Raw genomic sequence first — 69,027 nt, forward strand, 5'->3', positions numbered from 1 at the left:
ATGACTTTCATTGAAATAAAAATAAAAACGTTATACAGTAATGGGCCAAAAGAGTCTCAAAATTGGCCTTTTCGTCCCAGCAAAACAGGCTCCACGTGGCTCTTCGCCGTTAGATCAAAACGGATGGTCGAGATGCACTAGGCTCAAAATAAAAATCGAGGAACCCTAACTCTTGCGTCTCATTTCTCCCGTCTCTCCTCTCTCTCTCTGTCGCCTGCAGCCGCCGCCCTCCCATGGCATCTTCTCCCCCCCTCACTCTCTCGTAGCAGCCGAGCGCGGCCCTGCCTCCCTTCCGGCAGGCGCACGCGGACCCGCCACCTTCAGCCCGGCGCGGAGCAGCTCCGGCCCCTCCTCAGGGTGGCGTGTGTGGCCTGTCCGCACCCATCTCACCCCGAGAGGCAAGATCCCAGCCGCCGTCCTGTACGGCCGCGGGAGCAGCGGCGCCCTACCGCTCGACCTCGCGGAGCAGCGAGGGCGCGAGATCCGGTGGCAGTGGCCAGTTCTGTGAAAAGTTGACTACCCAATGCATTTAAAAATATTGGATCTTGCTAATTGTAGTCGTATGGTACATTTGTGTGATCGGCTTGCATGTCAAATATTGAATGCCTATTTGACTTAGCTACCTTTTCTAGTTCATAATTGAATGGGGTTTGCTTTTATTTTCTCCGAATTCCTCTCTGAACTGCAACCGAATGAATTCTTGTGTTAAAATATAGTGAAGGATTTTTTCTCTCCAATTTTATTGTAGAGATGACATGTTTAATACAAGCTAATGTATTTTTTCTGAGAATATATCAATTAAGTGTCAGGAGGTACATGTGTTAATTTCTCTGAATAAGCTAATTAGGCTCTTTAGCCTTTCTGAGAATATATGATTGCTGACAATTGCCCAATTAATTTCTGTGACAAGATCATATGCAGAATTCATTGTTGTACCTTTTTCTTTGATTCACTGATAGATTTACATGTACCTGTGATGTGTGGCGTTCAAATCTGAATATTAAATTATTTCCAATCAACATATGGTCATGGTTGCTGCGTAAACTAGCTGGAACTAAGTGCGTTATGTGCTGTAGGAAGTTTTTTTCCTTTCTTTTTACACAGAGGCTATAAAGTTTTGATTTGCTTTGAACTTTAGCAGCACTAAATACAGAGATACAGTACACTGCAATTACTGATTTGTTTTCATGCCACAAACTTGTTAGCAATATCATATTTAATAGTCAAATGGTTACTGTACCCTGAACACTACAAGTATGTTGTATTTTACACAGGGTTTTGAAAGACAAAATGCTAAGTCATTAGTCGAAGCTTCAGTGTTGGTGCTTGCAAATAAGCAGGACACTCAGGGTGCTCGACAACCTACAGCAATCACCAAGGTACCCATTCATCAATAATCATTCTCCTAGTGGTGTTTTCAGTTCATGTTTTGCATGTACCAGAGTACAGGGCTTGCTTATGTCTTTCTCGATAGATATTAAATATAGTAAGGCTGAAACAGCAACATATTTGTACCCAGTATTCAATAGGGTATAAATCATAGTGTTGAGGGAATGATTAGCTACTGTTTTTTTTACAACATTTCAGCGTCGTCTTCATTCTTGTCCTCTCTTTTTATGCTGCAGAGATGAAATGTCTAACTAGCAGTAGCACTTGTTTATTAGTAGCAGCACGTGTGCTAGTGTATCAACATGAAATGTCTAACTAGCAGCAGGACAATGTATGAGTGTCCAGTTAACTGAACGTACTTTCAGGTCAGGTTCAGTTAACTGAATCTATCTTCAGTTCAGGTTTAGAAGCAGCTCATCTCGCTCTGTTCTGTTTTCTTTGTTGCACATGGCTTGGGAAGTAGCAGCATATCATCTTGCTGTGTTCGGTTTCATGGTGTTGGCTTGATTCAGTTCAGTAGCAGCTCAATGAAGTTATATGCATAGCTACTAAATTCATATGCCTAGCTGCTAAATAATTTATGGTTGAAAATTCATATGCCTAGCTGTTAAATAATTTATATGGTGGGATTCCACGTGATGTGATATGCCTGTATAGTGGGGAACAATGAAGTTTAGAAACACAGTGTCAATTGCACATATATATCATATCAGAGTGCGTCGTCTAGATGAGCTGTGCATTGCATAAGCATGCATGTTGTCGCACCTACTAGTCTTCCTTAAATTAAATTATTAAGCATGAGTATATATGTTGATTCTAAAAATAATTTCCGATATGAAAATTCAGTTCTGAAAGTAATTTATGGCTGACCAGTGCACATTCCATTGCTGATTTACTAAGTCCAGTTTTCTTTACCTAGTCTAGCAGCACAAGTTAATTGTTTTTGTACTACTATGTAACTATCTCTTAGTGGGGAGAAGAAATATTGCTTTTGTATGTGATATTAAGAATCACTAAGTGAATAGCTATTAGCAACTATGCGATGCTATCTCATTTTCCTTGAACAAGTCTTTTTTATATATTGATGTCAGAAGATGTATCTAATCATACTAGACAAGATGAGCTTGCGATGGCAGCATGCCGAGCCTCCACTAAACTTGTTTATATGTTTCATGGCAGGGAATGAAGAGTTAGTTTTTGAAACATGGTCCATCACTTAATTGAGAGGCGCCTGCAACACGCACAGGTGGACATAAACATAAAAAAATTGATGCTGGTACTGTCATGTGCTTTTGGACACGTTTTAAATACGTTGAATGAGATGTGAAGGTTGTAATATGTTCCCAGAATATTTATGTGCTGATCTAGACCTATTTTTGTTGCTGATGATGCGAACATGTGTTAACTAATGATGATTGGTAATTAATTTGGCTGAAATTATGGATGAAAATATTTTTATTTTGCTATCAGTCATTTCTAGTTGGGCTGAAATCTAGTAGCAGCCCAATTTGAGCAGGGTTGCATGACCATTAAAAGGCCAAAAAAGGCCCCTAAAAAATCATATTTGTCCAAAACAAAAAAAAAATCAGTTGGTCGTAAAAGGGGCCGAAAGTTCCTGGGAACCCAAATTGGGCCACAAAATACCTAGGCTAAATCCTATGTGGCAACGATGACACGTCAGCGTACATCTTGCGGACACATGGCGTTTATGACGGAAAAAAATCCTACGTGGCAGCCTATCTGTGACAGAAAATTTCGTCATAGACTACCGGGCTCGGCCCGGCCTAGAGTGGGCTGAGTGGACTTCTACGGCATCCATGACTGTCGAAATCCGTCATAGATGGCGCTCAGCCAATATGTAACGCTTGATACATGACAGAAAAAAAAATCTGTCACGGATGGCGATCTATGACGGATTTCAGGGCTTTTGTGACGGATTGAATCTGTCATGTATCAACATCATTTTTGTAGTGTGTTGTCTCCTTCCCTTCCTCCTGGGGCTGCCTCATGCGCCATTTGGCTTCCCTGACTACGAGATAAAAAGAAAGGCTCGCTTCAACATTCGTCTCTCTAGGTCCAACACACAAACAAATCAAGCCTTCTCATCCCGGTTCTTGTGAGCACGGGAATAGGGAGAGTAGGCCTCTGAAACCGAGTCATCTACGAGTTCATCTGCTCGGGTGAAGGGCGGCCATCAGGTGTTTAGGGAACGACTACGCGACTGCTTGATCGTTCCACAACATCATCTTCTTCCCGGCGTTTTTGGCTGCGGCGGGAGATCAACATTGCAACCTCTCTGCACTACATCCAGCGGGACGACTACTCCAACATGTGTTATGTCGACTAGTGCAGTTGGCTCTGGTGCCGCTGAATATGTTGTATTCTATCCCCTATTTTCAGCGATTAAAATCATGATAGTTAGTATCATCTATATGTTCATGTCACTTAGATCACACGTGCACATATACGAGATCACAAACTTGACATTATTATTTTTCTGGATGAAATTGTTACTGAAATTGCCTAAACATCTAACAAAAATTACCTTTTTGGGGAACTATCTCAGTGTTATATTAAAAAATTTGCTGACAGATATGTTCTAAGTATGATTATTTAACTGTATAATTCTCTCTTAATGGTTTTAGTTTTGCAGCTCTATACTTCCTACAAGCAGAAACTCAAAAGCACTCATAAATCACGATTTCTACACAAAATGTGAGGTCTATATGCTTTTCAGTTGTCAGTTCAGTGAACCTATACAGGCCTCACATATTACCCTCTGCTCACCCATGAAAAAATGTATCATTGTTATTGTACACAAAGACATAGTTCTATGTAGAGTTTCATTATTCATCTTCCTTTGCTGAGATTGTTTTGAAACTTGGATCCTTTAAATTTGCAATGGTATTTTGGTCAACATGTTTGGTTGCCAGATTGGCAGGTTAAAGATGATCATCAATTCTTGCATGTGATCTTACTGATTTGAGTTGTATTGCATAATTCGTTCCATCGCTTTAGTTCTTGATTTTTCTTGTGTTATATTGAACTTGCTCTATTTGTATTCTTTCAGATTAATATTAGCTTTAATCAGGATTCCTATGATATATAGTTTATCTTTCGAAAGATGTTTATACGATTATATTTTTCGAAAAAAACATTACATGGTACATGTGTAATTATTATCTTACAAATTCATCTATCCCTGATATTAAAGAAGCAAAAATTTCTGACCACTTTAGATTTTCGTCCAACCTAATAATTTCTAAAGCAACTCGGTCTCAGCCATCAACTCTGCAGAAGTTCCGGCTTCGTTTTTCGCTAGACGAAACGTCTGTTTTCCCGGTAGAAAACGTTTCTGTTTGCATGTTCTTGTCCTTGTCCGTTTTCTTTTTACTCTTTTCAGCTTTCTCAAATAGAACCCCACGTTTAATTTTGTACGTGATTTTTTCTCTTTTTTATCTCCCATTTTTTATAAACAAAAATAATAAATAACAAAAATAGTAAGGAGAACAAACAATACTCCGTACGTGAGATGAATCTTCAATACGTGACCTTTTTTTGTTTTTTGTCTCCCTTTTTTTATAACAGAAAAATAAATAATAAATATAGAATATGGAATCGCCGAACTTTCATTCTTCTCTAATGAACAAATCATGACCGAGACCTTAAGCAGTTTGTCATCCAAACTAATAATCTATATATGTCTATACCTTAAAGATGTAGAATTTTTTCCGTCGCATCTAAAAACTCACCTCGGTGCTTGAGTTCATCCTCCACAAGTCAATAAAACCCAAATTCAATATCATAACCCTATCATGTCCTTACGCCCTATGTGTTCTATATGGACCCCAACTTATAATCCGTGCTCATAAGAGTTAGAATAACTTGCATATGAAGTATGATTCAAAGACGTATTAGGTTCCGTTGCAACGTTTTTTTCTCTTTTTTGTCTCCCCTTTTTATTATAGAAAAATAAATAACAAATATAGAATATGGAATTGTCGAACCTTTATTCTTCGCCAATGAACAAATCATGACTGAGACCTTAAGCAGTTTGTGATCCAAACTAATAATCTATATATATCTATACCTTAAAGATGTAGATTTTTTTTTCGTCTCTTCTAGAAACTCACCTCGGTGCTTGAGTTCGTCCTCCGCTTGTCAATAAAACCCAAATTCGATATCATAACCCTATCATGTCCTTACGCCCTACGTGTTCTATATGGACCCCGACGAGCATCTCCAAGAGTATCCTATTTTTTTCTCCAAAAAACATATAGTTTTACAACTCCTAGAAAGATATTGGAAGAAAAAAAGAAGGCCATCTCCGAGAGTTTCTAATAATCCACTCATAAAATATAGAAAATAATTTTACATCAGGAATCCTATACTATTTCTAAATTATCGTAAACACTTTTATATATTCTTTCCCTCTCGTACATTTGCATCAGGAACCATTTCTTACTTCTTATTCTTTCCCACGCCCTTCTACCTTTAGATTGAACGACCGATACGCACGGGAAAGCAGTATCCGCGCAACCGCGACTACGCGCAAAGTTACGAGCGACGGGGGGGGGGGGGGATTTCCCAAGTGTGTAAATTTTAGGAGTATGGATTAGGAGTTGTTGGAGAGGAGTTTTTTCGCATCTTGCAAAACACTAAGGATCACTACTACAAAATGTTTATCCGCGGCGGCCGTTTTTGGTTTCCCGCGGCGGGCAAACCGGTCCGCCGCTGCCGGGAAGTCACGGTAAATCGTGGCCTTCCTGCGGCGGGCTGCTTTGCCGGGAAGTCCTAAGGAAGCCCGCCACGGTAAATCATTTGGAAAAAACAAAAAAAAAAGAAGAAAAGCCCACACAGGCTTGGATCTGGGCCGCACTGGACCTAGATCTCGCCGTCAACGTCGATCCGCCGTAGCTCCAGCCCGGTCGCGCCACCGTCAGATCCGCCGTCGGCGCCTCCGCCCGGACCGCCCCCGCCTGGATCCGCCCGATATAGAAGAGGAAGGAGGCGCTCGCGGCAGATCAGGCCTCCCAGGCCACGCCACCGCCGGATCCGCCGCCGGGGCCTCCACCAGGGCCACCTCCGCCTGGATCTGCCCGCCGGCACCTGGATCTGCCCGGTGGAGAAGGGGAAGGAGGAGCTTGCGGCGGATCCGGCCTCCCCGGCCGCGCCACCGCCGGATCCGCTGCCGAGACCTCCGGCAGGGCCGCCGTCGCCTGGATCTGCCCAACGGAGAAGGGGAAGGAGGGGCTCGCGGCGGATCCGGCCTCCCCGGCCGCGCCACCGCCGGATCCACCGCCGGGGCCTCCGCCAGGGCCGCCGTCGCCTGGATTTGCCTGGTGGAGAAGGGGAAGGAGGGGCTCGCGGCAGATCCGGCCTCCCCGGCCGCGCCACCGCCGGACCCACGGCCGTCCATGCCTGGATCCGCGGCCGGCGCCCTCGATCCACGCCTGGATCCACGTCCGTCCACACCGGCGCCCTCGCCTGGATCCGCGGCCGCGACGCCGCGCCACCGCGTGCCTCGAGCCGCCGTCCACCGCCTGTTGAGGGAGGAGGAGAGGGAGGAGGAGGGTCGCCGGTTGAGGGAGGACGAGGAGGAGAGGAAGGGAGGAAGAGGGACGCCGTGCCTCGTGCGAGAGGACCGAGAGGAGTGGTGGCTACCGCAGTTGAGGGAGGAGAGGGAGAGAGTGGCTGCCGGTTGAGGGAGGAGTGGTGGAGAGAGAGAGAGGTGGAGTGAAAACCCTAAAACCCCCGTATATATAAGCCCGATAAATCAGAATTGGATACGGGCCTCGCTGGTGTGCCTATTGGGCCGTGGCCTTTTCCGTGGCGGGCCTTATAATGTGTCCGCCACGGAAAATCGATTTACCGTGGCGGGCAACTTAAGACGGCCGCCACGGTTAATAGGGTATTTTCTGTGGCGGGCATCTTAATATGCCCGCCACGGTAAATCGTTTTACCGTGGCGGGCAAAAATAGGAGCCCGCCACGGAGACCTTCGGGACGACGCTGCGCAAATTGGATTTTGTAGTAGTGGATTGAGAAAGAAAATAGGGTACTCTTGGAGATGCTCTTGTTCCGTGTCCATAAGAGTTAGAATAGCTCGCATATGATGTTCGATTCCAAGATGCATGAGGTTCCGTTGCAACGGACGGGCATTTATCCGAGCAGTGCGTACAGGGCCAACACTGATTCCATGCACCGTCCAGCGCATGTACCAGAAGAGTGAAAAAGACCTCCGACACAAAATAGACCTCATCTAATGCCACTCATCAAGTCCCAGTGAAAGCCACGTCCTTGCTTTGGGTATAGGGTTGCTGCGCTGCACGATTCAGATGCTCTTTAAGACTTTAAGGGATACATACATTTGTTATTATCTCCTGTCCTGAGGCATCCCATCATACGGCAACTACTCCGTACCCCGAAAGAAGCACGGCGAAAGCAATAAGCAAGCGCGTGCGCGTGAGTAAACAAACAAAAGAGAAGTCATCACAGTTTAATTATTGGGAGAATTATGTATTTGGCACTGAAATAAATCAGCTTTCTATATTTGGTATTAAAAAATCAAACTTTCTTATTTGGCACCAAGTTGAAAATTTCTTTCCTAGATAGCACTGCCGTTCATTTGGGCCAGTAATGACGTAGGTTGCTGGTAAAATGACATAAATATCCTTCTTTGTAGCAGAAATACGTGATACCAAATAGTAAAATAATAGAAGGACGGTCATCGGAGAAATTGCCCAGGCATTGCCTGCGAGACCCGGTGACCCTGCGTATCCATCGGCGACGGCCAGAGGCCAATCCGCCGGCAGTCCGGCACCGGGCTCCACCGACTCTTCCTTCCATGCAGCTTCCTCCCCCTCACTCTTTTCAACCTTTCCATACTTTTTAATATGATATTGCTGATAATATACTTACAAATGAAAAGGGTATCTCGAATTATTCTCGCCCCCACCAACCTCAAACAAATAATGAAAACGCGGGTTTGTTGTTCGTTAGCCATGCCATAAAAAGCTCGAGCAGCAGGCCTCATCAGCTCGACAGGCCTCAGCTCAGCTCAGCTCAGCTCGCTCGCATCAAGCTTACGCTTGGCAGTGTTTCTTGTTTTAGGATCGACGGTCGAATCGGCGCCATGGAGGACGACAATCTGGATAGGTATATACATATGTGTTGCCGCATCTGCTTATTTCTGTTTGCTGAAGGAGCTTGCTAGCTTTTTAGCTCGTGTATGTATCTCATCGATTGATCGTCTCATCTCAATCTTGCATTGGTTTGCCTCTTCGAATTCCTGCGGCTTTGCCATTTTAGGGATACAAACTATCCTGGCGATTGGAAGGACCTCCTTGCATCCATCCTTGGTGAGATGAAAAAGAATACTGCCCTCCTTGAATCCATCCTTGGTGAGATGAAACAGAAAAATCGCAACAAGCACAGGTACACTCGAGTGTTGTTCTTCCTAATTAATTTGGCAATATTTGCCCCGTATCTTGTACATATGCATCTATCTAACAAGAACAATTAATATTCAGGATCAAAATCCTCCCATGGGAAAGGGAGAAGAAATAGTTACTTTCCACGAAGAGCGCCAGGAATCTCGTCCTCTTTTTCCCGGTAGCTGGAGTGGACAATCGCTACCTCAACCTGTGAGGTAGGAACTCTCTCTAACAATTAATAATATACCACAGGATACATAATTTTTCAACTGCCCTTTTTTCCTGGCAAAAGAAGTGATTGAATTTTGAACCCGTCCTAATTAGATTACCACCCGAACTATTAGACTACTTTTTCAGAAAAAAGAAAGAGCATAAACCAATTTGAGTATGTAATTAATTACTAACTACTCCCTCTATTCTAAATTATAAGTCACTTTAACTTTCTTGGAGAGTCAAAGCATTTCAAGTTTGACCAAAATTATAGAGGAAATTATAAAGATTTATGACATTAAATAAGTATTACTAAAAAAATATAATTATTGCAAAATCTAATGATGTTTATTTGGTATCATAAATATTATTATTTTATTATATAAATATGATCAAACTTCAGATGCTAGGACTCTCTAAGAAAATTAAAATGACTTATAATACCCAAATATAAGCTTGAGTTCAGTTCAATTCATGCATATATGCGTGAATGAATTTCAGGGAGACTAACAGTTATTTGCATGACCTAAAATGATGCAAGAAGATTCATTAATTCCTAGCATGAAGGCCTAATTTGATAACAGCTACATCAAGCTGAAAAAAAACTTCCATATGCTGTTCAAGAGATGCGGCATGAGACAAAATTAAAGAGGAGAACCTGCACATCAGGAAGAACTGAACTGACCAACAGTTCTAAAACCCAACCTACACGCAATGAAATTACTCGTAGGTGACAACAGAGACCAGAGGCCACTGGCCTGGCCAGTCAATTGCTATTATTGCCCAACACCTGGAAGCGATACATATCTCAGGAAGAAAGAAACACCGGTGCAGCAAGGTTTTTTTTTATTTTTTTTTTCTCCCGGTTGGGAAACCCCTTTAGTCCCGGTTTCCCAACCGGGAGCACCAATTCGAAACTAAAGGTACCCTCCTTTAGTCCTGGCTTGACGCCCGGAACTAAAGGTCCTTTAGTCCCGGTTGGAAACACCAACCGAAAGTAAAGGAGGCCTCCAGGCCTGGCCAGGGACCGTCACGGGGCAGGACATTGAGTCCCGGTTGGTGTTACCAACCGGGACTAAATGTCCCTCTTTTTTTTTTCTTTTTCTGGTTTCTATTTTTGGTTTCTTTTTTCATTTAATGATTAGTTTTGATATTAAAATACATTTTCGAATACGCTGCTAATAGTAATATATGTGTACTTCGCACGCGTAAATTTTCGTTCGAACTTTGTACATAAATAACAAACGAATATACGCATACATGCATATATATATGATGATCATATATATACACACGTTATTTTATGTATATATATATATATATATATATATATATTACAAATGTTTGATATATAAATTGTTTATGTCCTTAGCAATTTACTCCTCTAGATTTGGCATCCACGTTTCGTTCGGGTCATTATTGTAGAACTCGCCGTTGGGGTTGATGACCTGGTCATTTAGAAATCCTGCTATAGTCTCTCGAATTGCTTTAAGTTGGTCAAGTCGTATGACTCTTTCCCTCAACCATTCAGTCTTCAATAAAAGTTAAAGAAAAAAGTATTAATATATATATATATATGTGTGTATTGCTCATGTAATTACTTATACAAATGAGAGCAATAAAGAAATTGTAAATATACGATCGAAATAATATAAAGGAAAAAGTATTTATATACGTACTTTGAGTTGCTCTTTAGGAGTTCTCTTTGAGTACGCCATGATGAACTCGCAAACATAGTATTCGCAGTAGTTGTTACCCCACTCCTGCCTTAGAACCCACTTTTACGACAAAAAAATCAATTAGGGTGAATTGAAATCATCATATGGTGTTAATTGAATATAAATGTGTAGTTATAGTACTTACTTTGTGTGCGATTACACCCAGTGGCGCTTTGCAATGTTTTATTTTTTGTTCCTCAATGAACCTTTTCCAAACCCTGCTCCCAATAAAATAAAAAAATAATTTAACCTTTAATAATTGTTGAGAGATCGGCGCCATTATATATATATGTTGTTATAGAGAAACTAAATTAATTACCCTTGTATAATATCTATCATGTCTTGATACTCCGTTTGCGGTTTTCTCAACGAGTCTAAGATTTTCAATCTACTATTGGCCATATCGATGACCATCAATATCCAGTGATTGCTGCATAAACATATATATATATATGTGTGTGAGAGAGGTAACTAGCTAGTAAGGAAATATTGATGTCCCATATAAATGATCGACATTAATTACTTATAATAACACTCACTTGAAGTTGTAGGGGAAGAGTATCTCCTTCTTGTCGCGTTGGTTCACTAAGAAATTCATGAGATTTCTCTCAGGTTGAGGCTTATAATCCTTCGGGGGGTTAGGGTGTTTGTATACGACATACGGATCAACGAACCCAACATCATTATCCTTTCTCTTTCTAAGTTCTGTCATCTCATATCTGCATACATGAAAATTGTGAATATATATATTGTGAATATATAATAAAGAAATTGTGAATATAGTAGAAAATAATCACACTTACAGACAATAGTAGCTAATGAGACTTTTCTTAGTGAACAAGTCATATATGTAAACAAGTCATATATGTACAATAAGTCATATACAAAATAAATCTAAGTCACATATATAAACAAGTCATATATGTAAACAATTCATATATGTAAACAAGTCATATATGTCAACAAGTCATATATGTAAACAAGTCATATATGTAAACAAGTCATATATATAAACAAGTCATATATGTAAACAAGTCATATAAACGACGAATTCGCCCTAGCGAGAACGACGAATTCGCCCTAGCGAGAACGAGAACGACGAATTCGCCCTAGCGAGAACGACAATTCGCTCTAGCGAGAACGATAGCGCGAATTCGTCGTTCTCGCTAGGGCGAATTTGTCGTTCTCGCTAGGGCGAATCGTCGTTCTTGCTAGGGCGAATCATTGTTCTCGCTATGGCGAATCGTCGTTCTCGCTAGGGTATACAACAACGGGGCGGCATTGCTCCGCATATACAACAACGGGGCGACGTTGCTCCGCATACAACACAACGAGGCGGCGTTGCTCCGCATACAACACAACGAGACGGCATTGCTCTGCATACAACACAATGAGGCGGCGTTGCTTCGCATACAACACAACGAGGCGGCATTGCTCCGCATACAACACAATGAGGCGGCGTTGCTTCGCATACAACACAACGAGGCGGCATTGCTCCGCATACAACACAACGAAGCGGCGTTGCTCCGCATACAACATAACGACGGCGTTGCTCCGCATACAACACAACGAGGCGTTCCTCTGCATATATCACATACAAACACATATCGACGTACGTAGGGGTCGGCGGTGACGATCAACGTACGTAGGGGTCGGTGGTGATGGGCGTCCGGAGGCGGTGATGACGAGGGCGGTGTCGGTGGCTGGGCCGGGTGGCGTCGGTGGCGGCGCGAGTGTCGTGGCCGGCCGGGTCAAGGTGGAGTCATCAGGGCCGCGCGCGCAGCGTCAGTGGCGGCATGGCGTCGGGCGCCAGGGGCGGCGTGGCGTCAGGGGGCGGTGTGGCATCGGGCGTCAGGGGCGGCGTGGCGTCGGGCCGGGCCGTAGTGTGGTGTCGGGGCCGAGCGTCGAGGCGGTGGGGCGTCGGGGCGCCGGGCCGGGGTGGTCGGGGGGCGACGCGTCGGCGAGCGCGCTTAGTCGGGGCGTGCGACGTCGGGGCGGTGGGGCGCCGGTGTGCGTGCGGGCGCTCGCGAGGTGCGGCGTCGGCGGCGGATCGAACGAGCGGCGGCGAGTCTGTTAGGGCTTGGCTCGGCAGTGGGGAGGAGGAAGAAGAGAGGCCGGGGCGGGCGCAGAGGCTATCTAAGGGAGAGGACCTTTAGTCCCGGGTGCCACCACCAGCCGGGACTAAAGGCCCTTTAGTCTCGGGCCCTGTTAACGCCCGGGACTAAAGGTCGCACCTTTAGTCCCGGCTGGTGGTGGCGCCCGGGACTAAAGGTAACCTTTAGTCCCGACTGGTGGTGGCGCCTGGGACTAAAGGTTTTTGGCGGGCAGCCAAACTGCAGTTTCGCTGCCCGCCAATTCATTAGGATTTTAATATATTTCTTTTTACACAAATGATAAAAGGATAGTTAATTACACAGAAAAATAAATAAAAAACATAAAAATATTTTAAAAAAATATAGATTCTATTTTGATTTATTGCACACAGGAAAATTATGTGACCTAAAGTTTTAATTTGTTTTAACAAGTTTTAAAACACAATATAGTGTTTAAATTACTATTTCGATAATGCAAAAATATAGTGTTTAATTAAATTTAGAAAAACTCTTGTGTTTCGACTGGAAATTTGTTTTCACGTCATTTGAACGTGACATAATCCCACCATCAAACATAAATTTGTTTTCACATCATTTCAACGTGACATAATCCCAACATCAAACATAAATTTTTTTTCACATCATTTCAACGTGACATAATTCAACATCAAACATAAATTCACAATTATTACATAATATCTCTAATACACACTATTGAACATCAATATATATATCAAGCGAGCACAGTAGTGAACTTCTTCTTGACATATGGCCCTTGGTTATGATTGCGCCGTAACCATGGAGTGTCCTCATCGTTTAGCTGGATGCTAGGGTCTTTGTTCACTGTGAAGGGTGAAATTCGGTCATCCTTTTCATAATCTTCTGACATGTCTGACTTGTCTTCGATTCCGACGATGTTTCTTTTTTCTGAAAGAACTATGTGGCGCTTTGGCTCATCATTGATTGGGTGGTTGTCGTTTTTCCCTCTCTTTGGTTTTGTAGACATGTCCTTGACATAGAACACCTGAGTCACATCCTTCGCAAGGATAAACGGTTTGCCTTTGTACCCAATATTATTGAGGTCCACTGTTGTCATTCCATACTGGTTGTCGACTGCTACGCCGCCTCTAGTCGTCTTTACCCACTGGCACTTGAACAAAGGTGCCTTAAAATGAGATGCATAGTCTAGTTCCCATATCTCCTCTATGCGGCCATAGTATGTTTGCTTGTTCCCACTAGGGTCGGTGGCATCAATGCGGACACCACTGTTTTGGTTGGTGCTCCTTTTATCTTGTGCTACTGTATAAAATGTATTCCCATTTATCTCATACCCTTTGTATGTGAGGATATGCCACGATGGCTGCCTAGCCAACAAATACAGCTCCTCATCAATACTCTCATCACCCTGACATTCTTTTCGCAACCAGTCACTAAAAGTTTTCATGTGCTGATGCGTAATCCATGCTTCAGACTTCCCTGAGAACTCAGATCGGAGGAGGTTCTTATGTGTCTTGATATACGGATCTACCAAGGAGGAATTATATAGAACTGTGTAGTGTGCTTTATTAAAATAATCATCACCCTTACCAATATATATTTTCTTCCCTAGTGTCCCCTTTCCACTTAGTCTCCCCTCGTGTCGCGATTCAGGAACACCAATCGGGTTAATATCGGGAATGAAGTCAACACAGAACTCAATGACCTCCTCTGTTCCGTAGCCCTTGGCGATGCTTCCTTCTGGCCGAGCACGGTTGTGAACATATTTCTTCAGGATTCCCATAAACCTCTCAAAGGGGAACATGTTGTGTAGGAACACAGGACCGAGAATAGTAATCTCCTTGACCAGATGAACTAGGAGGTGTGTCATGATATCAAAGAAGGAAGGAGAGAACACCAACTCAAAGCTGACAAGATATTGAACCACATCATTCTGTAGTTTCGTTAGATCCGTTGGATCGATTGCCTTATGAGAAATTGCATTGAGGAATGCACATAGCTTCACGATGGCTAGACATACATTTGGCGGTAGAATTTCTCTTAATACAACTGGAAGCAATTGAGTCATGGGCACGTGGCAGTCATGGGACTTTAAGTGTCCAAATTTCTTCTCTGGCACATTTATTATACCCTTTATATTCGAGGAGAATCCAGACGGTACCTTAATGCTATCTAGGCATTCAAACAAGCTGTCCTTCTCTTCTTTGCTAAGAGTGTAGCTGGCAGGACTTAAGTACTGGCGTCCATCATCTGTCTTCTCTGGATGCAGGTTGTCTCATTCTTTCAAACACCGCAGGTCCTGTCGTGCTTCAATTGTGTCCTTAGGCTTCCCATATACGCCCATGAAGCCTAGCAGGTTCACACAAAGATTCTTCGTCAGGTGCATCACGTCGATCGCGCCGCGGACCTCTAGGACTTGCCAATAGGGTAGCTCCCAAAATATGGACTTCTTCTTCCATATGGGTGCGTGACTGTTGGCGTCCTTCGAAACAGGTTGGCTGCCAGGTCCCTTTCCAAATATTACTTTCACATCATTGACCATATCGAGGACGTCCTCACCAGTTCGGTTGCGAGGCTTGGTCTGGTGGTCTGCCTTACCTTTAAAATGCTTGCCTTTCTTTCTTACAGGGTGATTTGCAGGAAGAAATCGTCGATGCCCAAGGTACACGACCTTGCAACACTTTTTCAAGAATATACCTTTCATGTCACCGAAATAGTGCGTGCATGCATTATATCCCTTGTTTGATTGTCCTGAAAGATTACTTAGAGCTGGCCAATCATTGATTGTTATGAACAACAATGCTCGCAGGTCAAAGTGCTTCTGCTTGTGCTCATCCCACACGCGTACACCTGGCTTGTTCCACAAAAGTAGAAGTTCTTCAACTAGTGGCCTCAGGTACACATCGATGTCGTTGCCAGGTTGCTTTGGGCCTTGGATGAGCACCGACATCATAATAAACTTACGCTTCATGCATAACCAGGGAGGAAGGTTGTAGATACATAGAGTAACAGGCCAAGTGCTGTGACTACTGCTCTGCTTCCCGAAAGAATTCATACCATCCGTACTTAAAGCAAACCTTAAGTTTCTTGCGTCACTTGCAAACTCGGGGAATTCTCTATCGATTGCTCTCCACTGGGACCCATCAGCAGGGTGTCTCAACATATTGTCTACCTTATGGTCTTCTTTGTGCCATCGCAATAACTTTGCATGGTCTCTGTTTCTAAAAAGACGTTTCAAGCGTGGTATTATAGGAGCATACCACATAACCTTGGCAGGGATTTTCTTCTTGGGACGTTCGCCCTCAACATCACCAGGGTCATCTCGCCTGATCTTATACCGCGACGCGTGACATACAGGGCATGCCTCCAACTTCTCATACTCCGTGCCACGGTAGAGGATGCAGTCATTAGGACATGCATGTATCTTCTGGATTTCTAATCCTAAAGGGCAGACTACCTGTTTTGCTTTGTACGTAGTGCTAGGCAATTCGTTATCATTCGGAAGCATCTTCTTTTGGATTTTTAGTAACTCAGCGAATCCCTTGTTAGATACACCATTATTTGCCTTCCATTGCAGCAATTCCAATGTGGTACCTAACTTTTTCTGCCCCACATCACAAGTTGGGTATAGCAATTTCTTGTGATCCTCTAGCATGCGGTCGAACTTGATCTTCTCCTTTTCACTTTCGCATTCTCTTTGTGCGTCACGAATGGCCTGACCAAGATCGTCAGCGGGCTCCTCCTCTGCACCTATCTCTTCTTCAGCGGGCTTCTCCTCTGCCCCACCTCTTCTTCAGCGGGCTTCTCCTTTGCCCCCACCTCTTCTTCAGCTTCCCCCATTGCAGTATCATTGAAGGCACCATATTCAGCAAAAATGTCATCATCGCCCCATTGTTCTCTTCACCTTCTTCCATTATAACTCCGGTTTCTCCGTGCTTCGTCCAACAAATATAGTTTGGCATGAAACCCGACTTAAACAAGTGTGAATGAAGAGTCTTTGAGTTAGCATATTCCATCGTATTCTTACATACGGCACATGGGCAGCACATGAAATCATCGCGTTTGTTTGCCTCGGCCGCACGTAACAAAGAATGCACGTCGTCCATGAACTCTTGGGAGCGACGATCAGCATTATACATCCAATGCCGACTCATCTGCATTACATGACATAAATACCGTATTAAAACCTAGAACATAATTAGTTAATTATACAACATGCATACCACCACAAAAGCTATAAATTTAAGAAAGCCTCGCTACAATGTAGACAATCCCAACTACCACTAAAAACACTAAAGCTAAAATGCACTTCAGCAGCACAAGGATTTCACGACCAATCCCAACTAAAACAGACAGATCTCCCGTTTGTTCAACATCTTTGGGCTTCTTCGGCTGGATCACTGCATCATTAGCCGCCATATCTGCCTGTTGTGCAAGATATTTTTACACAAGTTCAACATACTCTTCCTCCCAGTAGAAGCCTGAACATCCAGTGCCATCCCACTGAAATTAAAACAGAAAATTAGAACTTTAATCGCAACCATCATGAAAATAGGTATAAACTAACCATAGTCATTAAATACGATAAAATAACTCACATTGCGATCCAGACACTTATAGAAAATGCGACCCTTGTTGGGACCCTCCTTCTTCACTCGGTACTCCATCACAATCTTCGTCTCATCACAACACTTGCCGCATGCAATGAGTGGGAGGTCCGGCCTAAGTCGCTTTGGAAACCCATGAGAGGCCGAGGACCCGAAAGCAGTTGCCAGCTACTCTCTATACTCATTTTTTAATACACTATAAATTTCTCATTTTATAAATAAATAAAATTAAAAAAACTCTAAAATTCTCTATATCTCTAAACAATGAAGTGTGCTATGTATGCTACAAATGAACGGTGAATACTAGTTTTTAATAGCCACTTTAACCTTCCTTCATGTAAATATGCAAGCTTGAAGTGATTTTGAGCTCAAATTGCTTACAAATGAAAAAAACCACAATAAAGAACCATATATATAGTGAACAAAATGAGATAAAACAATGGTGAAATATGAGAGTATGAAGTTGGTAACCTTTAGAACCGAAGAATCGACGGAGGAATCGAAGAAATCGACGGAGGAATCGAAGAATGGATAGAGAAAGAGCAAGAACACTGCTTAAATTTGAACTGAAGCTCTCGGACGGGCTCGGGGAGGAAGAAGACGGCCAGTAGGATTTATAGGGGGGACCTTTAGTCCCGGTTGGTGGATTCAATCGGGACTAAAGGTCACTTTCCAGTCCCGGGCCACGCCACTAGCCGGGACAAGAGCTTTACTCCTGGTTGGAGCCACCAACCGGGAGTAAAGGTCGACCTTTAGTCCCGGTTGGTGGCTCCAATCGGGACTAAAGGTCCCCTGCCACAACGGCCTAGCGCAGGAGCCGTTGGGCAGGGACCTTTAGTCCCGGTTGGAGCCACCAACCGGGACTAAATGTCTCTCTAGTCCCGGGCGCAATATTTCCCAGGACTAGAGCCTGGTTTAGCCCTTGGATTAAAGGTATGTTCTCTACTAGTGAAAATGACAAAACATATGACTATCTCATACTAAATTCATAATAATTAACAAAGGTCATATCTATCCATGAATACAAATACAGACTAAAATCAATAAAGAACACTAACCAATCAATCAATAAAATATAATTTCAAAAGAGAGCAACGATACTCCTATACCGCTTAGGGTTATGCATGGTAAAAAAAAAATCACCGACCTGTCATTTAGGCATCTTGAATTCTAAAACCCGCGTTATAGATTTTTTCTTTGCCATAGGAAATAAACCACCTTGCCTCATATATCCAACATCCCCTTTATGTTTTGTGGATTTATCCGACATTCTTATTGCCCTATATGACAGCTTTAGAGGGTAGAATTCCCAAGCACAGGTCCCGTATACTCATGCATACTGATTAGAGTTGCAACATTTATACTGCTTAAGGATCAAAATACACATATTGATTTGGGTTGCAACAAACATATTGAGTAGGGGTCGCAGCAACACGCATATCAATTAGGGTTATGGGTATGCCTATCTATTCAGATTGCTACTTTTTAGAGTTTTTATTTCAAACACGGTTCTTATATGCTCGTGCTTATGCGTCGTAGTACCCTGTGCCCATACCGCTTAGGGTTACGCAGCCATACTAAAAAGGGTCATGGCAAGATTATTGATTAGAGTTTTTTATTGGTCCTTTGCTGGTCCCCTCAGTTTGCTACATTTTAGAGCAAGTATAATAGCATACTGTAAGCCGACTAAATGCTGAGGTGGAGGAGAGAGGGGAGGAGAGAGAGGAGAAGCGGGCTGTAAGCTTACAGCCGCCTTGAGTATAAGAACCAAGAAAGTCTGTGAGAGAGACAAGTGGGCCTTATATTAACTGTAAAAAGCTAACTACTATATGAGTGGGCTGAGAGAAAGCTGCAAGAAACTTTACAGCCAGCAAGCCAGCTGTATTATTAGTCTTGCTCTTAGATTTCTCAAACAAGGACCCGCATACCCATGCACTGTGACTAGGCTATGCTGCGGTGGATTCGACCAGAAATAGATATAATCGCTGATTTTGGACAGCATCTCGAACTTTGATTGGTTGGGATTTTGCGTGCGCACGGTCGCGGCGAGCACGAGGCTGCTGGCGCCTGGCCGGCCGGCCGGACCAAGGCAGCGAAGCGTCCTTGACTCCTAGTTCGCAGCGTCCACGGCGTCGATGATTAGCTGGGCGTCGTAGCTGCCAGCCCTGGAGGCAACAAGCTCGCCGATCTCAGGCGTGCCGGCGAGCGTCCACACGCCGCCAATGCAGGCCTTGGAGGCGGCTATCTCATGACGCCGCCACACACCAGCTTCATCTCTGATCTCTTGATCGAGCTCTATCTCCATAGATGATTGAGGGGTGGGTTAAGGCGCCGGCGATGTGGGGTGCGAGTGCGACGTCGGCGGGTGGCCGCCTGGCCGGGCACCACGGGATTTTGCGGCAGTCTGGTTGAACTATTCGGCGAAGACGGGGGTAAAGACGTCGGTTTTGCGGCGGGTAAGACGTACAGGGTGGAACTATTCGGGCCGGCTTGGGTTGGGCGGTTTCTGGTCGTGGATGCTTGACTGGCTGGGTGCAGAATTAAGGGCTTGTTAAGAGCTAATAATCACTGGCTAGCTAAAAATTAGCTCTAGTATACTTAAACAGGAGGGCTAACAGGTGAGTTAATTTTTTTAATAAGACTTCAACTAGTTATTAGCCAACTAACTAGCTAATAACCTTAGCTAATTTTTAGCCCAACTAATAACTAGCTCTAGCTCATCCAAACACGCCTTAAGATTCTACACCAAAGAACGTAGAATAGTGCTTATTTATATACATGCATACACATATATTTCTTTAATTATTTATATGTTGTACTAACGCATATCTGTTGCAGCTTACGAACGGAGGGAAAAAAATATCGACTACATATAGTGGGTGAAGTGTACAATCATGAAGTTCCTGGTAAAAACGGAAGTATAACACGGAATGTTATTCGTGGAGAACCATTTAAGGTAGAGGTAATTTTGAAGGATGGTGACCAGGAAGTTGATCCTAAGGACCCTATTGCTTCAGTGAGAGTTGAGCTAGTCGTCCTGGACCGAGAGTACTATATCGAAAGGTCCACTTCATGATGGAATCACGTAAGGATAAAAATAAGATGGTATCAAAGGATAGTGTTCATCGTAGTAGTACTAGAGTGAAAGTGGATAAGGGCACATTTAACTTGGTTGGTGGGCGCGGGGTTCATGAATCCGCGTCTATTAACAAATTCTCCGAGAAAAATGTGGAGGTTCAACTTGGGGTAATGGTTTGCCCTGCTGACAGAGGACAAGAAAGAGTTTTGGAAGGAGTGTCATCAAACAAGTTCGATGTGATAGACAAGCGTCGGGCGAGGTTGGTTCTACAAATGAAAGATACATTCATGCATCTCCTGACACACACTAATTGACCAGTCGTACTACTTATTTGACGTGCAGACCAAAAACAGGAACCCCACAGCTAAATGCAAACGGTATATATACGAGCTTCAAATTCGTTGCTTCCTCATGCAGTTAAAAATATACAATAATGTCTGATTTCTTTTTTTCTCCCAAAAAAACGGGGATTTTTTTTAGCATAATTTGGCAGGTGCTCTGCCTTTTCATTGAGTACATAAAAAAACGGGGATTAGAAACTGGAACAGAACACACTCTATCGAGCATGCCTGATTACTTAGCTAAAAAGAAAATACTCCCCCCCCCCCTCCTAAATTAAATTAACTTTTAGAGGCTTCCTAACTCAAACTATTTTATTGACCAAGTTTATACAAAAAAGTATTAATACCTATGACATTAAATTAGTATTATTAGATACATCATACAATATATCTTCACAATGTATTTATTTGATATCATATATGTTATTACTGTTTTCTATAAAGTTGGTCAAACTTAAAATATTTTGACTTTGACTTGCAGTGATTCTAGGAATTATTCATTTATTTCAGGATGGAGGGAGTATTGGTTTAAGTATTATTGTTACCACTTCACAATAGATATACTAGAATATATAATAACTGTCGTTTCTATTCTTTGATAATCGATAGAGGAATCAGTTTTAGGGAAACGGGGAAGAAATCCAAGCACATCAAACTCACAATGTAGGAATTTCCTTCTTACCTCCCTTCAATTATTGCGCAATTGCCTACCTTTTTATCTACGTAGTTTTGAGCACATGATATTTTCCTTGTAGATTCAGGGCAAAACGTACAACAATTTGGTCAACTTGGTAATAAAGGCTGTACATTTTTATTCTCTCTTTTTCCGCAAAAAAAAGGAATGACGTACATATGTCAACAAGTGAATTATTTTTGGCGCACCAGCACTTCATCCTGGGAGCGGGGGAACTGCTCCACCTCAAGCCTTTGGACTTCCGGCCTCAGCCACGACGGTAGTGCTTATTTAGATGCTCATATTTATCTCAATTCACATGTGTTATAGTGTATTATAGATTTATAGTGGAAATCAAACTAAGTTTCACCGCAATCCACAACAACAACATAGATTAAGGTGAATACATATACATCCAAATAAGATCATAGTAAGGTTCTGTTCAAATGGATTAAAATAAGTAGTTAGCTGCTAAAAACAGCTCTAGTTGATCAAACGAGTTACTTTATAGTTTTGCTCATACAAATTACAAACTATCCAACCATCCAACTTACTATATATTGGCTGTTTCCTCATGCCATTGCATCTTATAAAAAGTTTACCTTTCTTGAGGGTGATCAAACATGTCTAACTAGGTAGATGGGTGTGCCCAAGCATTACAATGGGATGATAACGCATTTTGTTTAGTTCCAAAATTTTTTCCCAAAAAGTGCTATAGTAGTCATCACATTGAATCTTGCGATACGTGCATGGAGCATTAAATGTAGACGAAAAAAAACTAATTACACAGTTTGGTTGAAAATTACGAGACGAACGTTTTGAGCCTAATTAGTCCATGATTAAATACTAATTACCAAATAAAAACGAAGTGCTACAGTAGTTAAATTTTCAAAATTTGGCCGACTAAACAAGGCCGTAGTACTAGAGTGAAAGTGGATAACGGCACATTTAACTTGGTTGGTGGGCGCGGGGTTCATGAATCCGCGCCAACACTGATTCCATGCACCGTCCAGCGCATGTACCAGAAGAGTGAAAAAGACCTCCGACACAAAATAGACCTCATCTAATGCCACTCATCAAGTCCTAGTGAGGCCCCGTTTACATCCAAAATTTTTGGATTTTGGCTACGGTAGCACTTTCGTTTGTATTTGGTAATTAGTGTCTAATTATGGACTAATTAGGTTCAAAAGTTTCGTCTCGCGATTTATCACCTAACTATGCAATTAGTTTTTTTTTCGTCTATATTTAGTACTCCATGCATGTGTCGCAAGATTCGATGTGACAGATACTACGCAAAATTTTTTGAAATCTAAACAGGCCCTGAAAGCCACGTCCTTGCTTTGGGTATAGGGTTGCTGCGCTGCACGATTCAGATGCTCTTTAAGACTTTAAGGGATACATACATTTGTTATTATCTCCTGTCCTGAGGCATCCCATCATACCGCAACTACTCAGTCATCACAGTTTAATTATTGGGAGAATTATGTATTTGGCACTGAAATAAATCAGCCTTCTACATTTGACACTAAAAAAATCGAACTTTTTTATTTGGCACTAAGTAGAAATTTTCTTCCTAGATAGCATTGTCGTTCATTTTGGGCTAGTAACAGCGTAAGTTGCTGATAAAATGACATAAATATCATTCTTTGTAGCAGAAATACTCGATGCGGAATAGATGGACGGTCACCGGAGAAATTGCCCAGGCATTGCCTGCGAGACCCGGTGACCCTCCGGTCAAAGACCATGCGTGTGCGTGATCTCACGCTGCCTGTGCCATCGCGATGACGGCTCTGTGCCCTGCACCGAGCTAGCGACAGTTCGGTCGGTCCGGTAGACTGGTGGCATCCTTTCCCCCCTCTGGCAGTCCGGCACCGGGCTCCACCGACTCCCATGCTTTAGTTCCTTCCATGCAGCTTCCTCCCCTCACTCTTTTCAACCTTTCCATACTTTTTAATATGATATTGCTGATAATATACTTACAAATGAAAAGGGTATCTCGAATTATTCTCGCCCCCACCAACCTCAAACAAATAATGAAAACGCGGTTTTGTTGTTCGTTAGCCATGCCATAAAAAGCTCGAGCAGCAGGCCTCATCAGCTCGACAGGACTCAGCTCAGCTCAGCTCGCTCGCATCAAGCTTACGCTTGGCAGTGTTTCTTGTTTTAGGATCGACGGTCGAATCGGCGCCATGGAGGACGACAATCTGGATAGGTATATACATATGTGTTGCCGCATCTGCATATTTCTGTTTGCTGAAGGAGCTTGCTAGCTTTTCAGCTCGTGTATGTATCTCATCGATTGATCGTCTCATCTCAATCTTGTATTGGTTTGCCTCTTCGAATTCCTGCGGCTTTGCCATTTTAGGGATACAAACTATCCTGGCGATTGGAAGGACCTCCTTGCATCCATCCTTGGTGAGATGAAAAAGAATACTGGTGAGGTGAAAAAGAATACTGCCCTCCTTGAATCCATCCTTGGTGAGATGAAACAGAAAAATCGCAACAAGCAGGTACACTCGGGTGTTGTTCTTCCTAATTAATTTGGCAATATTTGCCCCGTATCTTGTACATATGCATCTATCTAACAAGAACAATTAATATTCAGGATCAAAATCCTCCCATGGGAAAGGGAGAAGAAATAGTTACTTTCCACGAAGAGCACCAGGAATGTCGTCCTCTTTTTCCCGGTAGCTGGAGTGGACAATCGCTACCTCAACCTGTGAGGTAGGAACTCTCTCTAACAATTAATAATATACCACAGGATACATAATTTTTCAACTGCCCTTTTTTCCTGGCAAAAGAAGTGATTGAATTTTGAACCCGTCCTAATTAGATTACCACCCGAACTATTTGACTACTTTTTCAGAAAAAAAGAAAGAGCATAAACCAATTTGAGTACGTAATTAATTACTAACTACTCCCTTTATTCTAAATTATAAGTCACTTTAACTTTCTCGGAGAGTCAAAGCATTTCAAGTTTGACCAAAATTATAGAGAAAATTATAAAGATTTATGACATCAAATAGGTATTACTAAAAAATATAATTATTGCAAAATCTAATGATGTTTATTTGGTATCATAAATATTATTATTTTATTATATAAATATGATCAAACTTGATGCTAGGACTCTCTAAGAAAATTAAAATGACTTATAATTTAGGACGGAGGGAGCATATGATACCCAAATATAAGCTTGAGTTCAGTTCAATTCATGCATATATGCGTGAACTGAATTTCAGGGAGACAAACAGTTATTTGCATGACCTAAAATGATGCAAGAAGATTCATTAATTCCTAGCATGAAGGCCTAATTTGATAACAGCTACATCAAGCTGAAAAAAAACTTCCATATGCTGTTCAAGAGATGCGGCATGAGACAAAATTAAAGAGGAGAACCTGCACATCAGGAAGAACTGAACTGACCAACAGTTCTAAAACCTAACCTACACGCAATGAAATTACTCGTAGGTGACAACAGAGGCCAGAGGCCACTGGCCTGGCCAGTCAATTGCTATTATTGCCCAACACCTGGAAGCGATACATATCTCAGGAAGAAAGAAAATGACAAAACATATGACTATCTCATACTAAATTCATAATAATTAACAAAGATCATATCTATCCATGAATACAAATACAGACTAAAATCAATAAAGAACACTAACCAATCAATCAATAAAATATAATTTCAAAAGAGAGCAACGATACTCCTATACCGCTTAGGGTTATGCATGGTAAAAAAAAAATCACCGACCTGTCATTTAGGCATCTTGAATTCTAGAACCCGCGTTATAGATTTTTTTCTTTGCCATAGGAAATAAACCACCTTACCTCATATATCCAACATCCCCTTTATGTTTTGTGGATTTATCCGACATTCTTATTGCCCTATATGACATAGCTTTAGAGGGTAGAATTCCCAAGCACAGGTCCCATATACTCATGCATACTGATTAGAGTTGCAACATTTATACTGCTTAAGGATCAAAATACACATATTGATTTGGGTTGCAACAAACATATTGAGTAGGGGTCGCAGCAACACGCATATCAATTAGGGTTATGGGTATGCCTATCTATTCAGATTGCTACTTTTTAGAGTTTTTATTTCAAACACGGTTCTTATATGCTCGTGCTTATGCGTCGTAGTACCCTGTGCCCATACCGCTTAGGGTTACGCAGCCATACTAAAAAGGGTCATGGCAAGATTATTGATTAGAGTTTTTTATTGGTCCTAAGCTGGTCCCCTCAGTTTGCTACATTTTAGCCACTTGTTCGGCTGGGGCTGACATGAACCAGCCAGCAGTACTTCTCTCTCACATAAACGAACCAGCAACGATACGAACCAGCCAACCGAACAGGCTGTAGATTTCTCAAACAAGGACCCGCATACTCATGCATTGTGACTAGGCTATGCTGCGGTGGATTCGACCAGAAATAGATACAATCGCTGATTTTGGACAGCATCTCGAACTTTGATTGGTTGGGATTTTGCGTGCGCACAGTCGCGGCGAGCACGAGGCTGCTGGCGCCCGGCCGGCCGGCCGGACCAAGGCAGAGAAGCGTCCTTGACTCCTAGTTCGCAGCGTCCACGGCGTCGATGATGAGCTGGGCGTCGTAGCTGCCAGCCCTGGAGGCAACAAGCTCGCCGATCTCAGGCGTGCCGGCGAGCGTCCACACGCCGCCAATGTAGGCCTTGGAGGTGGCTATCTCATGACGCCGCCACACACCAGCTTCATCTCTGATCTCTTGATCGAGCTCTATCTCCATAGATGATTGAGGGGTGGGTTAAGGCGCCGGCGATGTGGGGTGCGAATGCGACGTCGGCGGGTGGCCGCCTGGCCGGGCACCACGGGATTTTGCGGCAGTCTGGTTGAACTATTCGGCGAAGACGGGGGTAAAGACGTCGGTTTTGCGGCGGGTAAGACAGGGTGGAACTATTCGGGCCGGCTTCGGTTGGGCGGTTTCTGGTCGTGGGTGCTTGACTGGCTGGGTGCAGAATTAAGGGCTTGTTAAGAGCTAATAATCACTGGCTAGCTAAAAATTAGCTCTAGTATACTTAAATAGGAGGGCTAATAGGTGAGTTAATTTTTTAATAAGACTTCAACTAGTTATTAGCCAACTAACTAGCTAATAACCTTAGCTAATTTGAGCTAATTTTTAGCCCAACTAATAACTAGCTCTAGCTCATCCAAACATGCCTTAAGATTCTACACCAAAGAACGTAGAATAGTGCTTATTTATATACATGCATACACATATATTTCTTTAATTATTTATATGTTGTACTAACGCATATTCTGCTGCAGCTTACGAACGGAGGGAAAAAAATATCGACTACATATAGTGGGTGAAGTGTACAATCATGAAGTTCCTGGTAAAAACGGAAGTATAACACGGAAGGTTATTCGTGAAGAACCATTTAAGGTAGAGGTAATTTTGAAGGATGGTGACCAGGAAGTTGATCCTAAGGACCCTATTGCTTCATTGAGAGTTGAGCTAGTCGTCCTGGACCGAGAGTACTATATGGAAGGGTCCACTCATTGGGGCCCAGAGGAGTTTGAGGGTCACTTCATGTTGGAATCATTAAAGGATAAAAATAAGATGGTATCAAAGGATAGTGATCATCGTAGTAGTACTAGAGTGAAAGTGGATAAGGGCACATTTAACTTGGTTGGTGGGCGCTGGGTTCATGAATCCGCGTCTATTAACAAATTCTCCGAGAAAAATGTGGAGGTTCAACTTGGGGTAATGGTTTGCCCTGCTGACAGAGGACAAGAAAGAGTTTTGGAAGGAGTGTCATCAAACAAGTTCGATGTGATAGACAAGCCTCGGAGGTTGGTTCTACAAATGAAAGATACATTCATGCATCTTCATTGGAGTTTCTCCTGACACACACTAATTGACCAGTCGTACTACTTATTTGACGTGCAGACCAAAAACAGGAACCCCACAGCTAAATGCAAACGGTATATATACGAGCTTCAAATTCGTTGCTTCCTCATGCAGTTAAAAATATATAATAATGTCTGATTTCTTTTTTTCTCCCAAAAAAACGGGGATTTTTTTTAGCATAATTTGGCAGGTGCTCTGCCTTTTCATTGAGTACATAAAAAAAAGGGGATTAGAAACTGGAATAGAACACACTCTCTCGAGCATGCCTGATTACTTAGCTAAAAAGAAAATACTCCCCCCCTCCTAAATTAAATTAACTTTTAGAGGCTTCCTAACTCAAACTATTTTATTGTCCAAGTTTATACAAAAAAGTATTAATACCTATGACATTAAATTAGTATTATTAGATACATCATACAATATATCTTCACAATGTATTTATTTGATATCATATATGTTATTACTGTTTTCTATAAAGTTGGTCAAACTTAAAATATTTTGACTTTGACTTGCAGTGATTCTAGGAATTATTCATTTATTTCAGGATGGAGGGAGTATTGGTTTAAGTATTATTGTTACCACTTCACAATAGATATACTAGAATATATAATAACTGTCGTTTCTATTCTTTGATAATCGATAGAGGAATCAGTTTTAGGGAAACGGGGAAGAAATCCAAGCACATCAAACTCACAATGTAGGAATTTCCTTCTTACCTCCCTTCAATTATTGCGCAATTGCCTACCTTTTTATCTACGTAGTTTTGAGCACATGATATTTTTCTTGTAGATTCAGGGCAAAACGTACAACAATTTGGTCAACTTGGTAATAAAGGCTGTACATTTTTATTCTCTCTTTTTCCGCAAAAAAAAGGAATGACGTACATATGTCAACAAGTGAATTATTTTTGGCGCACCAGCACTTCATCCTGGGAGCGGGGGAACTGCTCCACCTCAAGCCTTTGGACTTCCGGCCTCAGCCACGACGGTAGTAAATACTCCTCTTTTTAAGGCTTATTTAGATGCTCATATTTATCTCAATTCACATGTGTTAGAGTGTATTATAGATTTATAGTGGAAATCAAACTAAGTTTCACCTCAATCCACTACAACAACATAGATTAAGGTAAATACATATACATCCAAACAAGATCATAGTAAGGTTCTGTTCAAATGGATTAAAATAAGTAGTTAGTTGCTAAAAACAGCTCTAGTTGATCAAACGAGTTACTTTATAGTTTTGCTCATACAAATTACAAACTATCCAACCATCCAACTTACTATATATTGGCTGTTTCCTCATGCTATTGCATCTTATAAAAAGTTTACCTTTCTTGAGGGTGATCAAACATGTCTAACTAGGTAGATGGGTGTGCCCAAGCATTACAATGGGATGATAACGCTATTAGTCAATTCCATTTTAAATAAGAAAATGCATCATTTATGGCCTCTTTGCATATCTATCAAAAGGCAGGACGACAACACTATTTGGCACATCTTAACCCTTTCATTAAGACCCTATTTGGCACATCTTAACCCTTTCATTAAGACCCTATTTGGCACATCTTAAATGGCTGTGGTTTCTATCGGCTACAAGGAGCTAGTGAAAAAAAATACTGGTTTCACCCTGCTTCTACTCTCCACATTGCAAATTACAAGTCATTTTGACCTTTTAGGTTTTTTTTAGAAAATAGAAAAATTCCGGCCTCTGCGATCGCACACAACCAAGTCTTACAATGTTGTCATCTTATTTGCTGACAAGAAAAAAGAAAAAGAGTGTACTCAAATAGGAGAAAATCAAATGCAAAGTCTATTATTACTTTGCCATCCATTTTTGGCAAACACATCTAAAGCGATAACTTCCAACGCTTTGCTTGCACATCGAAACATCTCCCTTTTATCTTCATGTTGCAGCAGCACCTAGAACCACAACCAATATGCTCCTCTGTAGCAGCGCCTAGAAGCGGAACCAATATGCTCCTATGAAAATAGCCTGCACAAAAGAAATATCTCAAAAACAATGTCATTAAGAGTCCAAATTGCCCAAATAATAGCAGTAGTCTCCACAAAAATATGTTTTTTTATCCACCCTCCCAATGCCCGTGAACCAGCCTCCAAGCATGTGAGTAGTAGATCTAGGTGGGGTTAACCCAGCAGCAATATGAACAATATTTCTAATAGCTTTAGCATGGCAGCAATAAAAAAATGACTTCACTTGATAATGATACTAGAGCAAGGAGCTAAAGCTATCTAGAGCCCTGCAAAATTAGTTCTAATAAAGTCATATCATTTTTGCTTTATCCTTGTTGATACTTGCCCTGGACGACCTCCAGTCTAGTCGAGCACAACACCCAACTCAATTCCGCACTATTAGATATGATCGAAACGTTGAATGCAGTCTGACGTGCTGAGACTCCATACACATGCACTTCATTCAGTTAAAAATTTTCTTATGTTATCCTCTCTTTGTTCTATTCTACTCAGCATCAGGGTATTTCTTCGCCTACGCTGCCGACAACTTATAATACGGCTGGAGCTCATGATGGTCTCCGTCCAAATAATCCAATGATGGGTAAGTCCTAATAATAATAAGTGGAGGGCAATGCTACCTCTCTTGAACTCAGAATATATGGTGGTAGTCATTCTGACGTACAATTCATCCTATATATCGCTGACGTGTAACATGGCAATCATTTCAAACAGTTAATTTTGTTCATACACGGTATATTGTCATTGCCTAGGAGTATCTTTTTGTACAAAAATAAAATAGCGTTATATGCTAAATCAATGAAAGTAGGAATGTGGTTCTTACCTTCCTTAATTTATTATCATTGCCTTCCTTTAAACATCACATCACAATGCTTTCCTTTATATCCCGGGGAATCCATTAGCTTCGTCGTCATTCGATTCAATTCTTAATGCAAGTCTGACGATGCCACCACAACTTGGTAACTAAATCTATAGATTATTGTTCTAGGAGTATCTTTTTGTACAAAAATAAAATGGCGTCATATGCTAAATTAATGAATGTAGGAATTTCGTTCTTACTTTCCTTAATTTATTATCATTGTCTTCCTTTAAACATCACATCACAATACTTTCCTTTGTATGCCAGGGCGGAATGCATTCGGTTCGTCAGTGGAGGCAGCAGATCCTAATGAATGTCCGGCAATGTCATCACAACTTGGTAACTAACTAGTAAATCTATAAATTATTGTTCTAGGAGTATCTTTTTGTACAAAAATAAAATGGCGTTATATGCTAGTAGTGTGTTATTGGCTTGCAAAAAAAATAAAGTTATGGGCGAGCAGCAGCTTCGTCATGCATGCAACAAACACTACTACACAAATGATTTTGCGCGACAACCCCCCGGAGGCCACCGAGGCGGGCACCTATTTTTGTCCGTCACAGTAAATGCCACGGTTTACCTAGGCGGGCATTTTTTATTTAACACGGCGGGCTTTTTTGCCCGCCACGGTAAATCGATTTACCGTGGCGGACGTCTTAAGATGTCCGCCACGAAAAATACCCTATTTTCCGTGGCGGACGTCTTAAGATGTCCGCCACGGTAAATTGATTTACCGTGGCGGACGTCTTAAGATGCCCGCCGCGGAAAATGTGCAGGCCCAATAGCCATCTCCGATATAAACCGAGGCCCTCGCACCATCGTCGCCGCCTCCCCCACTCTCTCTCTCTCTTAGCTCCCCGCCTCCCCCACTCTCTCTCTCAGCTCTCCGCCTCCCCCACTCTCCCTCTGCCTCCCTCTACTCTCCCTCGATGCAGGCAGCGGCGCGCGGCGCAGCTCTCCTCCATAGCTCCGCCCCCTACAGCGGCGCGCACGGGACGACGGCGACGGCTGCGCCCTCCTCCTCCCCCACGGATCCTCCATGAACGACGACGGCGCGGGGCTAGGGTTTCAAATCCAGTGAGTTCATCTCCCTCTTCCTCTCCATCTCCCTCTTCCTCTCTCCATCTCCCTCACTCCTCCCTCTTCTTCTCTCCAGATCCGGCGACGGCGACCTCTTCCTCCACGGATCCGGCGGCGGCGACCTCCTCCCCCACGGATCTGGCGGCTGCACCCTCCTCCTCCGTGGATCTGGCGGTGGAGCGACCGGATCCGGCGGTGGATCTCCACCACGGCCACGACGCCGGGATCCACCACGGCCACGACGCTGGGACCTCCACCACGGCGGGCGAGGACGCGTCGGCGCGGCGGCCTCCCTCCACCACGGCGCGGCGGGATCCGCGAGGAGGCATCGGCGTGGTCCCCTGCGAGCGACTGGCGAGGTGGTGGCGGCCGTGGGAAGTCTGGATCCGTCGCCGGTGGGCTCGCCAGTGGGCTCGAGAACGGGCTCGCCGGCGGGCTCCTGGTTTTTTTAATGATTAACCGCAGCGGGCATCCTAACGTGCCCGCCGTGGTAAAAGTATATTTACCGCAGCGGACACGTTACATCGCCCGCCGCGGTAAATCGATTAACCGCCGCGGTTAAGCCATGATTTACCGTGGTCTCTAGGCCGCGGCGAACGGCTTTGCCGGCCGCGGAAAACCGAAAATGCCCGCATCCAGTAAAGTTTGTGTAGTAGTGAAATGCATGGCCGACACAAAATCCACCGACGGAAGTTTGTTTGGATTTCATCCACTCTTACTACCAAATGAATTATTGATGCAGATGATAAGATTTACTATTTACATGCAGAATATACTGAGCATCAGTTTACTGCCAATCAACAGCCTTCTGAAGGATTACTTCAAGCCCCGTCCACTGTGGTAAACAAAAGAACTCCTTTTCATATTATTACATAGCATCGTATGGTAGAGCTTGGTCATAAATCAAACTTCATTAAATGTAAATTTCAAAAAGAAACTTCATTAAATATATGTGACCTATTGATGTTATATAAAGAAATTTTACAGCAGACCTTATACCGTCCAATTAGTATAATTTTTTTTAGGGCAAAATCAAGAGCTTTATTCATTATAAGCAGGATTACAGTCTTTGGATGCCACCTCCCTCAACCAATCTGGAGAGTGATCTGTCTAGTTACATAGACGAAACAAAGGCGAGGGCATACGCGCACAGCAGTGAGCTAAATAACAATTGCCTCTCGCTTATAACAAGAGAAATTTTAAAACAAACAAAGGACCTGCTTAGCTCTTCAACTTCATGCCAAAGATCGGTCCAATTAGTATCATATAGTATATATTTGTGGTGTTATTTATTCGGCATTGTCGTTGATATTCTATTCTAGAAATTTGATCAAGAGAAATGCTCTAGTTAACCCTTTAACTGATGGGTCGGACCATCATGGCCCGTCAGGTCAAGCGATGGGCGGGCTCAGGCCAGATTTCTTAGCACATTGCTCAGGTTAGGCGTGGGCCCGCAAAAGTACCATTGGGCTTTTTTCGGCCTGGCCCAGCATTTGATCAGGTCTAATTTAGAATGAATGAAGAGGTTAAATACGGTTGGTAATATGCTTCGATTAGTTAATTATGCTTTGGGATTCACGGTCAACTGGAGCACTTATCTTTGATCAAACCTGGAAAAGCTTCACATGCATATGATGAATATGACACCTATATATCATGAATCGAAAGAAGCCACCAAACTATAGCACAGTTGCGTTTAATCAGTTTGTGCCAATATTTTTCCTTTTTCTATATATTTCTGTCTCAGACGCCATAATTAAAGCTACCATATGGACCGGTTTGAGGATTTTGCCTAGTATAAAAATTCTTAAAATTTTCTTATGTTATCTTCTCTCTATTCTATGCTACTCGGCATCAGGGTAATTTTTCGCTTACGCGGCCGCCGACTAATTGTACCGCTGGAGCTCATCATGCGCCCCGTCCACATAATCTAACGATGGGTAAGTCTTAATAAAGTGGAGGGCAATGCTTTCTCTCTTGAACTCAGTATATATCGTGGCAGTCATTCTGACGTACACAATTCATCCTATATATCGCTGACGTGTAACTTGGTAATGATTTCAAATAGTTAATTTTGCCATGCGTATACACGACATATGATTTGTCTTCCTTGATCTTGTCTACGTGCAAATAATTGGTTTTCGTTTCACATTCAGGGTACAGCATCAATGATGATGTACATGGGATCCTTTCTCACTACCTATCTTCTGGTGTGGCTAGAATTAAGCAAGGTAAATTGAACTCTAAAAAATTTAAGCAAGGTAAAGTTAGAAACTATAATCCCTATGTTCTGAAATATAAGCCATCCAAGTAATTTTATAGGACATATTATGTGGTAAAACAAATGACACAGATAACCCTCTCTCCTTACTATATTTGGATTGGTGATAAACATAAATGGTAGGCATGCATGTCAATGTTGTCTTTTCAAGGATTTGTCCATCTAGAATCTATATTAAAGAGGCAAAAAATTTCTGGACCCATTTTTAATTTTTCGTTTACCTACTCCTAACTACCCGGATAGTGGGAGTTTCTTCTGTCCCACTTTTTTTTACTTCCCAAACTGCACTAAAACCCTTCGTATCTCATATGTAACTCGGACTTATGACCCATACTCATAGAGTTATGACAACTCATGTCTAGCAATGAGGAATACGAAGTCTAATTCCAATACGTTTTGGGTGGCGCACTATACGTATCTCGTATGTGACCCTAACTCATGATCTGCGTTTATATAAGTTAGAATAACTCACATCTAGTGATGATACGGAGTCCGATTCTTATACCTATTGGGTTTCATTACAACGCACAGGCACGTTTGCTAATCTATATCTATATCTATACCTCTATACCTAATAATAAAGAGGCAAAATTTCTGGTCATTTTTTTCGTCCATCCATTTTTTCGTCCACCTCCCCCTAACTAATCGAGAGTTTCTTCCGTCTAGACTTATATGACCCTAGATAGTTATGATAGCTAGGAATCATAATTCTAATCTAAATAGATCTCTTCGATTTTGAGTAATTTGAATAGGAATCCCAATTCAACATTTTTTGTTTGAGAATTGGCTTTTATATTTTTCAAAACTGTTTTTACGTGAAACCGTTTTTCCCCGGCCTTTCTCCCATGTAATGTACGTGATGGCTTTTATATTATTGACGCGAGTTCAGTACCTCGTGTCCCACACCCAGGTAATGGCTAGAAACTAGTCCCTACAGTAGTGATTTTGAGCTCCGCTCTCATCAGATTTTCTGTTCACTTGCAGGAAATTCTGGTACACCTGGCGGTCAGAGTTACGATGGTGCTCAGGGGAACGCTCAACCTGATTATAATAATTTTAATCCGATGGTGACTACAAATATCAAATGCAAAAAAGAAAAATGACAGATCATTTTTTAAATAAAAAAGAAAATAGAGCAAAATACTTGTCACGAGACACTGCAAACTTCATTATGCCTCTATGTTCTTTAATAATGTTTTAACCTTTTTCTCATTCTTTTCAGGACGTAGTACAAAATATTGATCCATCAGGACAAGGTCTAAATCACATTGCTATGGCATTTATCTTCAATTCATGCATTATCATTTTCATTGCATATGCATGCATGCACTGTATCTCTTTAATTTCGTGAATATCTCCTTCAGGCAATATGTAATTAATAATGCAATTGATCTACACTAATATATTTGTTCCAGCCAGGTGATTCTTTTACTAAAAAATGGTGATGTACAAGTCTCCCCTATTTTTGAAAACCTCATCTTCTTACTTTTTCCCGTTACATTTCATTTTAACTTTACAAAGCACCCACGCCCCTCTGTGTGATACGTTTTTTCATTTTCTTGTGGGATACATTTTAGATTTTTGCCGTGTTTTAGGAAATTAAATTTGAAACCTGCACAACAAGTTTGGTGTACATTTCAATGCTCATTTTCATCTAATATATCCAACTCTGTTGCAACATCAAGAGAAGGGAAGTTAGTATGCACAACTCAGGGCCGCTGATCACTCCTCCCATCCTCCGGTTCTGGGAGATGATCAAGGCTTATCTAATCCTTTATCATGCTATACACAAGTTTACGTGCGATTGATTACATTCTGGTGCAGATCAAGTTTATTCCGCACCGCCTGTTTCTATTTCTTAACCCACAAGTGTATAAAAATGATACTCCAAATTGTTTTTATTTCGCTCATGCAGGTGGTTCGGGTGGGCAGCAATATGGCAGTAACCCAGACGTCTTGGACGAGCAATATGGTGTAAGTAGAAATCAAATTCAGCAGCTAATCATTGCATGGTTATGTTCAGCGCGGGGGGTTCAGATCCTCCCCCCCACCCCCCACACCCCCTCTTTTCCAAATGCAGTATTATAATAAGCGTGCTATATGATCAGTTCCTTTTTACATTTCCCCTTTTTTTCCTTCTTTGCTCTAAGGATTTTTGGGAATTTAGTGTATCTAATAATCTAAGAACTTTTTTACTATGGTTGAGGAGATGTCAGGAAGCGTTAGCTGTGTCAATGATTGGTGGGCCCATACGAGAGAAGGCGTTGAGAGGCGTCGATGAGGGAGGCGTCGGGAGGCGTTGGATGTGTCTATGGTCGGTGGGCCCATATGCGCCGTAACGCCTCCCAACGCCTCCAAAGTTGAGAGGATTATAACTTTAAATAAAAGAGTGATAATTCCTTTTTCGTAGTTATTTTTTTAATCAAGGGTAAAACGGTAAATCCACAATTATAAAAATAATGTTGTGAGTAGTATAGTTGGGATGTATGATTTAAGTACTATAGTTTGATGAATATTTGCTTTTAAAAAAAGATGAATTTTTTTTTGTATCTTTAGGGTTCATTCGCCGCCGTCGTCCGCCATCCGTCCGCGGGAGAAGCTCGACACGCTGCGCCGCTCCTGCGTCGTCTCCAGCGAGATCCGGGCCCGACCCCTCCTCACCAGCCCTCAGCTCCCCAACTCGCCCCATCCTATCTTTCTCTCAGTCTCCCGAGAGGCGACGGCGCCCCCCGAGCGGCGCACCGGCCGCCCCCTCCCCTTCCGTTCCTGTCAACGGTGAGTCCGCACCGGCGGCCCCCTCCCCCTCTGTTCCTGTCGCCGGTGAGTCCGTACCGGCGGCCCCCTCCCCCCGTTCCCCTCGCGGGTGAGTCTCCACAGCCTCTTATCTTCCCTTCCCCCTCTCTCTCCCCATCTCTCTTGATGCGGCAGGGCGGCGGCACGGGCGAGTCTCCACCCGCCGCTGACTCCAATCTGAGCTTGGCTTCAAGCTCAGTCCCACGTGTCCACATGTAGTTCAGAATTCAGATATGATACTGACACATGCATGTCACCAACACACCCTGCCCAATCATCATCGTTGTCGCCGCAGACTCCAATCTGACCTTGGCTTCGAGGTCAGTCCCATGTCTCCACGTGTAGTTTAAGCCAACGAGCAGCTCCGTCACGGCGGCCTCCGTCTTCCTCTGGTCTGCGTAGTGGAGCGTCTGCAGCAGCAGCACGGCGACGCGAACGCGAAAGCTGGGTGGCCATCACCCTGTTCATGCTTTAGGACGACGGTGCCAAACCCACACCCAGGTATCCTGCTACTACTTGATTATAAGTTGAATTTTTTTGTTACATGTCATGTTGGTTTTCTTCAGTGACATGGAAAGCTTAATGCAGTGTCTAACCCTATGGCATCATAAATTAGTTAGTGCCTTGGTTTGCTTCCTCGTTGTAAATGTTCTCAGCTATATGGAAACTGAACCACAATCTATTCTCAACTGTATGCCCAAAAAGCTTAAGCATTGATCTAGTGTAGAAAAAAAACTGTAAATTGATACTTGTCAGTGTCAGGTAAAGCTGTGCTATTATTGCTATAGATTTGAAATTAGTCTGTTAATGCTAGCCGTCAATATCTTGGAGGAAAAGGCATCAGCTCATACCTGATCATAAGAAAGAATATAATTTTGAAAGAAAGTAACCTGTTAATGGTTTGAACCTGAAAGATGTTGGACCTCTGACAAGGACATATGGGCAAGTGACTAAGGAAAAAAACTATTAGTGCTTCAGAAAAGCTCCCTGATTGATGCATTATTATTGGAATTAACTATTATCAGTGATAGCAGCATATGTTTTAGCTGTTTGGAGCCTTTCTATTGGCGCTAATTGCTTTCTGTCACTCTTTGGACACAACAGCAACAGGGTGTGCTTCTGCCTCCCTCCATACCTAAAAGGAAGGTTGTTTTAGTTTTGTCCTAAGTTACACTTATCTAAACCCAGTTTATAGAAAAAAATATACTAATATGTACAATACATGTGCTGCTCGATAGGTCACAGAATACATGTTCTTTATCGATTGTTATCTTTTTCTTATTTCTAAAAGCCACTTGTTGCAGGTAAATATATCCTTATGAACTTCTTTTGTCTTTGGTCTATGAGTGATTTTTCAGACATTTACTTTTATATTATTTGAATCTAGAGTAGCACTTATTTTTTGTGGGCATTGGGGACAGCCCAATATTTAATGCATGATTATTCAGTAGTGTGGTTAATATTTTGTAATATCACCAATCTAGTGCTAATCTTCTGAACAGATACAGCAGATACCTGTAATTACATTCCTCGCAGATATAGCAATGTTATATTCTGGAGAGAGCTCTGTATGATTGTCACTCTAATTTGCAGGTCTTCTGTTTGGTGGCTATGGAAAAGACTATCTCTTACTTCACGACATCTTCACTCCTTTACTTAACGACATCAATGGGCTTGGTGTTTGGTGTTGTTACCACCTTGGTAGTTGACATGGCATTTCTTATACAGGTAAATGAAACCCCCATAGACAATCTTTGTTTCTTTCCAGCTCTAGTTCAGTGACTTCTCTGCCAAATGCTTGTTTTCTGACTGTTGAGTTGCACCTGCAGGCAAACACATACGACGAGCTCCCAGATAGGTGGGTACAGATGGAGAAGTTGGAAAACCATGCGCTGTTTATTAGCCTGGATAGAAGGAACCCTACAATATCTTGGTTGAACCCCGAGAGATGGGGAGGAAAGAGTAACTGCGTTTACGTTGCCAGGCTATTCGATGATGCTAATCCTGAAGAGACTTGGACTGCGCTGGAGGTTGGTCAGTCAGTGCCCCACCACCGTGTATTTGACATCATGATGTATGGTCATACATTCCCACCAAAATACAGGCAAATCAGTAGCCTCTACCTGTTCCCCAGTCTGGTTTATGGCGCCAGCCAGTGATCTTGTTGGCCTACAGGGTTTTGGCTAGTTTTGCAGAGGCAATGGCAATTGCTCTTGTCCTAAATTTTAGTTAGCAAGGTCGTTGTGACTCGAACAGTTTCCTGAGTTGGACCAGCGTTATGTGTTGGAAATACTTTTGATGTTGAATTGGGCAAGCCTGCTTGTAATCTGGTGAAGAACTGAACATCAGGATTGCATTTTGCATTTGCCATTTGAACCCTGGTACCTGTGCACTTCTAAATCGAGCTAATGGTTTTTCAGGTTTTGTTACCATTTGTTGTTGCTATTCTGGTTATTGTTACTAGAGCAGGAGAAATTGGAGAAATGAATTACAAAAGTTTTGTACCCAGTTGTTACTGATGGTGGCTTTGTCATCTCTTCGCTTCCATGCATTTTCCCATTGTTTCAGTTTTCTTCTTTAAGCAGGTTTCAGATTTAAAATAAATGGGGGCAAAAAAATTGTTGCCACGGGCCAAAGTGCCAGCCAGCAGCTAGGTCGGGCTTACCCACGGAGGGAGCCTAACCAGGCCACGACAGCCCAATTGGCCCAAGTGACAAGAGTGAGAGTATGCATTGTAGTTCAGTAGTTCGATGTCTGCCACTTCACCTGTTCTTTTATGCTGCATTCTTGGTTGGTCTTTGAGCAAGGTGGGACTAAACCATCCGGCGCCTGCCTATCACGAAGGCTCTGGCCATTTATTTCATGATGGGCCGAGCATGTAGTGGCCATACGAAATAGAATGGAAGCCCAACACCAGACCGGCCCGGGGAATGAGAGAGAAGCAAAGGTTGTGTGGGGTCCGCGTACCAGTGTGTGTAGAAACTTGTGGACAGGAGAAGAGCTCTTCCCCACCACACCACCCATTCGGTCACCACTGTTCCTCCTCTGTCCTCTCCTGCCTCACGTCTCACACCAGCAGAAACACCAGGCGCCAGCAGCAGCGGACCACCACCACGCCGCCAACCCTAGGGTCTACGAGGAAGGAGGAGGAGGGAGCAGCGCAGCGGCAGGCCGATGGTGTCGATGAGCACAACGCCTTACCCGCTGGATCCGTCGGTCCCGGCCATCGCCGGGGGAGGAAAGGAGGAGGAGGGGCGGCGGGCATGGGAGGGCGCCGCCGCTGCCGCACCCACGGCCGTGCCTGTGCCCGTGCCATCGGTTGGGAACAAGGAGGAGGAGGGGCCCCGGAGGGTGCGCAAGTCGTATACCATCACCAAGTCACATGAGAGCTAGACCGACCCTGAGCATGACAAGTTCCTCGAGGCTGCAGCTGTGAGTCATCCCGTCCCGCTCTCTCCCCGTCCTATTCCTGACCACCACCTCCGACGGTGCTTACCTCTGCTTCGCCTCACTGGCGCTGACCCGTCTGCTCTTCCTTCCTCTCGATCGCTAGAGTTTGGTTCACTAGTTGGGTTTGTTAATCTACGAATTGTGCTCACGTTTGCGTCTTCCTATGCTTTAGTGGCCAGTCGTTGGTCAAATGGTAGATCTAAGGGTCTATTAATCTAGCAGTTTATGGACATTTCATACTTGTAGAATGCCTCGTGTCACACATCTGGAGCAGCTTTCTTACATATTAATCCTTCTTTCTTTTCATGTAACAGCTTTGACCGTGACTGGAAAAAGATCGAAGCGTATGTTGGCTCCAAGACAGTAATATAGGTATAATTAAATCTGCCCTTGGATCCTCAAATCTGTGCCATTGTCTCCCTTTGTAGTTGACTGGCTTTGTCACACAAGGTTTTAGGCTAGTTACGGTTTTTAGTCTCACTGTTTTAGGTGAGGATATTTACATTTTTTTAAAGGAGATGCATACTGAGAAATTATTGGTTGCTCTGTATACCAGTGACCAAGTGAAGCACCTGCAAGAAAATACCTTTCATCGTATGGCCTTCAACTTAATTTTAGTTACAATAGATAGGATAGGAATAGTTGCATGAAATCTGGTGTCAGTAGCTAGGTACCATCACTGAAAGTGGCCTCTCTTTGTGTATCCACTATGTGGTTCCTGCTATACAATTATTCCCTCCAAGGGCTACCATTGAATCGCCCTACGCGTCGCACTCGTTTATTCAAAGATTCGGTGCTCTCCAAAGTGAGAACAGGAGTTTCGACATTCTTTCGCGGTCTTCCTCATCCTCTTTTCTTACTTTCAACTGCTGCTGTATTTCCTTCAACACCTTTCGTTCGCGGTCGTCCCCGTCCTCTTTTCTTATCTTCAGTTCCCGATGTTGTCTTTTCTTTCCCTTCTCCTGATGCTTTATTTGCTTCCCCTCCTTTCCTTCCATTGCTTTCTTTCATGCTAGCCACAGCGATTGTTGGAGTTCCCGTTGATGGCGATAGTGTCTGCACATCGTCTACATCTTCATTTGTTTTGTGCCCCCCTCGTTCCTCCAGATATTTTGCAAAGTACTCTTCCTTCTAAGTATCATCCACCAAAAAAAATGTTAGATAGACCCGACAGTCTGGAACAAGTTGTTGTAACTGAAATATTTTAATATGCAGTAAAAGCACAGACCATGATAGGTTTTCCATTTGAGGGTAAGTATTCCAGGTTGCGCTCAGAATGGAGCAACCTCGTGCATATTATGAATCTAAAACTTTTCATTTCCTTCTATACAAGCGAAACTAGTGCATGTCATGTAACAATTTTTGTTTCAGTATGTAGCAATTTGGAAGTGACAATAATTCTAAGACTCACCGGTGTGAAATCATGAGCCATTTGATCTCCGTCCCATGCCAGTATATATTTTATTAAATACGCCCCACACAAAATACTGCAATGGAACATAAACATAAGTAATTGGAGTACAACATTAATACAACAAAGGAAAAAGAGTACCTGTCGGTTTGTTGCGGTATGTTATCATAGGGAACTATATCCCAGTCGCGCAAGTTAATTGGTTTTACAAATATAACCAAGTCTCTCTTGACCGAATACTCGATGCATGTCTGTATGCCTTCCACCTATTGGATGGTGAGATACATGTTAAGTTTGATAAACCGGTAGTTGTAGTTACACAGAGGATCTGTACTTACCAATGCCTTCTCTAGGTCTCTGTCTCGCATTCCTGGTATAGAGTTAAGTATTTGTACCTCTATCTTTATAAAATTCAAGACTAGGAGAGCCTAGTGGTTGTTGTTGATATGCATTGGCACAAAAACCTGGGAAAAATAATTGAAAACTATTGAGTGTATGGCTATAATCCAAACTGGCAAGATTTCCAAAATTCATAGTACAACACGAGGTAGCAACCAAGCAAAAGTGTCAAAACAAAATCAGTATCACGTACCAAATGCCTTCCTTCACATTTTTCGGCAATTATCTTCCTGAATGTCGAGCATTCGTCAGGACCCAGATTATTTGTTGCCAACTTATGGGCTTGGAACGTTGTTATATATGATGCCGACTCAGTCTCCACATTGCTGATATGAACAAAGGCATTTATGACCTGCAAAAGGTTGAGTTAGTACATAGTAGGTGTGTGCATGTTTGTACTGACGACATGGATGTGAAATGATATTACCTCATCTACTATAAAGCCCCCTGTGACATTTTGGTGCAGCTGTTCTGCTGTAAGAACATGACCATCTATGTGTACAACCGTAGCGTGGTCGTAACTTGATACTAAGAAGATGGCAGCGTCTGTGTCAATTTGTTTCAAATTGTAATCATTGTCGATAATGGGCTGTCTTGGTTTGATATGTGTAGAGGGGTTGCCGATAATATGCTTCCCTAGTTCATTATTTGTAGAGGGGCCGCCTTGCTGTTGCATGATGTTTTCCGTCGTACCATTATTTGCAGTGGGTGCTTCATCATTTATTCTTGCCAATGTCTGTTGGAAACGTTTGCGGTGTGATTCCTGCAATTGGTATTTTTTTGTTAAATTCCAAAGTATCTATTGTAGCACCAGACATGAACTAGTGATAACTGAACTTGTGCAGATGTAATACCTGCAGATGTGAAGATGTAGTCATAGAAGATGGCTAAGCATTTGTAGATGTAGGCATAGGTGGCAAAACTTTTGCAGATGTAGGCATAGGTGGCTGAACTTTAGCAGATGTAGGCATAAGTGGCTGAACATGTGCAGTTGTAGGAGTAGGCTGAATAAGAAGCTGCACTAGCTGTCGGAGTTCCTGTTTTTTGACACATTGTTAGATAATGAAGCATGGATGGGTAGCTAAAATAAGTATTCTCACGCTGGTTACCTTGATTTCCATTTTCATTTGTGCATTTTCAGTTTCAATCTTACTCACCCTGGAAGCTTCCAGTCTCATTTCTTTTTTAAACCTAGCAAACTCCTCATTTTGTGATAGTATTTTAGTACCAAGTTTGTATTCCATCTCAATAGTTTTTTTCCACTTGCAGTCCAAGGTGAGTTTCGGTGTCGTTTTTTCCATTCTTGAAGGCTTTTCATCTACATAATTAGGATATAATGAATTAGGCACATAGAGCTTGGGCACATAAGTAGATGCCATACTTACTTTTTGGTTGCTTAGACCCTCCTCGTGTACTGGTGAATTTATCATGTACCCCTCGTGTGCATATTTTGATTGTCGCGCTTGTGACATTGATTCTTCTGGTGGTTCATTTTTTTGATGGCTGGAGTGACAAACACGGGGCAAAATAAGCTGCAAACAATTAAGAAAGTTAGATTGTACGCATGACAACATCATCATATTGATGCTATGTTTGGAAACTTACAGTTCCTCCATTTATCCCCTTCTTCATAAAAGCCTTCGTTCGAGCATTAGCATTGGTGTCATTCCACATCACCATCTGTGGTTGGATTGTCTGGTCGTACTTGACCCCGTAAGTGCTGTCCTCAATAATGACATGCTCCCCGTACCAACACTGTGAACAAAATGAAGAAAACACGTAAGATCAAAAATAAACACTGTTTATAGGTGTTGGTTGTACCATATAGAACTGACCTGTAGCAGAGCCAAATTGCCCTTTAGGGTGGCTTCTTTTTGTGTGTTGTAAGTATGGCATGAGTTTAGTAAATGGGTCAAAGTGAATTGTCCCCAATTAAATTTATGAATGAGTGATACATGTTCAACAGCTTGTATATAACTATAATTGACATGGGGCTGTGTATTTGGTGCTAGAATCACACCAATTGTGAACAAGACAAATGCTCTTTTGAAGTCATCATCCGGAGTTTTTGAGTCACGAATCATGCTTTCCAAATTCCTTAACTCGAGCTTGTGGTTTGCATCGGCATACCTCTTAAACAATTCAGTTTCCACAGTTTTCTCTTCACTGGTCTTTGTTTGCTCTACATATTCGTCTACATCAGCGCCTTCAATTCCCAGTCCCATTATGTCTCTCACATCCTCTGGATAAATAGTAATATCTTGATCACATATTTTGAAACATTGGTTGCTGACTTGGTATGTTTGTGCAACGTCCTTTATCATTATTTTCCTGATACTCATCTTTGGCATACGAAGCAGCCCCCCAAATACCATATCCTTAACAGCAGCCTTGTGTTCTTCCGATAAACCACGTACGACTTTTTCAAATCTTGTAGGTGAGTGTGTTAAATGAAAAGACGCAGTCTACAGCAACCAGTTGCTCGTTGATAAGTTGCTAAAAATGTAGAGGCAACTTACACAAAAACTGGAACTGGATATGGAGATTACCTGATCGTTGTTATCACCTCGCTCTTTTGTAGTACTACCCGTGGTACCATTGGCATCTGCATCAAATTATGTGAATAAGAAATGTTAAAGTTGCCGAGAGAAGTAGTTTTTACTTTGCTGATTAACAATGAATGCTGCAATTGTAATCTGGTGATAGATTGTCACTCTGGGTTTTTATTTTTAGGGATAGCAGCAATGCAACAGCAGCCAAGGAACAGCAGCCGAGCAGTAGCAGTTTCACTATTATCAGTAGTTGATTTGGTGGTAATTTACTGTAACAAAGCAATACACACCGTGGTGAGTGTGCCATCTACCTCTTGCAATTTAGTGTCCATGTACTGTGGCTTTGACAAAGATTAGGAGTCAGTTTGCATTGTACTGTACAGGATACATTGTTTAATCTGATTACCAAATTTCATTTGAGTTTATAAACTCCAATGACAGATCAATAAAAATAAGTTTGAGTAAGGTGTGCTGGCTTTTGTAAATTGGGTAGGATAGCATCAAGTTTTTCTTGCAAGAGTTGTCACCCAATAGAGATCTTATATATTCTTCCTAATAAGCACCAAAAACACCAATAGAGATCGAGATTGCATGTGATTGCATCTTCTGATTTGTAGGACACAAGCGCTTCTACTGTAAGAGCAAATGCAATTGGTGATTTTAAACTCAAGGGAGATGGTGATGGTCACAACTCAGGGGAAATGGGGGTTTCTGGTCTTGACGAAGAGCCAACTTCACCTGGTTTGGTGTCCAAAGGATCAATCAATGAAGTTAGACGCCTTTCTGATGATGCAATTAAAGAGATGGTAGCATCATCAGGAAAGAAGCATCTATTGCCTACAGAGGTATGGTTTGTGGCTTCTTGAGTTCAAAAGGGAAATGCAAGCTTTGGAAGCAGATCACTAAGCATTTTATTACTCAATTTGTTCAGGTTGAATCTATTCTCAAGGACTTGTGGAAAAATGAAGCCAGGTTCTGCATGTTACTTTCTAACTTCCAGAAGAATACATTAAGTTAACCAGAAAAGAGAAGGGGCTGTGAAATGTTTTTGTTGAATAGTCTCCTCGTGGCACCAAATAGATTCCGCCCATCAACTAGCTCTAGTCTTGGAGTAGGTATCTCAGTCATCTAACCGGCTGAATTTTGTTCTAGAGTTGACTTAATATTTCGAGTTTGTTGTATATGGTACATATATGCTGTATCAACAGATAATAAATGTCTATTTACATTGGAATGATTTCATATGTAGCACAATAGTGATTGGTTGGAAAATAACAGGGCAAACTTACCTGTAATCTTTGCCTCATTTTGAACCCAGTTGGCGATTGCAGTCGGAGTATGGGGCTGTCCTCCATCTGCCGCTGTATCCATAGTGCCAATTCCAGACGATGGATTACTCGGCTGGCCTCTATCTTCTACCGTACCCATTGCCGGCGAGATGAAACAATAAAAAAGAGATGAGAAAGTAGAGAGAGGATGCGGTTTGTGAAGGATGCTGTAGGGTTGCTACGATTAGGAATGAGCAACTGCGATCCTACAGGAAAGAGCAACTGCGATCCTACAATTACGAAGGCCACGTTCTCCAGTGGAGAGTTTCCAAACAAGAGCACCCTACCGCTAAGCCGCGTGGCCCATGTAAGGGGAGTTAGGAGGTCCAAGCCGAGCGGCCCATGGGCGGCGTGCATGTGGTGTTGGCCGAGCCCGCCGCCGCGTGAACGTGGTGCCTGGCGAGTCCTCATTGATCACCGGCATTTCTGAACCGAGCCCGCCGCCGCGTCAATGTGTCATTTTTTTCTTTAGCACTAACAAAGACTAGTAGTTTGTTGCCACCGCTGGTCGTTGCTAGAGCTACATCCCCGATGCTTGGTCTGGAGGACAACGTTTCGCTGCTTCCGTCACCTTTTCATGGGTCTCGAGCATTAGGAGCTTGGGTGAAGCCGATCTTGAATGCATCAACGGCAAGGGAGAATAGCTCAATGGCATCGGATGGCTGGTAGATGACGCGAGCGATTCACAACGATTCTCCGCGTTCTGCGTTGCTCGCAGCTTGACAATACGTGTTGGACGCTGACCGTCTAGCTGACATGATAGGAAGTGAACCGGTCATTCTCATCTCTTGCCAGAGTGATGAAGTACTAGGCATAACATGATAGGAACTAACCCGCCACTCTCATGTGTCGTCCGAGTGGACCAATAGGCTAGCACGATAAGAAAACACAGACGATCGCTCTCATGCTTTGTCTGAGTGGACTCCTAATCTTGCACGATAGCAACTCAACCTACACTCTCTAGGGCTAGTTCGAGTGGACTAATAGGCCCAACCTGAAAGGAAGCGAACCGATCACTCTTACATGTACTCCAAGTGTACTAATAGACCTAACATGATATGAAGTGAACCGGTCATTCTCATTCCTTGCCAGAGTGATGAACCATTAGGCATAACATGATAGGAACTAAGCCGCCACTCGCACATGTCATCCGAGTGCACTAATAGGCAACATGATAGTAATTTGAACCGATGACTGTAGCCACGTGTTTTTAAAAGTGTGATCGCGAGTTTTTCTTTATTTTAAGTTCTAGCTTTTTACTAGCAATTAGTAGTTTAACTCAAAAAAATTAGCATGGATTATGTATGAGGAAAAGAATGTGGAGGGTGAAAAATAAATACAATACATAGAAATTGGATATGAATGGTGACAGCCTCCCTAGCGGCAGATATTAAAAAAAAATAAATTTTAAAATAAATGGTGGCAAAAAAAATTTATTGGCACGGGCCAGCATCAGCTAGGTCGGGCTCGACCACGGAGGGAGCCCAACCAGGCCGCGCCAGCCCGATTGGCCCAGATGACGAGTGAGAGTAGGCATTGTACAGTTTAGGAGTTCGATCCCTGGTTCTTCTCTAGTTCTTTTATGCTGCGCTCTTAGCTGCTCAGCGAGCGAGGTGGGACTAAACCGGATGCAGATGGCTGACTGCCGTATTCACGTGGCTTAGTTGGGCCACGACCACGTGATGGGTAGGCCCAGCCACCGCCCGTTCCCCCTCCTCGATTCATCGCGTGCGTGCGCAGGCCGATAGGCCCAGCAACCACGGCCGGGCGCACGTGTCAGTGACCCGGTCCCTTCCCCGCTGCGCCACATCGACCGGGCGAATCCACCACTGCCCGATTCCCACGCACGCGCCCCCCGAGGTTCCCCGCGCCCATGCATATGAAGATTAGGCACAGAGCACCACGCCGCCCCCTTTGAACCCTACAGGAGCTGCCCCGAGCCCTAGCCCGCGCACCCCCATAGCCGCCGCTCGGAGCTCTACCCGCCGCCGCCGCTAATCTCCGCCTTCACTGCGTCACCGGCGTCTAGAAGCCTCAACGACCTTCACAGTGAGGTGAGCAATCCATCGGTGCCATTTCGTGTATCTCTTATGTAGGTATTGTTGGTTTGGTTGATGGAAATCGACAAGGTTTTCAGTTGCAAATGCAGTTGTTCTCAGCCTAGTATATCTCTAATTTGAATCATGTGAGTTGACATGTTCTTCACTTTTGCTTTCAATTTAAGTATTCAGAATTCCATACACTGCAGATGCAGGAGCAAACCTAAACTCATTTCAGATAAACACATACCATACTACTCTAATCCAAAGTGTACTGCGAAAACAACTCAAACAATACATGTCTTTTCTACTACTTCAGAGAAAAGAACATTGTATAATATCATCTAAATTTTGTCAAAAAAGTAATAGGCTATGTTGTTGTACCATACAGATAAAGTAACACCCTGCTCTGCTATGTTGCTTCTTCAGTTCGGCTCCAAAGCAATAATGATGCTATACATATAATACTCATAGATGTATTGATTCTTCAGTTGAGCTGCAACAGCTGGTTGCAACTGTAGCATGAAATCATGCCTTTACAGAACTATTCCTTCAGACTTTTCTCAAATGTCGCTGATTGATGCAGGAGGAAATAAATGCCGGATCTTGATTCTTTGCTAGAGTACAATGAAATTGTTATGAAGAAATTTGGTAGTGAAATAGAAGGATATCTGTTTTATAACAAATACGCTAAGGGGAAAGGATTTAGTGTTAGGAAAATTTATTGTGAGTGGGGCAACGGCCACAATGAGAGGACCCTTTGGAAGTTTGTTTGCAGTTGTGAAGGTTTCCGCGAAGAGAAGGAGCTGAAGAGGGAGATTAAGAAGCGGAAGCCACAGAATATTACTCGTGTTGGATGCCCTGCTAAATTTGTGATTGCTTGGGATCAGAACACAGGGCAGTGGTATATGAAGGATTTCATCTATGAACACAACCATCCAATGGCGGAATGAGACCTTGCTTGTCTTCTGCGTTCACATAGAAGAATCAGTGATGAGCAAAAAGCTGATATTGTGGCGATGCAGATTTCTGGGATCCACAAACACCAAATAATGGATATTATGGAAATGCAGTATGGTGGGTATGATAAGGTTGGATTTACAACAAGGGACTTGTATAATTTTTGTCATCGCAATAAGGTGGAGACAGTTGCTGCTGGTGATGCTCAAACAGTCATCAGTTACCTGACAGAGTGTAGACGTAGGGATCCTGATTTCTTCTTCGACTACAAGACTGATGGGAAAGGGCACCTCAAAGGACTGCTCTGGTGTGATAGTCAATATCGGCTTGATTATGCAGCATTTGGTGATGTCATCGTATTTGATAGCATGTACAAAACGAATCGGTACAACCTGCCCCTTGTTCCTTTTGTTGGGGTGAATCGCCATGGCAGCATAATTCTTTTTGCATGTGGAATTCTTTCCCAGGAGACAATTGAGTCATATGTGTGGATTCTTAGGACATTCTCTGATGCCATGGTTCAGAAGCATCCTGTTTTCGTGATCACTAATGAAGACCTTGCTATGCAGAGAGCAATCGGGCTAGTGTGGCCGAATTCATCGCATAGGCTCATATGGCATATTGAGTAGAACATTGTGCGTAATCTTCACGATGATGGTGTGAAGGCTGATTTTAGGTATTTCCTTTATGATTGTTGCTCCATAGTAGAGATTGAGAGGAAATGGCTGGAATTCTTGGATAAGCATAACGTTACAGATAAGGAGTCATGGCTGTATCAGATGTATGAGAGGAGGGAAATCTGGTGTGCTGCGTACCATGCTGATAAGTGCTATTTAGGACTAAGGAGCAACCAGCGGAGTGAGAGCCTAAACTCTAGGCTTTAGGTAAATCTAGATTGTAAAATGACATTGTTCGAGCTGGTTGAGCACTTTGGCCACTGCCTTTCGTGGCTGCGCAGTAATGAAGCGAATCTGGACTTTGAAGCAGCGAATTCTTTGCCATGCTTAGAACCAGATGCTTCAATTATTGAGAAAGAGGCTGTGAAATCGTTCACACCAAGAATTTTTGCCACGGTGCAGTTCAGCATAAAAGCAGCCAAAAAGTGTTTTGCGAGAGAGATTCTAGATGACTATGATGCGATTAAGTATATTGTTGGCAGGGAGGATAAAGGAGATAGAGAGTACCATGTGGAATGTGAGATATGTGTTGATGAAGGCAATTTGAAGGGAATTTCTTGTTCTTGTCTTAAGTTGCAGTCCCTTGGAACCCCCTGCTCACACATCTTCTTTGTATTGGGATATCGCAAAGAACGCATGCTTCCAGGCTGCTGTGTTTTGAAAAGATGGACAAGGGGGGCCAAGAGTGCATTTCCTCCTATAAGGAAGAGCACCATGTATGACTATTCTGATAGCCTACAGAGGTACCATGAGCTACGCAATATCAGTCACACTGCATCCTTTGTAGCATCTCGTTCACTTGAAGCATATGAGCGGCTAAAACGTGTTCTGCATGAGGAAGCTGCTATGATCCTGTGAAACAGAGGAGAGAACGGAGACAAGAGGTATGGTCCAGTGCTGCCGCAATGCCTGGATGTTGATTCTGCAGAGTCCAGAAATGTCTTGGATCCCATGCATGTTCCTGGCAGAGGGGCCCCGAAGAAAAATTTGAAGTCAGTTTCAAATAAGAAGAGATCTAAGGTGAAATGTACCCTGTGTAAGGGTGAGGGTCACAATCGGCGAACATGCTCCATGAGAGAAGAGGTAGTTAAGAGTAATGTTCATCAAAGTTAACAACTGCATGTCTGTGAGGATTGTCTAGCTATGGCTAATGTTACTCTTCATTTGTAGGAAACAAAGCTCCCTGAAGATGTGCTGGATATATGATTTGCCAAGGATCCGCTTGTTGTTGCACAATAGGTACGCTACTACATAACTCATTTAAAGTGATACACAATATGGTGCTTTCAAACTGCAAATTTACCTTGATAGGGTAGCAGCTACTCATCATCCATGCCAAAGCTCAGAATGCTGGGTTGCTTATTGGCTCCAAAACTACTTCTAGTTCCATATATTGGTATGGCTATTAGTCAGGAGTCACTGGAGTCAGGAGCATTGTCTATCGTACCAGTTCCAATCTCTAGCTGTAGCATATCAGTCAGTTAAGCATTTCTTCTGTGTCAAATACCTTTGGCCTAACCCTATTCTATACATTGCTACTTTACTATTGTGTTACAAACGTAATTCAAAGAATGATAGAATAGAACTGACCCTGTGGTGGCTTCTCTCAGGCATACACTGAGATGATAGCAGAAAGAAGAAGAAAGGTAGCTAGTGGAGCTGAAGATACCTATGGGATGGAGAAACTCCAGTGAGGATCTCCGGCACCGCTGCTGTAGAGTGCAGAACTCTATTGTTTCTAGTATTTCCTTGCTGAGAGTGATAGTTACAAATGACCGTAGGCTGTGGCACATAGCACGATTTGTCTGTAAATGTATTCGCCAGAAATTGCAATTACATCATGGAATCATGCTGCTTGGTTTGTTCATATCGTCAGCTTTGTGTTCTTGTTGATGTGTTGCTGATCCGGGCCAATTTGACCTAGCCAGCTGTAACGGGGCTCAGTTCCAGTGATGTGATGGAAGCTGATAGATTCTTGTTGGTATGGTAGGTTTGTAAGGAGCTAAAATTATTATCTGTCTAAACTACTTACTGCAATTAGTGCATTATCATTTAGTTCTGAAGGAGTATGTCTGGTTTCATGATCAAAGGATTGCACTGTCATATTTCTGATGGTAAGTATGGTTTCCGTACTGAATTATTATCTGTCATGTATTTGAATTCAGTGACTGTCTTTTTCCCTACCTTATTAACTTTGCTAGGAAATGCATGGTTTTGGTATGTGATGCTTCTAACAAGGCAATATCGTATCCCTGCTTGGTGTTGGCTTGCTGCAGACCATTACCGCACAGCAGGAGGAGAACGGTGCTGGCAGGACACCACATCGCGAAGAGGCCATGTGGGCAGAGGAACTATGCAGAGGCGCTGAGCAGGAATGATATCAAGGCAATCGTCTTCACTGGTAAGTCACCAAAATAAGTTTCTTGTCAAGTGTCCTATGCTAGTGCCGTGTTTCTAGTGTTTTTCTTGTTGCACAGGTGCCAAAGGAAGGTTCTACGGTGGATTCGATATATCTGCATTTGGAAATAAGCCAAGTAAGAATGACAGTTCAGTACCAAGTGTGTTCTGGCCCCTTCCACTCTTGAATAACTAAATATTTTACATGTCATCAGAAAATGAGAAGCCTGGATCCATGTCTATTGATTTCTTGACTGACATAGTGGAAGGTAATTTATCATGCTCTTGCTCTTGCTCTAAACACGCATATTGGTAAGCAAGTATTTTCCATTATTGAGTCATTGATTGTTTGTTGCTGCCAGATGCTCACAAACCGTCAGTGGCTGCTATAGATGGCATTGGTCTAGGAGGTGGATTGGAGCTTGCTATGGTATATGCCTAAGTTGTTTTTCATCATGTCATGCTTCAGATTTCTTTTTTTTTATTCAAATACTTGGCTATTTGTTATACATCGAAAACTCTTTCTGTCCAGGTTTGCCATGCTCGCATTTCAACACTGTCAGCTCAATTAGGACTACCTGAACTTCAGCTTGGAATCATTCCTGGAATGGGAGGTATTCTCAACCCCCTACATATACTACATATACTCTCACAAATGCCCCAATATTTTCTCAAACTCCAAATACAGTTTCCATACAGCAGGAATTGGGAAGTACAAAGAAAAATAGTTTGCTACCAAAAGTTCGGCTGAAGTACTCCTGCTCTAACTATAATAATTATTTAAAAGGTCATGTTCTGGACATATTACTGCTAATCATACTGCTAACCATTGCTGAACATATTAACCATTCAAGATACCAAAATATTTACCCACAAACAATAGTTACTGTAACATAGTTAGGATTCAAAGTTCTAAATAATTACATTTTGTCAACTTTTGTAATAAGATAAGATAATGCCCAGAGGTGTGTTCCTTGATTTTTTTTCCATTTTTTGTGTTGAAGGTCTTAACTTTTTGCAGGGACTCAACGTCTTCCCCGTCTTGTTGGCCTTCCAAAAGCCCTTGAGATGATGTTGGTAAGCTTGAATTGTATTAATATAAGTTGCAGTGATGGTCATAACACAAACCTACATAGACTGTTGTTGACTGAGTACTGGTGTATTCTCCTAATAGTTGTCAAAGACTATAAAAGGCACGGGGCACAAGAAATCGGCTTAGTTGATGCTGTTACTTCAGCTAATGAATTGGTCAACGCTGCCTGTTCCTGGGCTCTAGAAATTGTTGAAAAGAAGAAACCATGGTTCAGAAGTATCCACAGGACTGATAAACTTCCAGATCTTGCGGAAGTGAAGGATGTTATGAAATTTGCAAGAGTTCAAGCTAAAATGAAGGCTGCTAATGTTCAGCATCCCATAGTTTGCATTAACGATTGTGTATTTTCCTTTGCCAGTTCAACTTAGTGACCTGTAATTATTAACACTTTGGGGGAATTTCAAATCAACTTTGTAAGCTGATCCGTTGCTCTTTCCATCCTTCTTCATGCCTACTTGCTTGCTATAATACCTTTTCTATAAATCACCGTTTCCTTAGATCCAATTTGACCCAGCCAGGCCAAAGGCTGATTTCTCATTGGCAGGAACTGGAGCTACTACTACTCCACAGCCAATGAATTTAGAAAAGAATGATGATGCCGGAAATAGTGTGCCACTGCCAGTTGTGTACAATGGGACATCGCATATAGAAGGAAGGGGCGGTATCAGAGATTGAACCTCTTGATAATTTCTACCCTCTTGAAGCTATTTGTTCCTCAACCATTGAACCTGTTGAGGATTCGTTCCCTCTTCAAGCTAGTTATTCCTCAACCAAACCTATTGTAGGGAGTAAATTGTCACCCTCTTGCATTTCTTGTGAAGTATGCTCCTCCAGTGAGCTTAGTTGTCAAGGCAAGTCAGACAGTGATTCCAGTGCAGCAATTGACTTGGAAAACTCTAATGTTGGAGAGACTACACTTGGAGCTTTTTTGTTGAAAGGTAGCAGTTGCACTCCAACTCTTGATTTGTTGCAAGGATTTTATTCCTTTGATCACCAGAATATTGAATGTGACCCAGCCAGCAGTCAGGCAGTTAATACACTAGTCCCTCTCTACTTTGGAGGCTCAATACTTGCAAGTTCACCAGGTCAATATTTTGGTGAACTTTAGAGATTCTTTTTCAGTACCCACTCGCATTGAAAGCAAATGACACCTACATCGGCCAGAGCACAGATCATAGTACATTCAGTTACCAAGTCATCTAGTCAGAACATTCTAATTAGAAGTAAAATAGACAAAGGACAAGCCACTGCAATTTACTTTTCGGAAAAAATATCATCTTGCACAATCACAGTAACATGCATTCAGTTTTCAGAAAAGCAGCAGCTTGCAACACTAATAGACCAAGTGTCCAAATAAAAGACCAAGAACAAGTGCATTCAGTTTTCAGAAAAGTAGCAGCTTGCAACACTAATAGAACAAGTGTCCAATCGACCAAGAACAAGTGACCAAGTAAAAGACCAAACTCCAACTATCCAATAGCTAAGAAGCATGTTTGTTCATCGCATGAGACATGTCGTCTTGTTGAGCTTCCTCATCAGCGCGTCGTTTCTTCATCACAGGAGACGTGTCGTCTTGTTGAGCTTCCTCATCAGCGCTGCCCGATAGACGGTCCTCCTCATAAGGCTGCCATGGATGGCCTTCGTCATCAGGCTGCCATGGACGGCCGTCCTCATCATAAAATCCAACTCCGTTCACTATGTACAGATGACAAATCTTTGTCCTTTCATGAGCATGTGCATCCACCATTTTGTCTACATCTTCTTGTCTGTCAATCTTTACCAATGCAGTTGATGGCTCACTCCCATGAACAGGACTCAGGTAGTACAACTGTGCGTCTCCTTTGTATCCAAAATAAGCTGTCAAATGCTGTGACAGAATGTAATACTCAACGGTGGCTGGCTCTGTAATTGCAAACTCGGTCAATTGTTCTAGACTGTCGTAGTACTTCTGTAGATCCAAATAAATTTCCTTCACGGAGTGAATCTTAAAGCGCATTACCACATGCTGCATGTATAGATTAGACGAATAAGAATCATTTCAGATCAACGAGTAACCAAAATTATATGAAAAATTCATATACCAGGCCACACTCGTTATTAGTTATTACACACATGTATCTCCGTGGTATACATATCATATCTTCTACCTGAAAGTGCAAACAAGGGGGCGTTCAGATGGTTATATATATAATATAAATTAAAAGAGTACCGTAGTTACCTCTATATTCATGTTGGCACGGACCTCCTCTCATTGGATGAAGGACTCAATGAGGGTCTTCATCTTTAAGCGCTCATTCTCCAACGTTGCCAATTGTGCCCTTGCCTGCTCAATCATGGACTCAAAGCGTTGTTTCTCGTTCTTTATATTGGCATCATTTTCTTCACGGGCCTTTTGTAAGAAACAAGAATAAGTGGCATGCTAAATTCAAACCCTTTTAAAACTACATCTAGTAGACTAAAAAGTATGCTACATCAAAGTACGAAATCATGTTATGCTTGTACAAGTGTTGTATTAACATGAAAAAAAAGAAAATGGATAGTGATTAATGCTACTCTACCTGTTAACCAAGATAAAAGAATAATGCAGAACAGTGAACACACTTAAACATTACCTTTTGTAAGTGAAAGTGCAGTTGCCCCCTATGTGGGTTTTGGTGTATTGATGACATCCAAATTAGGGACTAATATGATCTTAATGAGATATGTCGTAGCTATTAGTCCCGTGAAAGAATCAAAGAGTTGATAAAGATGAAATGGTATCTGTCGGTATAGAAAGTGACCAACTAGTGAATATTTGTAGTTTTGCTTTACGTTGTGATCGGAGGTGGCCTAGCACTCAATGACACAGGATTTAGACTGGTTCGGACAACGTGCCCTATGTCCAGTGTGGGTCTGTTGGTAACTTTATTCCTGAGCCTAGGTGCTCGAAGTCTGTAGTGGGGTTACAAACGAGAAGGAGAAAGGAGGGGTGTACGAGAGGCCCGGTCTGGTCCGACCGGAAGGGCCGAGGGCGACCGGAACTCCGCTATGAGCTAGGTGTTCAAGTGTGTGCTTGAGGGGTTTCTCAGCTATCGATCTAGTGAGCCTGAGCTTGAAGAAGTGGACCTCTGGAAAATCGATCCCCCTTTGTTGGAGGGAGCGCATCCCCTTTTATAGATAAAGGGGATGGCTTTACAGGTGAGAGGGAGAGAGTTTCTAAGTCTTGTTGTCCACGCCGAGTGAGGGTAATGATGATGGTTGGCACGCATAACACTATTGATGTCGTTGTAGAATGTCAGGTGCACATGGGGGTCGCGTTGGCTTCTTCAGGAAGGGTGGACGTCGGTACTTGTGAAATGCTGTCAGTATATGAGGAGCCCCACCACGTGTACCAGGTATGGTGAATCCTGGTGCCCACTATCGATACCCAGAGGCATGTGGGGGACCTTTTTGCCATATGGGAGCCCCAACGGCGCCTACAATACTGTAGACATAAATGTTGGCGCCTACAATACTGTAGGCACAGATGTCGAAACCTCCCATACTGCTTGTGTCAGGTCGGTTGTGGAGCACTGTTCCTGTAGGTGTACAGGTTATGGTCCCGGTACCGTGTTTTGACTTTGTGCGCTGCTTTCTCCGTTCGCCCCTGGTCCCTTCCGAGTGGGAATCCCCGGTCGGATGGCTCCAGTCGGTACTGGCCGTGCCAGTCGGAGAAGAGCAGTAAGCAGCTTCCTACGAGCCCCCGGTCGGAGACGTGGGGTCAGAGTAGGAAGCAGCGTTTTGGGCCAGGCCTTCCGATCGGGGAGTCCACTCGGAGGCGGCCGATGCCCGAGGCGAGCGCTCCGGTCGGAGAGGTGGGCCGAAGAATTTGTCGAGCGGGCGTTCGTTCTTTCGGTGGACCTTCCGGTCGGCGACCGGTCTGTCCCCCTGGCCCGTTGTTTTTTAGACCTTTTGGGCCGGCCCATGAGCTACAGGTTGTTCTCCTGGGCCGAGCCCGGGCGTCGAAGCCGGTCCCCAAGGGACCCCAGGTTTATGAACCCAACAGGAGCCCCCGAGCCCCCGGGTGATTTGAGCTGAATCGTCGAGGGGATTTTTGTCTTGCTACCGGGTGTGCGCGAGCGCACCCGCAGGTGTAGCCCCCGAGCCCCCAGGCAGTTCGGGTAGAACTGGCTGGGGGGTTTTCTGCGTTGTGTCGGTGGGTGTGCACGAGCGCACCCACGGGTGTAGCCCCTGAGCCCCCGGGCGGTTCGGGTAGAACTGGCTGGGGGGCGTTATCTTAGCGGGCGTGTATGTATGTTTAGTTTTGAGATGTTTTGTTTAATCAAGGTGTTGTTGCGTAGCCGAGGCATTTTTTAGGTGCAGGGTTTGAGGCAAATCTTTCTAATCTCGGCGTCAGTGCGTGCCGTTGATCGGGTGAGAAGGTTAGTTCGGAGAAACCGCTGGCGTCGGTGCGTGCCACGGACGGTGATGGTTCAGTCGTGTCAAAGCTTACTGATCTTAGGCGTCAATGCACGCTGTGGGATCGAGCGAGGTAGGACCCAGGCATCGATGCGTGCCGTGGATCGCGGGAGTTAGTTTAGTTAGTTCAGGAATCGGACGAGTCAAAGCTCATGGACCCTGAGTGAAGCCGTTACGCGAGTTTAGGAGTCGCGGTCCCAGGTCTTGTTGGAGCGTAGTGAAGCCGTCTGAAGCCGTTATGCGAGTTTAGGAGTCACAGTCCCAGGAGCCGTAGCCGGATGTCAAAGATCCTATTGACGCGAATTCGGGGTCACGGTCCCAAGATTTTTTGGAGCGCAGTGAAGCCGTCTGAAGCCAAAGCGTAGTTAGTTGGTTAAAGATCGGACGAGGCGATGCTCGCGGACCCTGGCGTCGGTGCGCGCCGCGGGATCGGGCGAGTCGGAGTCGTGGATCTGGCGAGTTCGAGGTCGCCGTCCTTTGGCATTTATCTTGAGCCCCCGAGCCCTATCGGGCCTTCGTGGGGATCGATGTGAGTATTGTGCGTTACCCCATCCTTGTTCCTCACGACCGGAGGGGCTGAGTTTCATCGCCTGTCCTGATCGCTCGGGCTCGAAGACTAGCTCGGTGAGTTCGCTAACAGGTGTGATCGAGTGAAATCCGGGTCCGTCGTTCGTGACGGGGTCGGCATAGCCCTCTTATGACATTCCTATCGATGCAGGACCCACAGGATACCCCGCAAAGGAGAGAGAAGATCCAGTCCAACTAGGATTCTTCCCATGTAATCTTAGTAGTAGTACTATTTAGTAATCCTACTAGGAACTCTCATTGTAAACCGACTAGGACCCTGACCTCCTGACTATATAAAGGAGGGCAGGGCTCCTGGGGAAAGGGAGACAGAGAACAGAACAGCAATTGTACAACACAACACTTCACAATCAATCCAACGCAAAGGCTAACGCCGATTGGACGTAGGGTTATTACTCGATCTACGATCAAGGGCCTGAACCAGGATAAATCGACTGTCTCTTGCGTTAACCATCGAGTTCAGCATATGCCGAAGCCCGAACATACTGCCCTGGGTACCCCCGTGGTAGGCTATCGGTGGTAAAACATCGACAGCTAGTGCACCAGGTAGGGGCTTTCGGCGAATTTGCATCCGAGAGCTCGATGGACCTCAACAACATGATCTTCTCAATGGGATCCACTTTCATCTTCGGCTCATGGATATGCGAGGCAGACAACAATGGCAAGCTCCAAAGTCATCTCCTCGAAGATTCGAAACACCATGAAGACGATTCTATTACGACGACCACGACAGATCAAATCTCCGGAGGATTCGCGCAGCTCATAGTGTCTGATTCAACTCAGGTTCTGTAGCTTTGCGCATCCGACTCGAATTCAAGCTCCGCATTCGAGTTGGAGTCTTATCCGAGTCCTTTCGGGAAACCAAGTTCTTTTCCGATGGGACTTAAAAACGTGGCCTTGACCTATCAAGAATACAACTCGGAGTACGCGCAGAATCCCTTCAAGAAGTCAGATCTTCCTCCACTTGGACTCCTAAACATGGCAACATCTTATCAGGGACAGTTCGAAAGATCCTTCAATCCAATGCTTGGGATACCACTGACAGGAGCCTAGGAGGGTCTCGTGCTAATGATAACATCGCAAGACTGTATCATCCACTGGCCAGGTTCCATTCCTGAAGATAGCAGAACCCAACTAGTCGGCACAACAATAGCTATTCTACCTTACCAAGAAGGAGACTCGATCTGCGACATCGAAGCATCTACTAAAGTCATCAGCAACTCCGACAGTATGAAAACTAACACCAATAACAGAACGGCTCACGCATGGGAAGTACTCATGGTTTGACATCCTCGGTCACCATCAAATCCCCCAGAAGCAACCGATGTTAGGTCATCGGATGAATCAGAATCCAACATATCACCCTTTGCCCAGGGCGACGGTGGAGAAACAGAGAGTCAGAAACAAGCTAGAGAAAGGAAAAACAAGTTGAAGCAAGGGCGCCAACACCGTGCTAGGCAGCGCAGGGAAGCCTGGATCAGATACGAGTCAGATTTGGCTGAATACGACAGAAGAAAATCACAACGAGAAGTCGAAGGAAGACGCACGGCAAATACGCCTTACGATAAGATTCGAGAAGCATTAGAAGAACTCAGGGCAACTTCATATCCCGGTGAGAAGTATGAACAGCTCCAAGACTTGCTCCGGTCGACGATCCCGAGAACACATGAAGAGAGAGCCCAATCAAGACTACCCGCCAGATCAACAACCCATAGGCAAGAAGATCAAAATCAAAGGAAGTCTGCTTTCGAAAGACTTGGGCCAGGTGGAAGCCATAACGGAGAAAGTAGGAAGGAACATAATCAAGGCCACCAATTTGAACAACCAAGAAAGACTAGGAGTAGGGTGCCTACCCAGACAGCCTCGCATAACTATTCCCATCAAAACAACAGTTGGCCAGAAGGAGGTGCCGAATCCGAATTCAAAGAAGCCGAAACGCACGACAGATTCCCCTGTTTCACGAACAGGCTTGCATCAGTACGATTACCTCACAAGTTCAAACCGTCTAACCACTCCAAGTATGAAGGCAAAATTGAACCAAGGCAATGGCTTAGAATATATTCACAATCAATTGAACTAGCCAGAGGAGACGATGATATCAAAACCCTGTTCTTTCCCATGGCACTAGAAACTATGCCCCTCCAATGGTTCGATAAATTGAACCCAGGATCGATCAGAAATTGGGAGGACTTGCAAAGAGCTTTTTGTGAAAATTTCGCGGGTATCATCACACACCCGATCACTCATGCAGAACTGAAAGGACTCAAGCAAAAGGGAGGCAAAAGTCTCAGAAATTACTATCGATGATTCGGCGAACTACGGACTCAAGTGCACGACATCATGGAATCATGGCTAGGTGGCAATTTCAAGACTTCTGCAAAGAAAATCCGAGAAACAATGAAGAATTCAGACGAATAGTAGAAAAGATGATTACTGCAGAAGAAAAAACACGAGAGAGGTTCCCGGATAGAAGCAATCAGGACAACCCGGACAAGCAAAATCATCGAAATAGCAGACATCAAGAAAGAAAACGTAGACCAGGCAATACCGTGGCGATGGCCGACAAATCAAAGAAATTTTCCAAACCCAGAAGATATGATGACATTGAAAACATACGTTGCCCATTGCATCCCAATGGGAGACACACCATCGGAAATTGCTACACTTTCAATGATCGATACACAAGAAAGGATAGTAAGGAGAACACCAAAGAGGACAATCAGAAAAAAGACGAAGACAACCACGAGGATAAAGGATTCCAAAAACCCAGGGGAACAGTAGCAGTGATCTTCTCAGGGGCTCCAGATTGCAGAAGCAAACATCAAGAAAAACTAGCACTACAGACTATCATGACAGCAGAACCGGCTACACCAAGATATCTCAATTGGTCACAATATCCAATCCAATTTTCAAGAGAAGACCAATGGACTAGCGTGGGGAACACAGGCCATTACCCACTAGTTCTAGACCCAACTATTGCCGATATGACCGTCACCAAAGTACTAATCGACAGGGGAGCTGGACTCAACATCATCTTTTCAGAAAACACTAAGGAAGATGGGACTACAACTCGCCGGGATGATCACACCAACAAGCACACCTTTTTATGGAATAGTGCTCGGCAAAGCAGCCATGCCGCTCGGACAAATTACTCTACCAGTCACTTTTGGAACACCCTCAAACTACCGTATAGAATTCATCAAATTTGAGGTGGCGGACTTTGAGTCATCATACCACGCAATTCTCGGACGACCGGCACTAGCAAAATTCATGGCGATACCACATTACCCGTATTTGCTGCTTAAGATGCCAGGACCCAACGGTATCCTTTCTCTTCGAAGTGATTTGAAGCGTGCTTTTGACTGCGACGTTCAGGCAATCCAAATTGCAGCCAAAGCACAAGCCGACAATGGAAGGAAAGAAATAGCCACAATTGCTACAGAGATGAGCCAAGAAGAATTAGAAATACCGGCTAAAAAGCCCAGCATCATCACACCACCAAAAGAAGCCGACATCAAGCAAATCGACTTGGGCACTGGCGATACCTCCAAGACAGCAACCATCAGTGCTCACCTCTCGGCAAAATAGGAACTCGCGCTCACCAACTTTCTTCGGGACAACAAAGATATCTTCGCTTGGAAGCCGGCCGACATGCTAGGTGTCCCAAGAGAGTTGGCTGAGCACAGAATTGATGTTAATGAAAGCTCCAAGCCTGTAAAGCAATGGCTACGACGATTCTCACCCGACAAAAAGGCAGCGATTAAAAAGGAAATCACAAAACTGATGGCAGCCAGATTTATCAGAGAAATCCTTCATCCAGACTGGCTAGCAAACCCGGTCCTTGTGCAGAAGAAGAACATGGACGAGTGGCGCATGTGCGTCGACTACACAGATCTCAACAAACATTGCCCAAAAGATCCGTTCGGGCTACCACGCATTGACCAGATAGTCGATTCAACAGCAGGGTCTGCACTATTATCCTTTCTCGATTGCTATTCAGGGTATCACCAGATCGCATTAAAAGAACAAGACCAGAGCAAGACGTCTTTCATTACTCCATTCGGTGCTTACTGTTACAAGACCATGTCGTTTGGACTAAAGAACGCCGGCGCCACATACCAAAGAGCTATCCAAACTTGCCTTGGGGATCAAATCGGTGAAAATGTGGAGGCATACGTGGATGATGTAGTGGTGAAATCAAAGAACCCAGACACTATGATTGAAGATTTAAAGCAAACATTCGAAAACTTGAAGAGATGGAGATGGAAGTTGAACCCAAATAAATGTGTATTCGGAGTTCCTTCAGGACAACTACTCGGATTTTTGGTCAGTCAGCGCGGGATTGAAGCCAGCACCAAGCAAATTCAAGCTATAACAGAAATGGGCCCACCTAGAAGTATCAAAGATGTGCAGAAACTAACAGGATGCATGGTGGCGCTCAACTGTTTCATATCAAGACTCGGCGAAAAGGGGTTACCTTTCTTTAAACTACTAAAGAAGACAGACAAGTTTGAGTGGACAAAGGAGGCCGACGAAGCCTTCAAGAAACTTAAGGCATACCTCACATCCTCACCAATTCTCACACCCCCAAGGAAAGACGAAGATATGATGCTATACATTGCGGCAACTACTGTTGTGGTCAGCACGGCAATAGTCGTAGAAAGAGAAGAAGAAGAACGCGTGTATAAAGTACAACGACCCGTATACTACATTAGCGAAGTATTATCTGAATCAAAAATATGGTACCCGCATGTACAAAAACTACTCTACGCCCTATTGATCACTTCACGCAAGCTTCGCCACTATTTTGAAAGCCACCAGATCACAGTGGTGATAGACTTCCCGCTCGGAGACATCTTACACAACAGAGATGCGACAGGACGCATATCAAAGTGGGCAGTCGAACTCGGAGCTCTTAACATCGATTTCACCCCGCGGAAAGCAATCAAATCTCAAGCCCTTGCCGATTTTGTGGCTGAGTGGACAGAGATTCAACAGCCTTTATCAGATACAATCCTTGACCACTGGAAGATGTACTTTGATGGGTCACTCAAACTAGGCGGAGCCGGTGCAGGCGTTCTCCTCATTTCTCTAGAAGGAAAACAACTCAAGTACGTCCTTCAGATATTATGGCAAGCTACAAATAACGAAGCAGAATATGAAGCCCTCATCCACGGGCTACGAGTGGCAATTACCCTCGGAATAAAGAGATTACTCATATACGGTGATTCAGCAGTAGTCATCAACCAAGTCAACAAAGATTGGGATTGCACCAAAGAAAACATGGGTGCTTACTGTGCTGAAATACGGAAACTTGAAAAACATTTCCAAGGATTAGAAATTCTACACATCCTACGCGATTCCAACATTGCAGCAGATGTCCTCGCCAAGCTCGGATCAGACAGAGCGAAGGTTCCACCTGGCGTATTCATAGAAGAGCTATCAGTTCCCTCTATCAAACAACCTGGTGAGACAACCCCTGAAATTCAGGCTAAAGGCGTTCAGATCTTGGTAATCAACACTTCATGGAGCCAAGTTTTCATCGACTATATCAAAGAAAATAAATTGCCAGCAGAAAAAGCAGAAGCCACCCAAGTTGTTCGCAAAAGCAAAAACTACGTTCTAGTAGGAGATAGACTTTACAGAAGAGCAGCATCTTCAGGAGTACTCCTAAAATGTGTCTCATTTGAAGAAGGCAAACAGATCCTAGACAAAATACACTCAGGTTGCTGTGGAAACCATGCCGCTTCAAGAACACTGGTTGGCAAAGCATTTCGCACCGGATTCTACTGGCCAACCGATTTGAAAGACGTAGAAGAACTTGTCAGAAAATGCAAAGGTTGCCAAATGTTTGCAAGACAAGCCCATGTGCCAGCTCACAATCTTATCTGCATCCCACCCGCTTGGCCTTTTTCCTGCTGGGGGCTGGATCAAGTAGGACCTCTGAAGAAAGCAAAAGGCGGCTTCAAGTACATCTTTGTAGCAATCGACAAGTTCACCAAGTGGATTGAATACAAACCACTCGCGAAATACAGCGCAGCCAAAGCAGTCGAGTTCATCCAAGACATTATGCACCGCTTTGGCATGCCCAATCGAATCATCACAGATCTAGGCTCCCCCTTCATAGCTACAGAATTCAAAAGCTGGGCACAAGACTGTGGTTTTAGTATAGACTACGCGTCTGTTGCACATCCAGAAGCCAACGGACAAGTAGAAAGGGCTAATGGACTCATACTAGCTGGATTAAAACCAAGGTTATACGAAGAACTAGTGGACTATGGGTCCAAATGGATTGAAGAATTACCTAAAGTAGTATGGGGGCTACGAACTCAAATAAGCAAAGCAACAGGCTACTCACCCTTCTTCCTAGTTTATGGGTCAGAGGCCGTACTGCCTGCCGACTTGATCTGGACATCATCAAAGATAGAACAATACGATGAAGGAGAAGCAGAACACACAAGAAGATTAGAACTCGACATCTCAGAAGAAGTCAGAGTAAACGCTACCATCCAATCAGCCAGATACCTACCAGGTTTAAGACAACACTACAACAAGAGTACCCATCCTCGATCATTACAAGTCGGAGACTTAGTGCTAAGAAGGATACAAAAAACTGACGGACGACATAAGCTACTCAGTCCATGGGAAGGTCCGTTCATTGTCACAAAAGTCACCGGACCAGGCACATACAAGTTAATAACCGAAGATGGAAGAGAAGTCAGCAATACATGGCACATCAGCCAGCTAAGAAGATTCTACGCGTAAAAACAACTCAAGAAAAAACAGATATGCAAGCCACAAGGGACCAACGTTCACAATCGACAAAGGACAATATTCCTCGACAACATATGTATTAGTTTATATTCATGATCAATAAAGATGATATTCATCCACGGCATGTCTTGTCATGACTTTCAATGAGTTGTTTTCACGAAACAAAAAGCAAAATGGCTGAAAACATGCCCGAGCATCCCGGCCGAGAGCAAAATAGCTGAAAAGACGCTTGAGCCCGCCGATGAGGGTAGCTAAAAGCTAACACCCGAAACAAAAAGCAAAATGGCTGAAAACATGCCTGAGCATCTCGGCCGAGAGCAAAATAGCTGAAAAGATGCTTGAGCCCGCCGATGAGGGTAGCTAGAAGCTAACACCCGAAACAAAAAGCAAAATGGCTGAAAACGTGCCTGAGCATCCCGGCCGAGAGCAAAATAGCTGAAAAGATGCTTGAGCCCGCCGATGAGGGTAGCTAGAAGCTAACACCCGAAACAAAAAGCAAAATGGCTGAAAACATGCCTGAGCACCCGGCCGAGAGCAAAATAGCTGAAAAGACGCTTGAGCCCGCCGATGAGGGTAGCTAAAAGCTAACACCCAAAACAAAAAGCAAAATGGCGGAAAACATGCCTGAGCATCCCGGCCGAGAGCAAAATAGCTGAAAAGACGCTTGAGCCCACTGATGAGGGTGGCTAAAAGCTAACACCTAAAACTAGTCGACCGAAATTAAGCTTCAAAAGACCCTCTAGCTCTTCGTTCCGAAAAGCAAGAGGCTCGGGGGCTACATCCATATAGGAATACTTTTTCCTCAGAAAAGCACAAGCGCCACTCCAGAAAGCACTCGGATGCCGAAGTTTGTCAAGGCAACATTCTATACCGAGTCGTTTTACATAGCGCAGACGAAAGGTTGCCAACACAAAGATTTACATCTAACAAGTCATAGCGCGGACAAAGCACTCGACGGATCACAAAAGAGGAAGAAAAGAAAAGTACTCGACAAATCAAGGGATTTCGTTAGGATAACGCGCAGAGTTGTTTATAGAGCAGAGACGAAAACGGGACAAAGTACTTAGCAAGTCAAGTAACTCCAACCACACCCGAGCAAAGAATACATCAACGAAAATAAAGAATCTTCATTTGAAGAGGAGTGTAATATTACAAGAGGCTGGTCAATTGGATCAGGCATTGTCATCAGGAAGGGAAATATCAATATTAAGACTGTCTACAACCCTACTGGCTAAATCTTCGACCTCAGGCTCCATCCTCTCAACGGCATCAAGGTATTCTTGACTATCAGCTTCCTCTGCTATCTTGGACAGAGGCGCCTCTGGAGCAAGGACCCAGACCTGGGCCAGCACATTCTTGGTACATACTTGAGCGCACTTCTTCACGAACTCTTGGAAATGAGTCAGAATCCGAGGAATAAACTGAGCCCAAGATTGTCCGTCATCCGCTGGAGTTCAAAGAACATCAGCTACTAAACGAAAGGATTTCCACAAAATGTTCCAATTTTCAGTAGCCGTCGCCAGCTTCCTAGATAAGTCTTCAATAGTTTTTGGGCCTGCACAAGATCTTTATCAGCTCCATGCCTGATCAACTTAGCAAGTGCGAGTTCTCCTTCAGCACGAGTAGTTACCTCTTCAGCCTTGTTATGACTTGTACGAACAAGAGTCTTCATTTCATCAATGCCCTCCGAGAGCTTTTTTCCTTCAACTCAGAGAGCTGGACAAGACACCAAACAACAAGTCAGCAGAAGGGAAAGGTTTGAATACTGAAAGAAACAAAAAGAACCCGGAATACCTTTACATTCTTTCTTCGCGGCTTCCAAGCTCTTCATGGCCTTTGAGTTCTTTGAAGCCTCCCGGATAGCAGCATCTTTCTGTTTCTCCAACTCCTGGGCAACAGTATCTCTCTGTTTCTCTACCTCTACCACCCGGGCACGAAGAGCCTTTTCCTCTTTTTGATGCAACTTACGCTCAGTCTCCAACTTGGCCTAGAGGAGGTCAAGGTCAGTCTTCAGAGAACTTACCTCGGAGGACAACTTCTTCTCAGTTTTAGACGAAAAGAAGAAGCTGGTATGGTCACGAGAGAAAGTCTAAACAATTAAAGAAAGAGAAAAATAAGGCATAAGGACGAAGGCAAAACAAATGGCCTAAGAAAGAGTCTCAGAAAAACTTACATGAAGCTTCTCCCCGAAAGAAGTCATAGAGGACGCCAAGCTCCCCCAGGCTGCGGTCAGCTCCGATAGCCGATGGGTGGCATTGAACTGTTGCACCACGTCACCGGTAAAAGAGGGACCACCGGAAGCAAGAGAAGGGGAAGGAGAGGCCGGCTAGGGCAAAGAAGGAACGACCAAAGCAACCTCCAGGGAAGCCGAAGCCAATCCCTCAGAAGGACCCGACGCGACTGCCACAATCACCTCCGGGGCGGCCAAGTCCACAACTTCGCCAGGTAGCTCCGAAGCCCCCGCAACAACTTCACCAATAGTATGTTGCGAGTCCTAAGGCTCGGAACTCGATGGCACGGCGGAAGGCTGAGAAGAAATCGATGAAGAAATGAGAGAAGACGAAACACTAAAAATTGATAAAAGAAAGCACCGATGAGAACCAGAAGAAGGAAGATAGAAGCAAAAAGATGAAGCCAGAATCTACTCACCCAACCACTTTCTTCTTCACAAAGCCAAAAGTAGGATCGTCGGCCCCAGAATACTCGAAGCCAAGGTGGTCCCGCTCTTTCAAGGGCTGAACTCGGCGACGAAGAAAACTCGAAACAATACCGAAACCGGTTAAACCCTGTTGTTTCAGCATGCTGATCCTATCAAGGATTGGCTGGATCACTTGAATCTCAGCAGGTGAATCAAGTTTCTTGTCACATCGGTCATTCAACACAGGACCAGATCCAGAGTGAACGACAAGGGAAGGGATCAAATTGGCAGCATAAAACCAGTCGGCACGCCGATCTTTTACAGAATCGACCAGGTCATAGTCAAAAAAACTTAATCTTAAGACCCTGGCGAAACTGAATCCCGCAACCGCCAAGAATGCTGGTTTCTTCATGGCGGGGTTGAGGTTTCAGACGGAAGAAATAGCGAAAAAGAGATAGAGAAGGAGGGATTCCGAGGAAAGCTTCACAGAGATGAACGAAAACAGAAAGATGGAGAATGGCATTAGGGGTTAGATGGTTCAGACTAACCCCGAAATAACCAAGAAACTAATGAAGGAAGGAGGAAGCAGGAAGGCAAAGTCTGGCGCGGACAAAGGAAACGAAGAGGACAATCTCACCAGGACCCGGAGCAGGAACCCGATGCTCGCCCGAAACTCTCCATTCAGCGATGACTTTGCTTTGGATCAAGCCGTCGCTGACGAGCTCGCGCAGCTGATCTTCGCTTGTTGTTGGAGCCGGCCAAACCTTCTGAGCAGCCCTCATGGCCACGAACTCTTGGTTCTCGATCAAAGAAAGGGATGACTCCTCGTCCACGAAGGTCGTCTGGGACTTGCTCGCGGTTTTCTTTTTACCCATGAACTAGTGGAAGCAAAAAGGTACTGGGGAAGATGAAGCTAGATGGCGGCGCTAAGGACGGCAGCAGCAATGGCGACGGCAGATGATTAAGAGCTAGGGTTTGAAGGCAAAAGAAAGGCAGTAAAGAAAAAGAGGACGAAGGGTCTATAAATAAATTTTACAGCGTTAGAAATGGCCCACCAGGCCCGTTAAAACACTGTGTGAGAATGCAACGGTCCGTTTACCGACGTAGCTAAAATGATAGAGGGCACAAATCCACACAATGGTACAATCCAACGGGCAGATTTCAGACTTATCTGTCCAGCACCACGGCAGGGTTATCAGATCATTACAAGAACAACCCGTCAACCAAGAAGAAACAAAGGGCTACCTCGCAAGGAACAAAAGAACCCGGTTATTTAAGAAAGAACTCAGTAATCTCATGAATGACAGGGATCACTGTTGATGCAAAAGTGGATCTACAAACACAAAGGGCTAATACCCGAATCGATATCCAAAGCATGCCAGTCGATTTGACCTGTTAATCGACAAGGATGAAGATACGAGCACTTTGGTCCTGACAACAGCGATACACCCGGAAGTCACGGCCAAGAGGTACTCACACGGAACTCGAGAATCGCCGAAGGTCGCACTGAAGCGATGCAACTCGCCGAATCAATGAGAACTCGTAAAAAGGAAAAATATGCAAATTGACGAAGTCGCCGAAAAGTAAGTAGATGCAAATAGGAGTAAAAATTGGTTTTGATATTGATTGATTTATATTACATTGCCCCTCAATCTATATTTATACCCTGATCTAAAGAGACATAACCAAATACGACTAGGACACCAAGTCCATATCTAAGGAAACACGTGACTCTTACATGAATCATACTCTAACAAATTTAGAAAAGGAAATCAACTCCTATCTATTTCCCTGTCCGCCTCAATTACGATGGAATTCTCACCGACCCTCCTTTCCATCGGCATAC

General features: G+C 43.6%; 3 protein-coding genes and 2 long non-coding RNA genes across 12 annotated transcripts; 4 read left to right on the forward strand and 1 right to left on the reverse strand.

Annotated features, from left to right (window-relative positions):
- The first annotated feature begins 187 nt into the window (after window positions 1-187).
- LOC136513249 (uncharacterized) lies at window positions 188-2,826 on the forward strand. 2 transcript variants are annotated; one of them, XR_010773327.1, is made up of 3 exons: window positions 188-499; window positions 1,275-1,379; window positions 2,569-2,826. It is a non-coding gene; the product is annotated as an uncharacterized lncRNA (long non-coding RNA). The 2 variants fall into 2 exon arrangements; XR_010773326.1 differs by having other exon boundaries at window positions 188-1,379.
- A 5,494-nt stretch (window positions 2,827-8,320) lies between these two features.
- LOC136513223 (uncharacterized) lies at window positions 8,321-38,916 on the forward strand. Of its 7 annotated transcripts, XM_066507214.1 has the most exons (28): window positions 8,321-8,546; window positions 8,700-8,825; window positions 8,921-9,039; window positions 15,139-15,335; window positions 15,471-15,504; window positions 20,288-20,787; window positions 20,871-20,905; window positions 21,625-21,660; window positions 21,755-21,822; window positions 23,710-23,754; window positions 23,908-24,052; window positions 24,148-24,266; window positions 26,855-27,382; window positions 27,480-27,514; window positions 28,084-28,137; window positions 28,230-28,265; window positions 28,360-28,427; window positions 29,924-30,011; window positions 30,555-30,626; window positions 32,137-32,207; window positions 33,226-33,307; window positions 33,524-33,598; window positions 34,633-34,715; window positions 34,871-34,904; window positions 35,564-35,622; window positions 36,205-36,942; window positions 38,035-38,169; window positions 38,271-38,916. In XM_066507214.1, the coding sequence occupies exons 7-26, from the start codon at window positions 20,897-20,899 to the stop codon at window positions 36,658-36,660; spliced, it is 2,163 nt and encodes a 720-aa protein (XP_066363311.1). In that variant the 5' UTR covers window positions 8,321-8,546; window positions 8,700-8,825; window positions 8,921-9,039; window positions 15,139-15,335; window positions 15,471-15,504; window positions 20,288-20,787; window positions 20,871-20,896; the 3' UTR covers window positions 36,661-36,942; window positions 38,035-38,169; window positions 38,271-38,916. The 7 variants fall into 7 exon arrangements, with proteins under 7 accessions (XP_066363311.1, XP_066363310.1, XP_066363312.1 ...); XM_066507217.1 differs by lacking the exons at window positions 15,139-15,335; window positions 15,471-15,504 and adding an exon at window positions 21,351-21,532 and having other exon boundaries at window positions 8,322-8,546; window positions 23,198-23,754; XM_066507216.1 differs by lacking the exons at window positions 15,139-15,335; window positions 15,471-15,504 and adding an exon at window positions 21,479-21,532 and having other exon boundaries at window positions 8,322-8,546; window positions 23,198-23,754.
- Window positions 38,917-41,443: 2,527 nt separating this feature from the next.
- On the reverse strand, window positions 41,444-42,381 carry LOC136511408 (uncharacterized). Its single transcript, XR_010772693.1, has 4 exons — window positions 42,129-42,381; window positions 41,895-42,053; window positions 41,641-41,766; window positions 41,444-41,568 (listed from the first exon to the last, which is right to left on the reverse strand). It is a non-coding gene; the product is annotated as an uncharacterized lncRNA (long non-coding RNA).
- A 5,835-nt stretch (window positions 42,382-48,216) lies between these two features.
- Window positions 48,217-48,573, forward strand: LOC136510226 (protein FAR1-RELATED SEQUENCE 5-like). Its single transcript, XM_066504754.1, has one exon. It carries the CDS (start codon window positions 48,217-48,219, stop codon window positions 48,571-48,573), a length of 357 nt encoding a protein of 118 aa, XP_066360851.1.
- Window positions 48,574-48,639: 66 nt separating this feature from the next.
- LOC136514298 (protein FAR1-RELATED SEQUENCE 5-like) lies at window positions 48,640-49,209 on the forward strand. Its single transcript, XM_066508283.1, has one exon. The coding sequence runs from the start codon at window positions 48,640-48,642 to the stop codon at window positions 49,207-49,209; it is 570 nt and encodes a 189-aa protein (XP_066364380.1).
- The last annotated feature ends 19,818 nt before the right edge of the window (window positions 49,210-69,027 follow it).

This window comes from Miscanthus floridulus, chromosome 16 (genome assembly GCF_019320115.1).
Source record: "Miscanthus floridulus cultivar M001 chromosome 16, ASM1932011v1, whole genome shotgun sequence".
In the NCBI taxonomy this organism is placed as follows: domain Eukaryota; kingdom Viridiplantae; phylum Streptophyta; class Magnoliopsida; order Poales; family Poaceae; genus Miscanthus; species Miscanthus floridulus.

What these genes read in the sequence shown, in the direction of transcription:
- LOC136513223 (XM_066507214.1), top strand. An exon ending in GTGATAGACAAGCCTCGGAG is followed by an intron (nt 27,383 to 27,479) that starts GTTGGTTCTACA and finishes TTTGACGTGCAG; the next exon opens with ACCAAAAACAGGAACCCCAC. An exon ending in TGTGGCTAGAATTAAGCAAG is followed by an intron (nt 33,599 to 34,632) that starts GTAAATTGAACT and finishes GTTCACTTGCAG; the next exon opens with GAAATTCTGGTACACCTGGC.
- LOC136510226 (XM_066504754.1), top strand. Translation starts at nt 48,217, where the DNA reads ATGCCGGATCTTGATTCTTTGCTAGAGTACAATGAAATTGTTATGAAG.
- LOC136514298 (XM_066508283.1), top strand. Translation starts at nt 48,640, where the DNA reads ATGCAGATTTCTGGGATCCACAAACACCAAATAATGGATATTATGGAA.